Source organism: Saccopteryx bilineata, chromosome X (genome assembly GCF_036850765.1).
Source record: "Saccopteryx bilineata isolate mSacBil1 chromosome X, mSacBil1_pri_phased_curated, whole genome shotgun sequence".
In the NCBI taxonomy this organism is placed as follows: domain Eukaryota; kingdom Metazoa; phylum Chordata; class Mammalia; order Chiroptera; family Emballonuridae; genus Saccopteryx; species Saccopteryx bilineata.
This window is the reverse complement of record NC_089502.1, coordinates 106658132-106730220: the sequence shown is the minus strand read 5'-3', so window position 1 is coordinate 106730220 and position 72089 is coordinate 106658132. Positions and strand designations below refer to the sequence as shown.

Here is a 72089-nt window from a genome sequence, read left to right as displayed (position 1 = left end):
TTTAGGTGAAGCAGGATAGGGAATCCCTTTATTCCTTCCATGGAATAATTCTAATGTGCATTAGATCAATTGACACCATTTTTGCTCTGCCTCCAAAGTCATACTTCACTGTCACTTATGTCCTGCTGTTGTAAGAATCACTTATAATGGAGCAGAGAAGGTTTCCTCCTCTAGATGCTTTGGAGAGTTCATTGTTTGCATTTTCCTAGAGTTTGAAGGAAAGGTTTAATATGAATATTGTATAAACTGTCACCTTAAATGAGTGTAGCATTTTGAATTCTGTGGAACATCTTTACAGCTGGTGAAGATGAAGAAATATTATTTGTTGTTCAGAATGACCCTGTGTGGTAGTTTTGACAAAGTTTGTGCTTTGGTTCATGTGACAATTTAGCCAACTCACATTCCAAATGGGCTTTGGCTAGCGACTAACAGTTCAATATATATAGCTTAAAAAATAAAGAAGTGACATTCTTTTTTACCTCTCCCTTACCACCCATCTGACTTTAATGATATGTTCTTGAGTCATAATTAGCTGCTATTTTCTACTTTAATTAGTTTGTTACTTTCTGCTTTCTTCCCACTCCACTCATTTGCATGTGTGTTCCAGTTCTTGTCGTGCCTTTTTTTTTCTTTTTTTAATAGTTAGAGGTTTTCCTGCCTCTATCTTTCAGACATTTGCCTCACAGCCCGTTTTCTTCCAATGATAACATTTTCTGAGTGTACACTGCAGTTCTGTGTATACAGTAACAAGTTTTCTGAGCTTACATGATAATGTGTGTATGTGATGTGACTCGGATAATAGATTATTTTCTATGCTGTTCAAATGAGAAGTAGATTTCTGTTTCATTATTTCCATTTTTAATAGTTTTTGTAAAGAAGTTCTGCTAATTCTTAGTTGCTCTATAGCGTTTTAGTCCAATAGTGTTTGCATGTGAATGTGTATGGATGATAGTTATTGTAGCATTTTGACAGTGCACTAAATATTTTCCACTTTGAAATGTTTCTGTACTGTGTGTGTGTGGGAGGGGCTTACACACATTTTTTACAGTGGTTGTATTCATTTATTGAAAAACAAATCAGTCATACTTTTGTAAATCAAAGAAATGCTCAGAATTTCATTGTGTCTACTCATTCAGTGGTTTTCTCTCTTTGCTTTGGGAATATTTATAGTCATAAAATGCTTTTCAAAAATATTGTCAATCATTAAAGCCTCTTAAATAGACCACTATATTTCATGTCTGACAGATAATGTGTGTTAAATACTGAAATGAACACACAAGTAACGAACATCAAATAAATTATTTAAACATGAATATAATTTAATTGACTTCAGTTTTTAATTCCTTAAACCAGCTTCTTTCCAATAAAAAATCATAAGCTAGGTGTTTAATACTCACTGGAATTTTCAAAGGACATATGTTACTTTTCTCAAAACTAAAATATTTTATTTGTGAGCTCACAGTTTCACTTAACAAATTTGTTCAAATGATTTTCCTTTCTATGCCATTTTCCAGAAAAATAATGAAAGCTTTATACTTTCACTGTAAGAAGTTGTATTTCTGTTGATGGTGGCATAAAGTTGCCATTGCTCCTTTTCAATACTGATACATATTTTAATTTAATCCTATTCCCTTTCTGTTTCTCTTCAATTACTGGTTCTATTTTAAAAAATCTTGCCAATTGAAAACACAATAACATGATGACTTAAGAAGTCTGTTTCTAGGGGCTCTGTTTATCATATTGATCATAAGTTAAAAATACATTGGCCTTGACATTTTTACCAAATAGTCTAATTAAAATAATACAACACTTGAGTAGTAAGAGTGAAACAGATAGGTTATGAAGTTTATTTGTTTCTGTGACCTAAACTCATGTTCTTATCCAAAATACATGAGAAAGCAGTTTGTTAGCTTGGAATTCCACTGTATTATTCAAATTAATAAATATTTATTAAGCATCGTTGTACAAAGTACAACACAACATATTGACGGTTCTATGAGAAGACTAACATGCAACTCTCACCTTCAAGGAGATCATAATTGATGGGAATGATTAAAAAACATATTAGACATCTGGATAACAAAAATGGGGAAAGTTTAATACAGTACCAAAAATGACTATGAGGTGAAATAAACAGTAAGGATAATGAGTTTATTCTGGGCACAGATAAGAGCCAGTGAATATGTTCTCATGGAGGAGTCAGATAATGAAAATGATGTCTACTAATGCAAGTATACAATATGGATTAGATTGGAGAGACTGGAATAAAAACAGTGAGAGAGGTTTTATAGCAATTCAGGTATGATTTGATGAAGCCTGGACTGGAGTGGTGTCAGTGGGAAAGGAATGGAAGGAACAGATATTAAAGATATTTTCAAATAGAAGAAGGAACATTACTTGGTGTCTCAGGGATATAAATGATAGCTAGATAGATATATAGAGAGAGAAATCAGGAATAATAGCTCAGGTTTGCCTTGAGACTATAAATATACTGGGTGAGACAAAGGTAGGTTTACAGTTGTTCGTATGAAAAATAATACAATAATTAACAAATAATAATATAAGAATAAACTTTCATAGATTAACAACTTGTGAACCTACTTTTGCCCCACTCCATATTTTTAATAACAGTAAGGGAAGTAAGAAAATGTCTTTTTTGGAAATAAGTGTGTAAAGGTGGTGTTTATTTAAATGCTCTTTGATAAAGGATAGTTTTCCCTGTATAAGTTATCCATATTGTGCTTAATCTACCTTCTAGAGGACAAGAGAGGGTCACTTCCTCTTTTCTGGTTCCCTCAAGTATGCTGAGAAAAACCTATACAGGTCTAATCCTTTTACTTGCTTTTGAATCACCAGAGGCCCCTCATCTTATCTGGAATGATCTAGATCTGCACTGATCAGTATGGTAGCTACTAGTCATATGACGTTATTGGGCACTTGAAATGCAGCTAGTCTGACTGAGAGAATGAATTTTTAATTTAATTTAAACTTAAAAATTGAAACAGCTTAAAATGCTTTTTGTAAAACAACTTTTATTATTTTAGTAGAATTAAATTTCAATTTGACGGTTGAAAATTTAGCATTTGAATTGATATGTGCTATAAAGTACAAATCCGATTTGGAAAAGCTTAGTGTAAAATATCAAAATATTTTATTAGTATTTCATATTGATTACTCATTGAATAATATTTTAATATTTTCCAGTTTTATTGAGGTATACTTGTAAAATAATATTGTAAGATATTTATGTAAATTGTGGTGATTTCATACATGTCTACATTGTGAAGGGATTCTCACCATCTAGTTAATTAACACATCCATTGTCACACATATTTATCTTTTTTTTGTTTGTTTTGGAGAGAACATTTTATTTTGAATGCAGTGGCTTAAAAATATAATAAAATTAATTTACCAGCTTATTTTCTTCTTTAAATGAGGCTGTAGAAAATTTTAAATTATACATATTATCACAATCAATTTTTTATTTTATTATTATTATTTTTGTATTCTTCCAAAGTTGGAAATGGAGAGGCAGTCAGACAGACTCCCGCATGCGCCCGACCAGGATCCACCCGGCACGCCCACCGGGGGCCGATGCCCTGCCCATCTGGGGCCTCACTCTTGCAACCAGAGCCATTCTAGCGCCTGAGGCAGAGGCCACAGAGCCATCCTCAGCGCCCAGGCAAACTTTGCTCCAATGGAACCTTGGCTGTAGGAAGGGAAGAGAGAGACAGAGAGGAAGGAGAGGGGGAGGGGTGGAGAAGCAGATGGGAGCTTCTCCTGTGTGCCCTGGCTGGGAATCGAACCTGGGACTCCTGCATGCCAGTCCGATGCTCTACCACTGAGCCAACCAGCCAGGGCCAATATTTTATTTTTTAATTCATTTTAGAGAGAGGAGACAGAGACAGAGGGAGACAGGGAGAAAGGGGGAGGAGTAGAAAGCATCAGCTCCCAGATGTGCCTTGACTGGGCAAGCCCAGGGTTTTGAACCAGCAACCTCAGCATTCCAGGTCAACGCTTTACCCATTACACCACCACAGGTCAGGCATCACAATCAATATTTTGAATTAAAAATTACATATGTTATTCTTATATTTCTATTGACCACCATCAATCTGGAAATTACATTACTTTTCCAGTTTACTATGTATCAAAATAACCTGCAGTTTCTAGTTAAGTGTCCTGTTCGTCAAGTGTCTTGTTTTTTTTTCTTAATTTATATTTTTAGTGAGAGGTGGGGAGGCAGAGTGACAGATTCCTGCATGCACCCTGAAAGGGATCCACCTGGCAAGCCCCCTACTGGGGGATGCTCTGACCATCTGGGCCTGCTCCTCCGTTGCCTGGCAACTGAGCTATTTTAGCACCTGAGGTGAGGCCATGGAGCCATCCTCCCCTCCCCGGGGCCAATTGCTCCAACCATTTGAGCCATGGCTGCAGGAGGGGAGAAGAGAGAGAGAGAAGAGGGAGGTGGGTAGAGAAGCAGATGGTCACTTCTGTGTGCTCTGACTGGGAATCAAACCCAGGACTTCCACACACTGGGCCGATGCTCTACCACTGAGCAAACTGGCCAGGACCTCAAGTGTCTTTCTACTACTGCTTTTCAGAATCAGTGGCTATTCTATTTTATGTTTAGGGTAAAAATAATCTGTGAATTACCACAGAATTCACCATATTTTGGTGAAGTTTTGTCATGAATTTCAGAAATTCCTCATGAAAACTTTATTGAAGTATTACCTGCATTTGTATCAATTGGAGTAGGATTGTCAAAGGCTAATATCCCTGGATCTATGTGAGATTGGCTTGGGGCTCCTTAGAGTCACTTCTGACTCTGCAGAAAACAGACAAATGATGGCATGAGAACCTGGTCATGAGAATCTCTACTGTAGTCTCTACTTTGTTGACTAAATTTCCCTGTCCACTAAAAGAGAGAACCCTAGAATGAGTAGAAGGGAAAAATGTAAAATATTGAAGAGCATGTGCTGGGGTCCAGCCCCGGGGGGATCCAGGGGTCCCACAGGAGGAGACGGCGTCGGCGAAAATGGAGTGAGAGAGCCGAATTCTTTTCTTTCTCTTTATTCTCTAGTTAGCATTTACTGCCAGGCATCTCTGCCAAATGCTAGTACAGCTCCTTTTTTATACACACACACCAAGTTACAATTACATGGTATTAATCATTGCTTCTGTTTCACTATGTTTACATGTTTCCAGATAACAGTTAATTTATATCTATAAACTACAAATCAGGAGGCAAATCATTCAAAGTACAATTAAAAAATAACTTGAATAGAGATAACATCGGTAAAAGCTTTTAAGGGATTAGTACTAACTAATAACTCAACTTTACTGTTGTTGTGAGTCAAGGGGCAGAGAGAGATTAACAGACAAAATCATTAAGGACTAGCAAAGGTCCACCGCTTGCTCAGGCAAATGGCCTTGAGTTCATGCAGTGTCCTAATTTTTCTCACAAGATAACAAAAGGCTTGCCCATTAAGAAATTGGCATAACATTAAGAGTAACTTTTACTTAAAGATATATAGAGTGCACCTGCAAGATAGCTTAGTAGCAACATAATATCAGAAGGCATTAATTGCTATTGCTTCTATGGATTCTTCCATATTCCTCTTTATTATCTGAACGAAAAACCTTGGGAAAGTATATAAATCTCATGAGAGTGTCTCACTGAGAAAGCCCAGCAACTGCCTTCAGTCATAAAACAATTCTCTTAGCAAAACATTCTTTTCTTGCTGACTGTGTTCCCATCCCAGGCCACGCAACGGGCCATTCCATAACACCTTACCTAAGATTCTATGTCTAGTTAAACTTTATTTATTTACTATATTCACACACTAGTAAATTCTAACTATATTCTTCTTAGAGTGTACCACTATCTGCAGATCAAATAAGCAAGAAGAAAGGAAAGTTTCTCTACTCTATCACATGAAAAGGCTAGGGAGGAAAAATGTTGAATTAAGTGAAGGCCGAAAGGTGCTCTGTGCACAGCCACTGCCTCCTACCCATACACAAGTCACAATCTAGTCTTTCTAACATGATTAAGAAGAAATTCTCTTACAAACTTAACCCTTTACGAGGGATATCATAGCCAGCCTCTTATGTTTACGAGCCCAGTTCAAGGGGCTTACAGGCTTTTCTGTGGAACTTACACCTTCTGTCTCATTTCCAAAGAAATTATTACAAATCTACAGGGAAAGCACGGTACTATTATTCCTGTGCCATAAATAATAGCACACACCCAGAAAAGGGGGGAATATAAGGCCAGATTAATTCAAAAGATTAAAGGGGGAAGTATCGTTGTGCCTTTCCTTGCGGTGACTTTGTCAACCCGCAGCTGTTGGTCTTTACTGCGGTAACTCTATCTTCTTTTGCTGTGACTTTGTCAACCAGCAGTTGTGGATCTTCTCCTGCTGTGACCTAGTTAGCCAACATTAGTGGATCGGCTCCCGACAAGCATGAATAACTTTTCAGGCATTATGCTGATTTAATAAGTTTGACAAAAGTTTTACACTGCCAACTAGAATATTTTTTGTTCTTGTTAATTGCTAGCATTTAAAGAACTACAAAACCTTGTAACTGTCAATTTTTCTAAAGAAAACATCCTAACATTAATTTTAAAGGAAGTATACATGGATCTCTAAAAGCACCAGCAATCTCTGAATCCTTTAAAACCATCCTTTATACTTACCAAATTACCTAATATATGAAGTATTACACCTAAGTATTACTCATTATTAATAAATATTTTACCTCTTATGTGACACATGTTGTACTTATATGCAAAGACATGATCTAAATGAAAAACTATTAAAACCAATGTATTACAGAGTTCTAAGGGGTACTTTATAGATATTGCCAGAATACGAGGTATCATTTTCTGTGAGTAGATAGAAAGTTTGATGAAGATAAATCAATATACAGAATATCTTCAATAATTTATTTCAGTAGAATATAAAATTTCATATAAAGTATAAACATTAGAACAAAATTGTTCTAAATTAAATTTGACAGATGTTTTAGTAGTAGATTCAATAAACAACTATAGCAACTTTTTTAAATCAATTATAAATTAGGTTTTATTTTTATTTATTTCTACATTATAGTTTTTGACTTGAGATGTGCTAGAAGTGATCCTAGAGATTTTATATTTTTCTCTCATTTTATGAATGAGAAAAAGTATTATTGCCTACACTTTTGTATGTGAAAAAATATTTTCTTAGAAAACATGGTTACCTCATCCTGATACACCAAAGTTATAGGTTCGATCCTTTATCAGGACACATACAAGAATCAACTAATGAATGCATAAATAAGTGAAACAACAAATGTTTCTCTTTCCCCTCCTCTCTCTCTAAAATCAATAAATTGGCCCTGGCCAGTTGGCTCAGTGGATAGAGCATCAACCCAGCATATGGACGTTCTGGGTTCAATTCTCGGTCAGGGTACACAAGACAAGTGATCATCTGCTTCTCTCCCCCTCTCTCTGCCCCTCTTCCCTTCCCACCAGTGGGTCCGAGCACATCAGTCTCAGGTGCTAAAAACAGCGCAGTTGATTTGAGTCTGTCTCACTATCTCCTCCCCTCTCACTTAAAAAAATCAATAAATTAAAAAAAAGACATGATTACAAAAGGTAACTTCAAAATATAGACACACTGCCTGGCCAGGTGGTGGCGCAGTGGATAGAGCGTAGGACTGGGATGCAGAGGACCCAGGTTCGAGACCCTGAGGTCGCCAGCTTGAGCGCGGTCTCATCTGGTTTGAGCAAAAAGCTCACCAGCTTGAACCCAAGGTCACTGGCTCGAGCAAGGGGTTACTCGGTCTGCTGAAGGCCCGCGGTCAAGGCACATGTGAGAAAGCAATCAATGAACAACTACGGTGTTGCAATGCGCAACGAAAAACTAATGATTGATGCTTCTCATCTCTCTCCGTTCCTGTCTGTCTGTCCCTGTCTACTCCTCTCACTGACTCACTCTCTGTCTCTGTAAAAATAAATAAATAAGATAAAAAAATATATAGACACACTAGCTAGAAGGAAGGAAATAGTAATCCCATATAACATTTCAGGCTGAAATAGAGTTTAATATGGAGGAACCTAAAATTCCCCAATGCTCTGGGGTGGGGAGATTTCTAGATAAGCAAACAAGTGGGGTTTTTTTGTTTGTTTGTTTGTTTTGGGGTTTTTTTTTGTATTTTTCTGAAGTTGGAAACGGAGAGGCAGACAGACTCCCGCATGTGCCCGACCGGGATCCACCCAGCATGCCCACTAGGGGGCGATGCTCTGTTGCATCCAGAGCCATTCTAGCTCCTGAGGCAGAGGCCATAGAGCCATCCTCAGCTCCCGGGCCAACCTTGCTCCCTTGGAGCCTTGGCTGCAGGAGGGGAAGAGAGAGACAGAGAGGAAGGAGAGGGGGAGGGGTGGAGAAGCAGGTGGGCGCCTCTCCTATGTGCCCTGGCTGGGAATTGAACCGGGGACTCCTGCACGCCAGGCCGACGCTCTACCACTGAGCCAACCGGCCAGGGCCGCAAACAAGTGTTTTGATTCCTAGGTTTAAAAAAAATAATAAAAATAAAATAATAGCTTAACATTTTTAGTCTGTTCCATAACAACAAAATAAAATTTTCTTTAATGATAAGCAATTTAAAGTGTACAAGATGTGAAACAGGCACAAAAAAGTAACAAAAACAAACAGGACTTCAAATCTCAGATATTCTCTCTATAGCATGATTGCAAAAGAATGCCATTTATTTTATACTAGCCTCCCTCTTTTTTTTTTTTTACAATATACAACAGAAAGGGAAGATAAGTTTAAGGGGAGATTTGACTCGTGACAAAAGGAAATTGGCCATTCTCAGGTAAACTAGGGAATGGTGTCTAACTAGATGTCTGATCCTGTGCGCGTGCCCACACACTCACACACACACAAGTTTATATTCCCCGGTGCACTGTCCCAAGAAAATGGATGCAGAGGGCCACGTCAGAACTTCCTTCTGAGCTGTCCTTCCTCTCCAGGTTAAGGTGCCTTACAAGGTGCAGCTCTTCATTTGGCCACACAGCAAGTATTATTGTTCTTGAGAAACAATGGGACATGATGATATTGTGTAGACTGTCATATCTAGTATCCCTTCCCACCTCTGGGATCACTGTGCTTCATGCACTGGGCTTGCCCACTCTACATAGTCACTTCCTGCCCAGTCCCTACCTGTCCTTTAAGGTCCTGCATAGACCTAGAAGCTCAATGAGTGATTCCTCAATAAAAATCCTGGATCAAGGCCCTGGCCGGTTGGCTCAGCGGTAGAGCGTCGGCCTGGCGTGCAGGGGACCCGGGTTCGATTCCCGGCCAGGGCACACAAGAGAAGCGCCCATTTGCTTCTCCGCCCCCCCCTCCTTCCTCTCTGTCTCTCTCTTCCCCTCCCACAGCCAAGGCTCCATTGGAGCAAGGATGGCCCGGGCGCTGGGGATGGCTCCTTGGCCTCTGCCCCAGGTGCTAGAGTGGCTCTGGTCCCAGCAGAGCGACACCCCAGAGGGGCAGAGCATCACCCCCTGGTGGGCAGAGCGTCGCCCCTGGTGGGCGTGCCGGGTGGATCCCGGTCGGGCACATGCGGGAGTCTGTTTGACTGTCTCTGCCCGTTTCCAGCTTTAGAAAAATACAAAAAAAAAAAAAAAAATCTATAAAAAAATAAATAAATAAAAATCCTGGATCATATGGGATTCAAATATGACAGCATCTTCCCTTTTCTCTCCTTTGCTGGCATCAATCCTGAGGCTTAGAACTCTTTATCCTTAGGGAGACTGTCACTCAGGTCCATCTTCCCATTAGATTCCCCACCAAAGTGTGAGTTTGAGAGGCAGGGTCTTGCTTTGATTTTCAGTCTCCCTGCTTCTGCTTTGCCTCTTATAGTACATGTCTCCTGTTGAAGAAGTGTTTTATTTTATGCACTCCTGTTCTCAGGACTCCAGAACCTAAAGGATCCCAATACTTTCACAAGTCAGGCAACCAGAGAATTTCATCCCTCTAACTCAAAGATACACTCTGTCCATGTTCAGCAGGAAGCAGTTACAGAATTATGACCCTCATCCCCATTCCCTCAATAATGAGGAGTGAAAAAAAATCTCAGGTTAGAATTGATAGGACAAGGGTTTCAAGTTTAGGGAAGTTCTTATTAAATGCTATTCTTGTTAAATGTTAAAATATAGCACAGTTTTTTACAGATACATTTATAGACAGGATGAGCAAGGACTCAACTCAGTAAGTGCAGCCAAATGCAAAGAAGAAATCAATATGTAATTGACCAAATAGCATATATAAGCAATGGCTAAGCCTCCCATTGGAGAGACAGTTTTAGATGTGAATCTCTGGCTCCTTTACTTATTCCAAGTAAATAAAACTACCTAACTAATAAAACCATGTCTAATTCTTTTTGTTTGTTTGTTTGTTTGTGTTTTTTTTTTTGTATTTTTCTGAAGCTGGAAACGGGCAGAGACAGTCAGACAGACTCCTGCATGTGCCCGACCCGGATCCACCTGGCACGCCCACCAGGGGGGGCACTCTGCCCACCAGGGGGCGATGCTCTGCCCCTCCGGGGCGTAGCTCTGCCGCGACCAGAGCCACTCCAGCGCCTGGGGCAGAGGCCAAGGAGCCATCCCCAGCGCCCGGGCCATCCTTGCTCCAATGGAGCCTTGGCTGTGGGAGGGGAAGAGAGAGACAGAGAAAAAGGAGGGGGGGCGGAGAAGCAAATGGGCGCTTCTCCTGTGTGCCCTGGCTGGGAATCGAACCCGGGTCCCCCGCACGCCAGGCCGACGCTCTACCGCTGAGCCAACCGGCCAGGGCCTTGATCCAGGATTTTTATTGAGGAATCACTCATTGAGCTTCTAGGTCTATGCAGGACCTTAAAGGACAGGTAGGGACTGGGCAGGAAGTGACTATGTAGAGTGGGCAAGCCCAGTGCATGAAGCACAGTGATCCCAGAGGTGGGAAGGGATACTAGATATGACAGTCTACACAATATCATCATGTCCCATTGTTTCTCAAGAACAATAATACTTGCCGTGTGGCCAAATGAAGAGCTGCACCTTGTAAGGCACCTTAACCTGGAGAGGAAGGACAGCTCAGAAGGAAGTTCTGACGTGGCCCTCTGCATCCATTTTCTTGGGACAGTGCACCGGGGAATATAAACTTGTGTGTGTGTGAGTGTGTGGGCACGCGCACAGGATCAGACATCTAGTTAGACACCATTCCCTAGTTTACCAGCTAACAGCTGCAACGGAAAGACCAAAGCTGTTTTGAAAATCAGGATACAGGGAGAAACCACCACTCACTCGCTACCTCTTTGCTCCCCGAACCCACTGCTCAGTCGTTGCTGAGATGAACCTTGAGATGAGCAGATCACCTGAGGTCTATGTAACCCACAGTTTCCATCGTTCATAGTTTGTGGCTCCTCCAACCACTACCAGTAGTTTGAAAGTATTAAGAGCTCAAGACTGAAAGTGAAGTTCCAATTCTGAACCCAAGAAAGTACAGGAAACAGCTGTGGGCACAGGTTGTTCATTCAGAATGAAACAAGGAAAAAGTAAGAAGATGCCACAAGGGACTGCTCACATGAGACATCAGCCAGCCTCACCTTTTCTCTCTGGCAGCAGCTGCTCACACTGGCAGAGTGACCTCCTACTGCAGTTACAGGTCTAGGCTCCTGTCAGCCCTCTAGCTTCCGGACTTCTGGAGAAAATGGGCTGAGAAGACCTCCTGGGGTTTGCCCCCTACGTCCCAGGCAAGTAGGACTGCGAGAGGCAAAGGACAGGCCCAAAATGTCTGGTTTAACAGCTTGGCTCACATGCCACAGTTCAGACTCATTCTGCTAAAGCAGGGGTCCCCAAACTTTTTACATAGGGGGCCAGTTCTCTGTCCCTCAGACCGTTGGAGGGCCGGAGTATAAAAAAAACTATGAACAAACCCCGATGCACACTGCACATATCTTATTTTTAAGTAAAAAAACAAAACGGGAACAAATATAATATTTAAAATAAAGAACAAGTAAATTTAAATCAACGAACTGACCAGTATTTCAATGGGAACTATGCTCCTCTCACTGACCACCAATGAAAGAGGTGCCCCTTCCAGAAGTGCGGTGGGGGCCGGATAAATGGCCTCAGGGGGCCGCATGTGGCCCGCAGGCCGTAGTTTGGGGACCCCTGTGCTAAAGAGAAGGTTCTGGGTAGTATGGCCTCCTTGCATCTGTCTTATTTCCAGCTCACACCGTAGCAGTGCAGTATTATGTTGCTGAACTTCCATGGCTGTCTCTGGCTATGATAAAACACTGGGATGTTCTACCTTGCTGATTCTACCACAGGGCAAGGGTCGGGGTCAGCTCATTTCACTGCCAGTTAGAAGACTCCCAAAGCCAAAAGGGCCCGTAACCAGGCTGAGTAGTGGCCACTCCCCAAGAAGGGGATATGACTTGGAAACACCTCCTCCTACCTGTGGATGCAGAGAGGGAGTTCCCTCACATCGACCTCTCTTAGCCCCAGCCTTGGAGGAGAGAGAGGAAGCTGATGGGCTGCAGCTCAGAAAAGAACCTGAGGTCTCACAAGTCTTGTCTTGACTGGGCTCTGACAGAGGGAATGCATGACTGTAACTGACCAGAGTCAGTGATCTCAAAACTATCCTTGCAGGCCCTGGCCGGTTGGCTCAGCGGTAGAGCATCGACCTGGCGTGTGGGGGACCCGGGTTCGATTCCCGGCCAGGGCACATAGGAAAAGTGCCCATTTGCTTCTCCACTCCCCCCCTCCTTCCTCTCTGTCTCTCTCTTCCCCTCCCGCAGCCAAGGCTCCATTGGAACAAATATGGCCCGGGCGCTGGGGGTGGCTCCTTGGCCTCTGCCCCAGGCGCTAGAGTGGCTCTGGTCACAAAAGAGCGAGGCTCCGGAGGTGCAGAGCATCGCCCCCTGGTGGGCAGAGCGTCGCCCCTGGTGGGCGTGCCGGGTGGATCCTGGTCTGGCGCATGCGGGAGTCTGTCTGTCTCTCCCCGTTTCCAGCTTCAGAAAAATACAAAAACAAAACAAAACTATTTTTGCAGATAATGTGCTCTTTCATATGAATGTACAGGGAACTGTAAGTTACTTTTAAAGACTACCCTAATCCTGGCCGGACAGCTCAGCTTGTTAGGGCATCATCCTAAAGCGTAGAGGTTGCTAGTTCGATCCCAGGTCAGGGCACATACAGGAGTGTATTGATGTTCCTCTCTCTCTCCCTCTCTCCCTTCCTTTCTCTCTTTCTAAAATCAATATAATAAGCATTTTAAAAAATACCACTCTAAAATCTTATTTTTTTTCCCATAATACTAAAGCAATTTATTTTCCTGTGCCATTTCCACTTTCCTCCCACACGATGTACAATAACTAGGAAGCCCAACATTTTGGCTTTTGTTACTCAAAATACATGTGGTAGATTCTACCTGCTTCATTTTGCAAGTCCAGTAAAGCTGATTCAAACCACATTTTCACTTTTCTCTCTCTTTTCTGGCACCAATCCAATCAGGTAATATTATATTTAGTTTTCAATACTTCTAGGGCATTTGACCCCTGTTAACACACTTTAGTTAAAATTTCTGAAATCACACCTGCTGATAGAACATCTCTTTATTTTAATGACTTCTTGAAGACAGGTGTCATGTAATTTACCCCCTTACCCTTCAGAAGAAGGGAAGCCATGGGAGAGTTATTCAAACAGCCTACAGAACTTTTTTATGGGGGGGGGGGCTCATAGGTAAAACTATCCCAGATCACCTCCACTGGAGACGAATTCATTTGCTTGTCCTCCTAAGTGAAGGTAGTGTGGCCTGTCTGATGAAAACTTTGTTATTCAGGGAACTGCAAGACTTGGAAGGCATTACCGTTTCCTTCATGAGTTCCTGGCTTCTGGTGCTCCAGAAAGTGCACTCCTTGGATGGAAGCAGGGCAGGGGTTTCAAGGGAGAACTTTTGTGTGTAAAGTAACAAATGAAATTTTACATAATCTCATGGGCAATGCTAAAAACAAAGCCTACAAAACCCACAATTCCCAGCCTGGGGTGAGGCTGTCTTGGACAGGACAGGCAGTTTCCTACCACTGATCCATTTGTAAGTGCTTAATTACTTTAAGTCAAATAAACAGACTTCTAATCTAATTCTGAAGAATGCACCTGCACTGCCAATTGCACACCAGTCTAAACTGAACCCTGCTCGCTGCACCAGGTGTAATGTCAGTGGCCAAGGCTAGGAAGCTTCACGTGGGATTCAGGAAGACCACAGAAGAACCACAGAGTCAAAAGGCATTGGGCCATTTCTGTTTATTGGATTCTCACAGAGATGGGCAAGCAAACAGGCAGGGGAAAAGAGCTCTTCAGGGTGGCGGGCGAGCAACAGGCAAACCACCCCTCATGGTGGTGGGCAAGTGATATGCCCCAAGGGAAAGTACCTGTAGCCTTATATAGGCCACAGGTACTTGGCTTTCTGCCATGTGCTTACGCACTCATCATGCAAAGTGCTTGCAGCAGGAGAACAAGCGAGCAAGCCTAACCACAACTGTTTTCCCTATGCTCCACCCCAGGGGTCCCCAAACTTTTTACACAGGGGGGCAGTTCACTGTCCCTCAGACCACTGGAGGGCCGGACTATAAAAAAAAACAAAACTATGAACAAATCCCTATGCACACTGCACATATCTTAAAGTAAAAAAGCAAAACAGGCCTGACCTGTGGTGGCGCAGTGGATAAAGCATCGACCTGGAAATGCTGAGGTTGCCAGTTTGAAACCCTGGGCTTGCCTGGTCAAGGCACATATGGGAGTTGATGCTTCCAGCTCCTCCCCCCTTCTCTCTCTCTGTCTCTCCTCTCTCTCTGTCTCTCCCTCTCCTGTCTAAAATGAATAAATAAAAAAATAAATTTAAAATAAATTTAAAAAAAGCAAAACAGGAACAAATACAATATTTAAAATAAAGAACAAGTAAATTTAAATCAACAAACTAACCAGTATTTCAGTGGGAACTATGGGCCTGCTTTTGGCTAATGGGATGGTCAATGTGCTCCTCTCACTGACCACCAATGAAAGAGGTGCCCCTTCCGGAAGTGCGGCGGGGGCCGGATAAATGGCCTCAGGGGGCCATAGTTTGGGGACCCCTGCTCCACCCCTTTAGGGTTGCTCGCCTCACAATCTACACACTTATCTTTCACAATTGTCTCTGTGCAAAAAGTGAAGTACATTACATCCGTATTTCACAGAAACAGTAGAGATTACAGCAACAGATTACTAAGGCACAAGCTATACCAAAAATGACAATTATTACAAACGTGCCCTTTGCAATGATTTCTCTCAGAGCACTCACAGGCTAAAACAATTCTACCTTAGGCATCCTGGAGCCAGTTGCCCAGGGAGTTACTAGAGGCCCACATCTAGCCTCCTACCCCACAGTGCCAACAAGGCCACCCATCGTAGGTGAGGGGGCCTGTACAGTCCAGGGCCATGTCCACTGAAGACATTGGCCTTTAGAGAGGACTGTTGGGCCAGGCAGGAGAAAGTTGCCCTGCTGCCCAAAGCCCAGCTTGAGTAAAGTATCCTTGGTGTGTATCTGCAAATGGATGGGAGCAGCTGTCTGGTGCAGGAGGGCCCCCAATGGTGCTGCCCCCACCCCCATCAGGGTCTCTCATTCAAAATCCAGAGTACTGTCCACAAACAGTGTGTCCATTTAGCAAGAGGGTTGGTGCCCCTCTCTTGTCGCAGTCTCTGCTTCAAGAGTCCATTGTACTGGTCACCAATCAGTCCATGATAGACAGCCCAGCTGTTTGTGCAAATTACAAAAGGTAAAGGTTCATTACAGGCAACTAGCCATATAGCCCTTTGATAACAGAACTCAGTGCCTTTCCATAAGTGCTCTGTTTGTTACCATAAGCCCCATCCTGTCCCCTCAGAGGTGACATGGACATCAAGCTTACAGGGCCTGGTGGGGTCAAGTATATTCAAGGCCTATGCTGCCTTGACAGTTCTCTTAGCCGCTGCAAAAACACTAATTATCTACTAAGGGCAATGCTTGCTGCACATTAGAAAGGGAACCATGGATTATCAATTCCATATGGGGCCTCTCTTCCTTGCCCATCCCCATTAGACAGTTCCTTCAGCCTTCCCCCTATTCAAACAGGAACAATGTGTTTTGGGGGTTCCTCCTCTTCCTCACCTGACTCCAATGCGTAATCTTTCAGCTGTGTGACTCAAGCACCAAATATTTTCTTGGCAGCTGCCTCCAACGTGTAATCTTACCACCATGCTGCATGACAACTGCCCATTTTCTTGGCAGCTGCTGCAGCTGCTGGTTTCCCCTGCTTTTTCAATGGCTGGAACCTCTATTCTGGCCTAAACTGTTGCCAGAGCTCTAACAGGACTCTATTAGACCTGCCATCTAATTTCTCTTTATTTGCCCTGGCTGTTATCAAATCTACCCAAATCTGTGTTTGGATAACCTTTACATGTCCATTTGTCTTGTTAGTCGGGGGTGGGGGACAGCACAGGCAGTAGCCCGCACACTCTTACAGTGCTACACTGCTTCTACCTCCCCAAACTCTGCCACCATCTATGTAACAGCATTGATGGGCTGCCCTACATAGGAGCCCAAGATAGCTACCACTGACCAAAAAAAAAAAAAGGTGGAAGGGGCTCTCTGGAGAATAAGTTCCCTCATCCCTGCTGTAAATACTTCCTCATCTGACCTACAGGAATATAGGTTGAAAGCAGCATTTCTCATACGCAATTTCTGGAGGACCTGCTGCAACTCACTATACAACTGACATTGACTTACTGCCCCTGGCAAGTCTCCAGCATTCTTCCAGACTGTACGAATGACAGTCATCACCCATTCTAATACAGTATGATTTCCTGGGTTGTCATGGCAGTTCTGAAGACACTACCTCAAGGAGGAGCGAGTGGTAGTGACAGTTAATTTTTCCATCTCTGCTCCAGAGAACATGATACCATCCACCCCTATATCCTACAACTGCAGCAACCAAGCTGCCATAAGGCTCTGTGGGTTTCTGCCTTTCACCTTAAACTCCCTCAACTCATCTGTGTGTAGGGCTGGACTACAGAGTGCTCCACTACTTGTGGAGGTGGCTGTGCCTGCCCCTGAGGCCCTTTCTGCTGCTGGGTTTTCACCTTCTGGGTGACCACTGGCTGGGCTCTGAGTCGGCCAAAGGCAGTTTCAGCTCAAACCTCCTCCTCAGAGGAGACAGAAATGACTACTACTGATGAATCAGAGCCACTTTGACAGCACAAATGCAGCTCCTGCTGCTGCTGGCTCTTGGCCTCCAGCTCACACTGGAGTACTTGAACTCGGGCTGCCCCTGGCACAGAGCTTTCAGTTTCTGCTCTCAGGGCTGTGAAAAACACCCAGCCATAGCTCCCAAAAGGGTAGCCATAAGGAATCTCATGCTCGAGAATGGCCACTCCTCTATCCCACTCTTTTTTTTTTTTTTTTTTTACAGAGGCAGAGATAGGCAGGGACAGACAGACAGGAACGGAGAGAGATGAGAAGCATCAATCATCAGTTTTTTTTTGTTGCGCCTTGCGACTTCTTAGTTGTTCATTGATTGCTTTCTTACATGTGCCTTGACCGTGGGCCTTCAGCAGACCGAGTAACCCCCTGCTGGAGCCAGCAACCTTGGGTCCAAGCTGGTGAGCTCTTTGCTCAAGCCAGATGAGCCCGTGCTCAGGCGGGCGACCTCGGGGTCTCGAACCTGGGTCCTTCCGCATCCCAGTCCGACGCTCTATCCACTGCGCCACCACCTGGTCAGGCTTTTTTTTTTTTTTTTTTTTTTTTTTTAATCCCACTCTTCAAGGGTGCTGGTGGCTCCATATTGGTCTGAACTGAATCCTGCTCATAGTGCCAAGTGTAATGCCAGTTCCATACCAGCCTAAACTGAATCCTGCCTGCTGTGCCCGGTGTAATGCTGGTGGCTGAGGACAGGCAGGTTCACACTGGATTTGGGCAGAACACAAGATCTGTGGATTCGAAAGGCATTGAAACATCCCTGTTTATTGATTCTTGCAGAGGTGGGCAAGCGAACAGGCAGGGGAAAACTGCTTTTCATTGTGGCAGGCAAGGAAATAGGCAAACCGCCCCTCATGGTGGTGGGCCAGTGATCCACTCCAAGGGAAAGTACCTGCAGTCTTATATATGCCACACACACATGGCTTTCTGCCACATGCTCACACACTAATCATGCAAATTGCTTGCAGCTGGAAAACAAGCAAGCAAGTCTAACCACAGCTGTTTTCCCTGTAACATCCCAAGGGGCTGCATTCAGGGATTGAATTTGAGTTTCTCTTGGCCCTGGCCAGTTGGCTCAGTGGTGGAGCGTTGGCCTGGTGTGCAGGAGTCCCAGGTTCGATTCCCGGCCAGGGCACATAGGAGAAGTGCCCATCTGCTTCTCCACCCCCCCCCCTTCCTCTCTGTCTCTCTCTTCCCCTCCCGCAGCCAAGGCTCCATTGGAGCAAGAGATGGCCCGGGCGCTGGGGATGGCTCCTTGGCCTCTGCCCCAGGCGCTAGAGTGGCTCTGGTAGCGACAGAGCAACGCCCCGGATGGGCAGAGCATCGCCCCCTGTGGGCATGCCGGGTGGATCCTGGTTGGGCGCATGCGGGAGTCTGTCTGACTGCCTCCCCGTTTCCAGCCTCAGAAAAATACAAAAAAAAAAAATAGAATTTGAGTTTCTCATAGCCAGCATTCTTACCTATAAGACAAACAAGGACACACAAAGAACAAAATCTAACTTCTGCAGGGCAGAAATTAAAGGTTGGTGAACATTGTGATCCCATAGCCTCTAGCTTACCAAAAACAGTATCAGTGACCCAAGGTTCCCTCACAACCAGACAATCAGACCAGAGATCATCACCTGAGGATGCCTTGTACTGTCTGGCAGGCATTCCAGAATTATGCGTAAGTTGGGCCCTGAATCTGGCATCTCAGACATAAATCCTGCTTGACCAAACGGAAAGCAGGCACACACCACAAATGAAATTATTCTTTCAACAACCCTATACCCAAAACAGGAATAGAAACACTAATTAAAACATGCACAGGAGCTCAACCACCTGCCTCTCATCCAAAGCACTGAATGAAACAGGTTCAGGTGGCCACTGATGAAACAGCTAGGTCTAGCCCCACTCCCTGTTCCCGCTAGCTATCACTTACCCTGTTGTCTGTGCCTATGTGTTGTGTATATATGTTTTTTGACAATCTCTTCACCATCTTTCATCCAATGCCCTTACCCTCCCTCCCTGACAGCTGTCCATCTGTTCCCTGTAACCCTGCCTCTGTTTCTGGTAAGGCAAGCCAAGCATCTGTGCTGGTAGCCAAGCAGAGAAGCTCCCATAGAACAGATCCTCTGTCCAGTAGACTCAGGTAAGTAAGCCACTGGATGAGTGGCCACTGCCGACTGCTTCATCATGTGTCCTCACCAAGCCGAAAGGGAGTCCCTTTAAGACAGTCCTATCTGAGTTGCCAAATTTGTTATTGAACTCAAGAAATTTTGGGTGTTCTACTCAAGAATAAGACATGGTTGTTATTAGGTAGTTTTATTTACTTGCAGCAAGTAAAGGAGTTGAGGGATTCACACCCAAAGCTCTGTCTCTCCAAAAAAAAAAGGCTTAGCCATTGTTTATATACACTATTTGGTCAATGATATGTTTTTTATTTTTTTATTTTTTTACTTAAACGTCATCTTATTATTCTGATTTTTTTAATTGACTTTATTGGGATAACATTGGTTCACAAAACCATACAGGTGTCAAGTGAACAATAGTACCATCTGTACACTGCATTGTACACCCTCCATCCCAAGCAAAGTCTCTTTTGGTAATGCCGGTGGCCCAAGCCAGGCAGGTCCACATTGGATTCAGGCAGACAATAGAGAAACTGCGGAGCCAAAAAGCGTTGGGCCATTCCATTTAATAAAGTTTCACAATGGCGGACAAGCACACAGGCAGGGGGAAAACCTCTTCTCTGGCACACAAACAGCAAGAATGGCCCCTCACAGTGGTGGGCAGGCAACCCGCCATCCACAATCCCCCCATCTCTTTCAAGCACAGGCACCCATAGCCATATATAGGCTATGCACACGTGCCTCTGCCAGGTGCTTAGGCACTAATCAAGCAAAGTGCTTGCAGCTGGTAATTTAGCGAGCAAGCCTAACACAGCTGCCCCACATTTTCTGTTCCCATTTTCACCTTTTTTGTCCACTGTGGTGGTGACAATGAAATACTCAGAGACCAAATGAAATGCTCCAAGGGGGAGAGGGGAAGCAACAGCCCTGGTCAGCAGACTGAAGGACAAGCCCCTTCCCCAGCCTTACTCAGATATTTATTAGCCGTTAATAATAATTCAAAGAAACAGAAGTTTTCAGGGAATGAAGTCAAGGACAAGGAACATGCTGAGTTCTAATCTCTGTTCTGAACCTGAACATTTCTGTGTTGCTGAATCTTATCCTGCTGTTGTGCTGTTTCCAGGACGCACTGTTTTCAGTATGGGTTAGTGAGGCCCCTGGACTCTCATCTGCTCAGAGCTTTTGCCCTAGGGCACCTCGCTATCTCTGATTGTTATTCTAACTCTGCATATTTTCAGAGCATATTCCTACAGTCTACCTCCACCCACCCCCACCTCGCATTCCCTCTAGCTATCACTACCCTGTTGTCTGTCCTGTGTGTTGTGTATAAATGTTTTTGACTCTCTTCACCATCTTTCATCCAATTCCCTTACCCCCCTCCCTGACAGCTGTCCATCTGTTCCTTGTGACCCTGCCTCTATTTCTATTTTGTTCCTCAGTTTATTGTGTTCATTAGATTCCACATATAAATGACAGCATATGGTATTTGTCTTTCTCTGCCTGGCTTACTTCACTTAGCATAATATCTCCAGGCCCATCCATGCTCTCGCAAAAGTTAAGATTTCCTTCTTTTCTACACCCTCATAATATTCCATAGTGTATATATACCAGAGAATTTTTTATCTACTCATCCACTCATAAGCACTTGAGCTGTTTCCAGCTCTTAGTTTTATAAATAAAGCTGTAATAAACATGGGGGTGCATATATTAGTGTTTGGGGATTCTTAGTCAATTATACATTGATCTATTGTTTGCACTTGACTACTTTTATCCCATTGAATTCCTGTTAGCTCATCATATTTACTGCTACATCTGCAAAATAATGTGCTACATTGTTACATTTAGCAAGAATAACATTAAGTTAGAACTGTCCAGAACCTGAGATCTTATCCTATCTTGTAAATGAAACAGCAACAGTTCATTCCAGGCTAGTTCAACTTTAGTGATGTCACAATGAGTCTTTTCCTGTCAAAACTGGATGCATCAGTTCATATCTACTAGAGTCAAAACTTAGTATTTGCTATTTCTAACAAGATTTAGCATTTTTCCCTTAAATTTACATGTGTTGTGGCGTCCTGCTGTTAGTCATTATTTTATTATTTTTTTTAAGTGAGAAGAGACAGACAGACTCCCGCATGCGTCCTGAGTGGGATCCACCTGGCAACCCCTGTCTAGGGCCAATGCTCAAATCAACTGAGCTATCTTCAGTGCCTGGAGCTGATGCTTGACTCAGTTGAGCCACTGGCTGTGAGAAGGGAAGAGAGAGAGAAGGGTGAGAGGGAGGAGAAGAGTAGCAGATGGTTGCTTCTCATTGTGTACCTTGACCAGGGATCAAACCCAAGATGTCTACATACTGGGCCAACACTCTATCCACTGTGCCAACTGGCCAGGGCATTTTATTATGATTTAAAAAATAATTTCATCAGATTCGTTACTTACGATAATAGTAAAATAACAAATGTCAATATTTAATATTGTATTTTCATTTAAAATTTTTACTGAATCAATTTTTTAACTGTGGGGCATATTTTTCCACATTATTTGAGTATTACTCAATCATCTTTGTATGTTGAAAGCAATAAAACTGAGCTCTGTTAAGATAAACTTAGAATTATAGCCTTAGAATACTGGCTACTTTGAAAATGGAGAAAGTTGACCTATTAATGAGAAAAACATTCATGGGTCAGTGATAGAGCACTTAGAAAAAATTGAGGACATAAAGCAAGTCTTGTAGCTAAGATTAATGCCAAAGGGGAGGGGAAGCTATTTGATTATATCATTTTAAATTATCCATTTGTATTTATCAAGTTTGCTGCTGAATATAATCTTAAAAATTGTATAAACATACAGAATCTTATTTTTTAAAATTCCATCTAAAACATTATGTCATGAATTGGAACTTCAAAACTTTGATTATCTGGTATTACATTTTATTTTTACAAGAGCATTGTATGGAACTTAAACTTTGACTTCCAAATACAAAATATTAACAATTCTTAACTATAGTAATTTTTCATATTTTATTTGGAAGGTGATTCTAAGATTCAAAATAGATTCTTCTGCAACTTCAACAAAAATATTTCATAAAGCTAAAAATGTAACATGAATTTGCAGCTAATATTAAACTAACTTTCCATTCATATATCCATAATAAGGCAGTAGTAAAGAACACTTAAAATTATTCCATAAAGGCCCTGGCCGGTTGGCTCAGTGGTAGAGCGTCGGCCTGGCGTGCAGAAGTCCTGGGTTCGATTCCCGGCCAGGGCACACAGGAGAAGCACCCATCGGCTTCTCCACCCCTCCCCCTCTCCTTCCTCTCTGTCTCTCTCTTCCCCTCCCACAGCCGAGGCTCCATTGGAGCAAAGATGGTCCAGGCGCTGGGGATGGCTCCTTCGTCTCTGCCCCAGGCGCTAGAGTGGCTCTGGTCGCAACAGAGTGACGCCCCGGAGGGGCAGAGTATTGCCCCCTGGTGGGCAGAGCATCGCCCCCTGGTGGGCGTGCTGGGTGGATCCCAGTCGGGCGCATGTGGGAGTCTGACTGTCTCTCCCCGTTTCCAGCTTCAGAAAAATACAAAAAAAAATTATTCCATAAAGACAAGGGTTGGGAACCTATGGCTCACGAGCAAGATGTGGCTCTTTTGATGGCTGCATCTGGCTCTCAGACAAATCTTTAATAAAAAATAATAACATTAAAAATATAAAACATTCTCATGTATTACAATCCATTCATTTCCTACCACTCATGTTCAAGGTTGCAGATGGCTGGAGCCAATCACAGCTGTCCTTGGGACAACACCAAATTTTTATTGGATAACGCGTAAAGTACACGGTTCGTTGTGAGGTCAGGAAGTAAACTTCCCACCTTTTTTTTTTTTTTTTTTTTTTGTATTTTTCTGAAGCTGGAAACGGGGAGAGACAGACAGACTCCCGCATGTGCCTGACTGGGATCCACCTGGCATGCCCACCAGGGGGCGATGCTCTGCCCACCAGGGGGCGATGCTCTGCCCCTCCGGGGTGTCGCTCTGTTGCGACCAGAGCCACTCCAGCGCCTGGGGCAGAGGCCAAGGAGCCAGCCCCAGTGCCCGGGCCATCCTTGCTCCAATGGAGCCTCACTGCGGGAGGGGGAGAGAAACAGAGAGGAAGGAGAGGGGGAGGGGTGGAGAAGCAGATGGGTGCTTCTCCTGTGTGCCCTCGCCAGGAATCGAACCCGGGACTCCTGCACGCCAGGCCGACACTCTACCACTGAGCCAACCGGCCAGGGCCCTTCCCACCTTTTAATCAAGTAGTCAGCTAGCTAATTGCAGAAACCCTTTTGACGAAGAAGATGGCTAAAAGAAAAAAAGATGAGGAGTATCGTACTTTTCAGCAGGAATGGACAGAGAAATTCACCTTTGTGGAGAGAACAGGTTCTGCAGTGTGTCTACTATGCAATGATAAAATTGCATCGATGAAACGATCAAATATAAAGCAGCACTTCGACACACACCATACTACATTTGCATCGAAATATCCAGCGGGGGACAGCAGGAAGAAAGCATGTCAAGAGCTACTGTGCAGAGTGCAAGCTAGTCAGCAGCAACTCCATGTTTGGACCCAACAAGGTGACTGTAACTTGGCTAGCTTTGCTGGTGCTTTAGCAATTGTGAGAAACAGAAAGCCATTCACAGATGGGGAGTATGCCAAAACATTCATGCTTGATGTTGCCAATGAACTTTTTGACGACTTTTCAGATAAAGACAATATAATCAAAGGAATAAAAGACATGCCTCTGTTGGCAAGAACTGTTCACGATTGTACCATCATGATGGCAAATCAAATTGATGCAACTCAAGTAAAGGACATAAATGCAGCACCATTCTTTTCTCTCGCTTTGGATGAGTCAACAGACGTAAGCCATTTTTATCTCAGTTCAGCATGATTGCAAGGTATGCTGTTGGTGACACACTATGTGAGGAAAGTCTTGCTGTTTTGCCTATGAAAGAGACGAGAAGAGGGGAGGATTTATTCAAGTCTTTCACAGAGTTCGCTAAAGAAAAATATCTACTGATGGATAAACTTATTTCGGTGTGTACTGATGGTGCTCCGTGCAAGGTGTGGAAAAACAGACGATTTGTAGTGCTTCTTCATGAACATGAAAAGAGGCCCATCCTAAGTTTTCACTGCATCCTACATCAAGAGGTGATTTGTGCTCAGATGTGTGGCGAACAGCTTGGTGAGGTGATGTCGCTGGTCATTCAGGTGGTCAACTTTATCCTTGGCCGAGCTCTAAATGATTGCCAGTTTAAAACACTGCTGGATGAAGTTGGGAATAATTATCCTGGTCTGCTTCTGCACAGCAACGTGCATTGGTTGTCAAGAGGGAAGGTGCTCAGCCGTTTCCTGGCTTGTCTAAGCGAAATCCGGACTTTTCTTAAAATGAAAAACATCGAGCATCCTGAGTTAGCTAACACTGAGTGGCTCCTGAAGTTCTACTATCTCATGGACATGACTGAACATCTGAACCAGCTCAATGTGAAAATGCAAGGCATTAGAAATACTGTCTTATCCCTTCAACAAGCAGTGCTTGCATTTGAAAACAAGCTGGAACTATTCATTGCCAACATCGAAACGGGTTGTTTACTACACTTTGAAAAACTGGGAGATTTTAAAGATGCATGCACAGCAAGTGACCCTGCTCAACATCTTGATCTCCAGCAGCTAGCGGGCTTCACATCTAATCTCCTGCAGTCATTCAAAGTGCGCTTTGGAGAATTTCGTGAGTGCACTCGTTTTTTAAGTTCATCACCCATCCACACGAGTGTGCAGTGGAGAGCGCCGACCTGAGTTACATCCCCGGTGTCTCTGTCAGAGATTTTGAGCTACAAGCTGCTGACCTGAAGGCCTCAGACATGTGGGTGAATAAGTTCAAGTCACTGAATGAAAATTTGGAAAGACTTGCACAACAGCAAGCAGAGTTGGTGAGCAAACACAAGTGGGGAGAAATGGAAAAACTTCAACCCGCAGACCAGCTGATTGTCAAAACTTGGAATGTGCTTCCCATGACATACCACACACTGCAGCATGTGAATATTGCTGTACTGACAATGTTTGGCTCTACCTATACATATGAGCAGTCTTTCTCACATCTAAAGAACGTTAAGACCAACCTACGATCACGTTTAACCAATGGAAGTCTCAACACCTGCATGAAGCTTAACCTCACCACGTAACAACCAGACTACAAAGCCATCGGCAAAACTGTGCAGCACCGGCAGTCATATGGGTTCTACTGCTTACTTGGAATTGCAGACTCATGGTCTGACTTTGCCACCATTCAGACATAATGATGTGAAATCTAATCAGAACTATCTGCTGAATTGCTAACTCAACAGCTAGAGCTATTCAAGCTCAGCCCAGGTGGTCTTTGACAATAGAATCACCCTTGATTATTTTCTCATAGTCCAAGAAGAAGTTTGTACCATACCTACTACTTCCGGCTGGATAAATACTTCTTTCCAGATGAATTATAAAGAGTCTCCTTAAACTTGTAAAATTCTGTAAGGGGCATTCTAGTTTTGGCTTTAGCACTGATAGTTGGTTAAAATTTAAATTTTCTGATATTTTCAGCTATCAACCTACCTCAGGTTTATTTTAAGATCTGGGTTGCAAATTGTTTTAATTTGTTTAATATTCTTTATTGTCAACCTATTGATGTTTTGTACAACCAGGTGCCTAAGCCTTCTACACAGATTTGAAAAATGTTTGTGAGAAGGATAGAAACGATCTATTAAGGCACATCATCTTCATTTTTGTAATCTACAATAGTTATAATCTACAAACATTTATCCTGATGCTAAATACATTTTCAGATTAGTCCTGATTTCTCTTGATGTCATGAATTGAATGTCTTTGTTTATATTTTAACTCTTCCAAAGTTGATTTGGCCATTTTAAAGGAGACTTTTCTTGAATTTTAGAGGCCTGAGAGACTTTGTTTTGTGTGTGACAGAGAAAGATACAGATAGTGGGACAGACAGGCAGGGAGAGAGATGAAAAGCATCAGTTCTTTATTGTGGGACCATAGTTGTTCATTGATTGCTTTCTCATGTGTGTCTTGGGGCTGGGAGGCTTCAGCCCAGCCAATTACCTCTTGATCAAGCCAGCGACCTTGAACTCGCACCAGTGACCTTGGGCTTCAAGCCAGCAACCATGGGGTCATGTCTATGATCCCATGCTCAAGCCAGCGACCCACACTCAAGCTGGTGAGCCTGTACTCAAGTCAGCAACCTAAGGGTTTTGAACTTGGGTCCTCTGCAGCCCAGTCCGATGTTCTATCCACTGCGCCACCACCTGGTCAGGCCTGAAAGACTTTTTGTAAGCAAATGCCTCTAGTGCTCTATTGGCCACTGTTCAACCACAGGAATCCCATCGAAGAACTAAATGGACCCAGAGCATTTAGCCCAACACCTCCAGTGCCAACATGGGACAAAATTACCTGACTGATCATCAGCTCTGTGACTGGTTTTTATCAAAATGGGGAATGTGAAACTTGAGAAGGAAGCTATCTTGATATGGACTCCTCATAGTTAACTAAGTACACATTCATAACTAGATTCTAGCAGACATTACCAACATAAGCTTCGCACACATGCAACATTTCAGGGAAAAGCTACAGCCTGAGCTGCCAGCCTTCTATACTATGTTCCTGTCTTCTGAGTCAACCATTGTAAAGGAGTTCCTGGTATTGTCATACAATTGGAACTGCACGGCTATACCCTCATTTGCATATGTACTGACCAATGAAAGTAGCTCTATAACAACCAATCAGAATGCACAAAGTAGACAAATCAGGACAGTGCTGTTTGGACCAATCTGTCTGTACAAATTTGGATTCATCACTTGCATAAAAATGGACCAAATAGGAACCAGGGAGGAAACTTCCTCTTTAAAAGGCAGCCTTCTCTTTTTCTCAGCACAGCATGCTTTCAGTTTCCACCAGGAGGGTTCTTCCTCCAGTTTCCAAACTTTTCTTGAATAAATTTTTTTCTCTTCCCACACTTGTGATTTAGGACTCTTGTTGACATTAGATTGTTAACATACTCCTGTTGACAGAAATGAACATAGTCATAAAATCAATTGACGGAGTCATGCCTAGAACTTCCTTAAAACCAAGAAGAGAATAGATTAATTTTTCAGAGTGCATTGCTTTTAGAAAAGTTAAATATTATTTCAAAAACCTGTTGGTTGTTTGTGTGAGTATGCCTTGGTTTTCTATGCAAAATATATACAAATACATAGATATATGGAATTATTTTTTTAACTTAGAAACAGAAGTAGTAGGCATTGCCTTGCTCCATGGATGGAAAGTGTTCTTAAGCAGGTTCAGGGTGCAGAGCATTACTAAAAATATAATCTAAGAGGGAGTTACAGAGCCAGATATCACACTCTTGTTCTGTCACCAAATATTTATGTGAACTCATTTTTTTAGAAGCTGTTATTTTCAATCAGCCTCATTTCCATTTTGTTTAAGAGTTTCTGGACAAACAGCTTAAGATGTGCTGTGGGGGCTGCAGAACAGTCTTCAGTGGCAGGCTGAGCACTCCAGTCTTTGGTAGGAAACTGCTACATAGGAATGGAGATCACCTGAATGCCCTTAGACTTGTCTGTGACCTCAGATCGGGCAGCTGTGGACTCAGGAGCTAAAATTCCTCCTTGGCCACAGCTTTTTCAGCAACAGCCTTCTCTTCCTTTTCATTTTCTTCAGGATCTCGGTAAAATTAGAGAGCAGCCATGACCTCCCGTGAATGTTCATGGGAGATTGTATCATGCATGCAGAGAACTTCCCAGGCCAGCATCTACCACAGCAGTAAGCTCCCTTTCAGGATCTTATAATAGGATTCATCAAGTTTATCTGAAAACAGAAACATCAAGTAATGCCTGAGAGGACCAAGTAAAACAAGAAATATGGAGAAAAGCAGAACAGACCATTTTTCAAATGTTTTCATCTCTCCTTAAAGCTCTCATACATTGAAATGACACTTGTAACAAGGATTACTATTAAACTCCACTCACTGAGCCAGGCACCCTTGTGTCCTTCATGTAGCATACTACCCACAAATGTAAACTCATTCTTATCCTTGGATCTCTCCTTGCCTCAATTCCTTTATCTGTTAAATAGGGACAGTCATATTTGTCTTATCTACCTGAAACAATTATCATTAGGTAAAAGTTTATTGTGTACATTAAGTTCTTTAAATTCTCCTGAGTATTGAATAAATATGAGGTGTTGGCCCATATATGTGCATATATAGACTGATTTGTGCTAAGGGGTATATATGTACTTGTATTCAGAAAATATGGATAAATGCCATATTATTTTTAAAGTTTTATCTTGATATTTGTCTTATTGTAACCCCAACCTGAATCACAATTTTCTTTCTAATCCTGATTCTAATACAGTAATTTCTTATCTTATTTTGGTTGAAATTTTGCTGCTTTCTTTCTGCTTTGAAAAGTTTATTTATTCAAAATATGGATTTAAGAATTTCTTAGTTTTATGTTTTCCTTTATATCTGTGTACCACCTCACAATATTCAAAGTCTTTTTATATACATCCAAGTTTTAGTGACCCTGAAAATCCAGGTTTTATTATCTAGTTCTATACATGAGGAAATAGAGGCTGAGAACTATGAAATGATTTGCTCAAGGTACCATTATGAGTCAGAAGCAGAGCTGAGATTAGAACTCACATCATTCAATTCCTAGGACCTAGAAATGAATGTGATTAAGTTAGACCCCTGTAGGTCCAGATACTAGTATAATCTCAACCAAGCAAAAATACTTTCCAAAATCAATATAATAATGAATTGAATTGAAAATATGCACATTCTTGGAAACATTGGTACACAAAGACACATGTACTGCCATGTTCATTACAGCATTACACACAATAGGCAAGACATGGAAACAGCCAAAGTGTCCCTTGATAGAGGGTTGGATAAAGGATATGTAGTACATATATACAGTGGAATACAACTTAGCCATAAGAAATGATGACACAGTGCCATTTACAACAACATGGAAGGACCTTGAGAACATTATACTGAGTGAAATAAATAAATCAGAAAAACCTAAGAACTGTATGATTTCACACATAGCTTGGATATAAAACTGAGACTCATAAACATAGACAAAAGTCGCCCTGGCCGGTTGGCTCAGTGGTAGAGTGTCGGCCTGGCATGCAGGAGTCCCAGGTTCAATTCCCGGCCAGGGCACACAGGAGAAGCGCCCATCTGCTTCTCCACCCCTCCCCCTCTCCTTCCTCTCTGTCTCTCTCTTCCACTCCTGCAGCCGAGGCTCCATTGGAGCAAGGATGGCCCAGGCGCTGAGGATGGCTCTGTGGCCTCTGCCTCAGGCGCTAGAATGGCTCTGGATGCAACAGAGTGACGCTCCAGAGGAGAAGAACATCGCCCCCTGGTGGGCATGCCGGGTGGATCCCGGTCGGCTGCATGCGGGAGTCTGTCTGACTGCCTTCCCATTTCCAGCTTCGGAAAAATGCAAAAAAAAAAAAAGAAAAAAAAAGAAAAAAAGAAAAAGGAAAACATAGACAAAAGTGAAGTGGTGACCAGGGGAGGGAGTAGGAATGATGGGGGTTGAGTGGAGGGGAGTCAAGAGGGATAAATATACTGTGACAGAAAATTATTTGACTTTGGGTAATGGGCACACAACACAATCAACAGTTAAAAATAATATAGAAATGTTTACCTGAAACCTATGTACTCTTATTGATCAATGTGACCCCATAAAATATAATTTTCTAAATAAAATTTAAGAAAGAAAATATGCATACTTTCAATAAAGTCAATTTCTAAAATATTTCTTCCTTTAAACTATAATCACTGTTATCAACAGAATGTCTTCATTGTTGTACTCCTCTATTTACTTAGGAATTCATCTTAAATTATGGAACTTGTTGGAAACCTAAATGTTGGTTTGAAACATACAGTATTCTTTGCAAAGGTTTCACATTTACCCTACAATTTCTGAGTGGATGGGGTTTTTGCCTTGCTGTATTTTTAAGACTTTTTATCCATAGATGGCAGAGAGACATTGTCAGAAAAACTATGTGCTGTATACTAACATGGAAATACTCTTATCACATAGAAACATGTGTCTTATGTGCATATCTCACCCATTACATAAAAAATTGCTGTCTTTCTCCTAATCTTACAAAAGAAATTTAAAGCTACAAGCCAAATTCAATTTTATCTCTATATTTCTCCAACAAATTTGCAATTAGGTATTTTTAAACCTTTACCAAAATGGATTAATGGAGAACAATAACGAAATATAGAGATAAAGTCAAAATGTCAATATGTTGATTAATGTGATTTTTATTAATTACTAAATGTACATGAATATGTACTTCTTTAGCTTTTTTTTTTTTTCCATTTTTTTTCTAAAGCTGGAAACAGGGAGAGACAGTCAGACAGACTCCCGCATGCACCCGACCGGGATCCACCCGGCACGCCCACCATGGGGCGATGCTCTGCCCACCAGGGGGCGATGCTCTGCCCATCCTGGGCGTCGCCATGTTGCGACCAGAGCCACTCTAGCGCCTGAGGCAGAGGCCACAGCGCCCGGGCCATCTTTGCTCCAATGGAGCCTTAGCTGCGGGAGGGGAAGAGAGAGACAGAGAGGAAGGCGCGGCGGAGGGGTGGAGAAGCAAATGGGCGCTTCTCCTGTGTGCCCTGGCCGGGAATCGAACCCGGGTCCTCCGCACGCTAGGCCGACGCTCTACCGCTGAGCCAACCGGCCAGGGCTGTACTTCTTTAGCTTTTTACTGTATTTTCCTCAAATACCAAAACTTCTAGAAAACTCACTATAAAGCAGCTTTCAAATAATTGTTACATTTAAATATTTTCACAAGCTTCAAGTTTTCTTCTATAAATATCTATTCAACAATCACTGATTTTAGTTGAGAACTATAAATTAAAACTACAATGAGATTCCAGTAAACACCTGACAGAATAGCTAAATGAATGGGAAAATTGAAAAGCCACTTGCAAAAGAATGAAACTACTACTGTTTGTCTCCAAATATAAAAATGAACTCAAAATGAGTCAAAACTAAACATAAGACCTGGAACAATAAATTATCCACTCATGGACCTTGGTCTTAGAGAAGATTTTATGAATTTGACCCCAAAGGCAAGTTAAAGCAAAAACAAATGAATGGGACTATGTCAGATAAAACTGATAGTTGCGGCCCAGGCCGGTTGGCTCAGTGGTAGAGCGTCGGCCTGGCGTGCAGAAGTCCCGGGTTCGATTCCCGGCCAGGGCACACAGGAGAAGCGCCCATTTGCTTCTCCACCCCTCCGCCACGCCTTCCTCTCTGTCTCTCTCTTCCCCTCCCGCAGCCGAGGCTCCACTGGAGCAAAGATGGCCTGGGCGCTGGGGATGGCTCCTCGGCCTCTGCCCCAGGCGCTAGAGTGGCTCTGGTCACAACAGAGCGATGCCCCAGAGGGGCAGAGCATCGCCTCCTGGTGGGCAGAGCGTCACCCCCTGGTGGGCGTGCCGGGTGGATCCCGGTCGGGCCCATGCGGGAGTCTGTCTGACTGTCTCTCCCCGTTTCCGGCTTCAGAAAAATACAGGAAAAAAAAAAAAAACCGGCCCTGGCTGGTTGGCTCAGCGGTAGAGCGTCAGCCTGGCGTGCGGGGGACCCGGGTTCGATTCCCGGCCAGGGCACATAGGAGAAGCGCCCATTTGCTTCTCCACCCCCCCCCCTCCTTCCTCTCTGTCTCTCACTTCCCCTCCCGCAGCCAAGGCTCCATTGGAGCAAAGATGACCCGGGCGCTGGAGATGGCTCCTTGGCCTCTGCCCCAGGCGTTAGAGTGGCTCTGGTCGCTGCAGGGCGATGCCCCGGAGGGGCAGAGCATCGCCCCCTGGTGGGCAGAACGTAGCCCCCTGGTGGGCGTGCCGGGTGGATCCTGGTGGGGCGCATGCGGGAGTCTGTCTGACTGTCTCTCCCCGTTTCCAGCTTCAGAAAAATACAAAAAAACAAACAAAAAACTGATAGTTGCAAAGTAGGTGAATGTTACACCTGCTCCTGGCCCCAAATCTGATTCACAGCTAAAACATCGAGCATTCAACCAGAATAACCAATTGAAGAAGAGCTGAACTGTAAAATTATAAGCAAGGATTTATAGAAGAAGCCACATAGAGACTGGTAGGGAGGGCAGAAGAGCAGAAAGGGCTAGTCCTTGTACCCACGTGCAGTGGCTGAAAAGCCAGAGGGATATCACATCTGGGGAGCTCCCTGCCCTCCAGGAGAGTGAGGGAGTTTCAAACGCATGCATGGATCTCCAATCCAGAACAACAGGATGGGAAGAGGGGCTTGTATAGCATCTGGAGGTAAAAATCAGTGTCCCAAACACTACCTTCCCAAGTACTGAAACTCTTATTGTCACAGCCAGGGGAATGCACATTCTGTCTCCAATTGCTGGTGGGTCACTCTGCCATGCTCAGTCCTAGCAGTGTATTTTGAGGTGCCCCTCTGGGAAAGTTTTTGGTGGAGACATAGTGACTAAATTGTGAGGCCCTAAAAAAAGGTCCAGCCTCTCTAACATACAGCACACAGCTATTTCCTGAAAAGCTTTGTCTGGGAATCAGATGGGCAGGAACAGGGGTGTTTGGAGTCATCATTATGGCACAACTCCTATCTCCTTGGTGAGCACAGCCTCAACTACCCTGGGGAGGGGAAGAGGTCCTAACTCCCCTTCAAAAGGCTTGTACACACCACCCACAAAGGGGGGAAGTTTGTGGGACCTTAAAAAGAGAGTACAGTGTACTCGGAGAACAGAGCACTTTTCAGAGTCAGGACTTTAGAACCCATTCTTGTCCGTAGTAAGTACATAGATGGCTGAGATAGCAGAGAACTGCACAGAGAGCCAGGTCTTCTCTAGAATAAGGCCTCACTCACGGAGTGCCAGGAGATCACAGTGCTGTGCAGAAAGCCAGAACAACTACCATGGGAAGGCAAATAAGTGCCCCACCCCTTTCTACAGGACTGCAGGCATCACCCCCAAACGAAAGTTGTTTGAATTAGCTCTGTCAAATCCCAGATACCTTGTTGCACTGGGCTCGGTTCCACGGGGGGAAGGGAGAGAGGTTTAGAGCTCAGACATGCAAAGTGTGAGTTCCTTGGAGCCTATTGTAGGGGAGAGTAGCTCCCTCCTGTGGGCTGGGCAACAACTTGACACAGTGAGAGAGTCTCAATCTTCCCCCAAGACCAGTGATTCTTTAACAGAAAGAACTTCTACAGAGGGGACTGCCAGCCCCATCCAACCTGAATCTGCTTCTCACCCCTCCAGTGGTAAGGAGGGGGGGGAAAGAATTGATGTATCTAGCAGTAGCTGAGGGATCAGGCTCTGGATTTGGGGCCACTTTTCCCACATTAAGTGCCCGACCAAAGACACCCCCCCAAAGTTGGGGCACCACTAATGTTGTCCTTCTGACCTCAGCTGCCCTGCCCTACCAAGCTTGCAAGTTGTAGAGGGTCTGTGGGGCAAGGCTAGTCTGGGTCTACTCCAGTCTTTCTGCAGAAGGCTCTGTGGGAGGACAAGGCAACCATAGGAAAGGCAGAACAGCGGACAAATGCAGGCAAATCTTAAGGAGCTTGGGCCCTTGTATGGAGGTGCTCTCAGATATATGCAGGAGGAAGTCAACCTTAGTACACAGGTTGACCTCTGCCACATATACCCAGGCACAGTAAACACAGCCACTAACAGTGTGGTAGCTGCAGACAGGCAGTTCACAATGGTTAAAAACAACGCCTGGCATTTACCCACACTCGAACTCTGCCCAAGAGGACCCAGAAAAAATAGAATCAATAGTGGGTTGCAGAATGCACCAGGGCTAGACCCAACTAGCCACACAAGTGGCACACTCAAAGAGGGAGTCCAGCAGGCACCAGACCCTGCTGAAATAACTCTGCCCAGGGGACTGCCACTGCATAGAATCTCATACACAATGATCAAGGTTGGCTCTTAGAGCCAACCAGCTTGAAGGGTTAACTCAACCTACAAAGGGCCAACAACATTCAAGACTCATATACAACAGGAGGTTGCATATAACCCACAAGAAATGTTCCTAGAGGAAGGAGCTTAGGTGGCCTGGAAGTATTACCACTAAGCCCAACAAGACATCTTCCGCAAAAAGATATCGCAGTAAGTTTAGTAGGAGCTCCCTAGTACACAGACAAAATGGTCGGACAAAGAAATATGCCCCCACAAAAAAAAAAACAAGATAAATCCCCCAACAAAAGAAATAAATGAAATGGAAGCAACCAAATTACCAGACACAGAATTTAAAACAATGGCTAAAAGGATGCTCAAGGATCTAATGGTAAGACCAGATGATCTCAGTGAGAATTTAAACAGATAGTAAGCATTAAAAAATACATTGAAATCATAAAAAAGAACCATTCAGAAATGACAAATAAATTATCTGAAATGAAGACTGCACTTGAAGGAATCAACAGCAAATTATGTCAGCAGAGGAAAGAATCAGTGATTTAGAGGATAAGATAACAGTAAGCACAAAAGCAGAGCAGCTAAAATAAAAGAGACTTATAAGGTGAGGAAAGTCTAAGAGATTCCTGGAACAACATCAAGTAAAACAACATCTGCATCATAGGGGTACCTGAAGGAGAAGAGAGCAAACAAGGAATAGAGAACTGGTTTGAATAAATTACAGCTGAAAACTTACCTCTTCAAGTGAAGGAAGAAGTCACAAAAATTCAGGAAGTACAGAGAGTCCTAATCAAGATGAACCCAAAGAGGCCCACAGCAAGACACATCATAATTAAAAGGCCAAAGTCAAGAGACAAAGAAAGAATATTAAAAGCTGCAAGAGAAAGCAATTAATTACCTGCAAAGAGGCCCCCATAAAGCTGACATCTAATTTCTCAATACAAACACTTCAGGTCAGAAGGAATTAGCAGGAAATATTTAAAATTATGAAAAACAAGAACCTACAATTAAGACTGATCTATCTTGCAAAGCTATCATCTAAAACTGAAGGGAAAATAAAGAGCTTCCAAGAAAAAACAAAAAAGGCTAAAGGAGTTAACTACCACCAAATCAGTATTGCAAGAAATGTTAAAGGGCCTGCTAAAAGATGAAAGGGAAAAAAATTGAAAGAGAATTATAAATTTAAAAAATAAAATGGCAATAAATAAGTACATATAAATAATAACCTTAAATGTGAACAGATTAAGTGCTTCAGTTAAAAGACAGAGTAGCTTGAATGGATAAAAAAACAAGACCCATATACAGTGTGTCCGTAAAGTCATGGTGCACTTTTGACTGGTCACAGGAAAGCAACAAAAGACGATAGAAATGTGAAATCTGCACCAAGTAAAAGGAAAACCCTCCCAGTTTCGGTAGGATGATGTGGCAGCACGTGCGCATGCGCAGATGATGATGTAACAACGTGTATACAGCGGAGCAGCCCACGGCCATGCCAGTCGAGATGTGGATGGTACAGAGGAAAGTTCAGTGTGTTCTGTGGCTCGCTAAATTCGAATCCGTGACCAAAGTGCAATGTGAATATTGGTGTGTCTATTACGAAGCGCCACCACATAGGAATAACTTACTCGGTGGGATAAGCAATTGAAGGAAATCAGCAGTTTGGTGGAGAAACCCCGTTCTGGTAGGCCGTCAGTCAGTGACGAGTCTGTAGAGGCTATACGGGATAGCTACCTAAGGAGCCCTAAAAAATCTGTGCATGAGCCCACATCGAACTGCACTGAATAGATATGAAACTGGGACAGTTTTCCTTTTATTTGGTGCAGATTTCACATTTCTTTTTTTTTTTTTTCCTGTATTTTTCTGAAGCCAGAAACGGGGAGAGACAGTCAGACAGACTCCCGCATGCGCCCGACCAGGATCCACCCAGCATGCCCACCAGGGGGCGATGCTCTGCCCATCCGGGGCGTCGCTCTGTTGCGACCAGAGCCACTCCAGCGCCTGGGGCAGAGGCCGAGGAGCCATCCCCAGTGCCCGGGCCATCTTTGCTCCAGTGGAGCCTCGGCTGCAGGAGGGGAAGAGAGAGACAGAAAGGAAGGAGGGGGGGGAGGGGGGGAGCAGATGGGCGCTTTTCCTGTGTGCCCTGGCCGGGAATCGAACCCGGGACTTCTGCACGCCAGGCCGACGCTCTACCACTGAGCCAACCGGTCAGGGCCAGATTTCACATTTCTATCATCTTTTGTTGCTTTCCTGTGACCGGTCAAAAGTGTACCATGACTTTACAGACACACTGTATATGCTGTCTACAGGAGACTCAATCAAAACAAAAAATATACACAGATTGAAAGTGAAGGGATGGAAAAAATTATTCCATACAAATGAAAATGAAATAATAATAAAAAAAGTTGCGCTAGCAATACATATATCTGACAAAATAGTCTTTAAAACAGGCTACTGGCCTGACCAGGTGGTGGCACAGTGGATAGAGCATCGGACTGGGATGTGGAAGACCCAGGTTTGAGACCCCGAGGTTGCCAGCTTGAGTGCGGGCTCATCTGGTTTGAGCAAAGCTCACCAGCTTGGACCCAAAGTCACTGGCTTGAGCAAGGGGTTACTTGGTCTGCTGAAGGCCCACGGTCAAGGCACATATGAGAAAGCAATCAATGAACAACTAAGGTGTCACAACGAAAAACTGATGATTGATGCTTCTCATCTCTCTCCGTTCCTGTCTGTCTGTCCCTATCTATCCCTCTCTCTGACTCTCTCTCTGTCTCTGTAAAAAAAACAACAAAAAAACCCTCCAAAAAAAACAGGCTACAGTAAAATAAGGTCACTATAAAATGATAAAGGAAACAATCCAATAGGAGGATATAAACTTTGGAAAAATTTACACACCTAATATAAGAGCACCTAAATATATAAGGCAGATTTTGATGGACAAAGTAGGGAATTTTAACATCCCACTGACATCAATAGGTAAGTCCTTGAGACAGAAAATAAACAAGGAAACAGTGATCTTAAATGATACATCAGATTCGAAGGATTTAATTGATAACTTCAGAGCATTTCACCCCAAAGCAGCAGAATATACATTCTTTTCAATTGCATATGGAACTTTTTCAGAAATAGAACACGTGTTAGGACATAAAACAAGTCTCAATAAATTTAAGATTGAAACCATATTGAACATCTTTTCTGACTACAATGGTATAAAACTAGAATCAACTACAATTAAAAAAAAGTGAAGGCCCTGCCTGGTTGGCTCAGCGGTAGAGCGTCGGCCTGGCGTGCGGGGGACCCAGGTTCGATTCCCGGCCAGGGCACATAGGGGAGGCACCCATTTGCTTCTCCACCCTCCCCCTCCTTCCTCTCTGTCTCTCTCTTCCCCTCCTGCAGCCAAGGCTCCATTGGAGCAAGGATGGCCTGGGCGCTGGGGATGGCTCCTTGGCCTCTGCCCCAGGCGCTAGAGTGGCTCTGGTCGTGGCAGAGCGACGCCCCGGAGGGGCAGAGCATCGCCCCCTGGTGGGCAGAGCGTCACCCCTGGTGGGCAGAGCATCGCCCCTGGTGGGCGTGCCAGGTGGATCCCGGTCGGGCGCATGTGGTAGTCTGTCTGACTGTCTCTCCCCGTTTCCAGCTTCAGAAAAATACAAAAAAAAAAAAGTGAAAAACATTAAAACTCTTGGAGGCTAAATAGCATGTTATTAAATGAGTGGGTTAACAATGAGGTCAAGGAATGAATAAAAAATTTCCTTAAAATAAATGAAAATAAACATACAACCTCCAAAAATGTATGGAATATAGCAGAAGCAGTCCCGAGAAGGAAGTTAATAGTATTACAGGTCTATTTTAAGAAGCAAGAAAAGCCTGACCTGTGATGGTGCAGTAGATAAAGCACTGACCTAGAATGCTGAGGTCGCCAGTTCAAAACCCTGGGCTTCCCTGGTCAAGGCACATATGGGAGTTGATGCTTCCTGCTCCTACCCCCTTCTCTCTCTCTCCTCTCTAAAATGAATAAATAAAGTCTTAAAAATAAATAAATGTTAAAAAAACAAGAAGCAAGAAAAATCTCAAAAAATAAACAAAAAAAAACAGAACAATCTAATCCTGCACCTAAAAGAACTAGAAAAAGAAGAACAAACAAAGCCCAGAGGAAGTAGAAGGAAAGAAATAATAAAGATCAGAGTTGAAATAAATGACATAAAGACTAAAAAACAAACAAATAAAATATGAAGAGTTTTTATTAAGGGAGAGGATCCAAATAAATAAAATTAGAAATGAAAATATAACAACTGACATAAAAGAAATAAAAAACATTGTAAGAAAATACTATGAAGAACTACATGCCAACAAATAAAACAACCTGGGTAAAATGGATTAATACCTAGAAACATACAATCTTCCAAAACTGAATCTGGAAGAATCTGAAAACCTGAACAGACTGATTAGAACCAATGACATTGAAGCAGTAAACAAAATACTCCTAGCAAACAGAAGTCCTGGACCGGATGGCTTCACAGGTGAATTTTACCAAACATTCAAAGAACTAATGCCTATCTTTCTCAAGCTATTACAAAAATTTCAAGAGGAGGGAAGACTTCCAAGCTCATTTTATGAGGCAAGCATGATCATATTTCCAAAACCAGGTAAAGACATTACAAAGAAAGATAACTATAGGCCAATATCCCTGATGAACATAGAAGCTAAAATTCTCAACAAAATATTAGCAAACTGGATCCATCAATACATTAAAAAGATCATACATCATGATTAAGTGGGATTTATTCCTGGATGCAAGGCTGGTACAATATTCTTAAATGAATAAATGTGATACGTCCCATAAATAAAACGAAGGATAAAAATCACATGCTCATATCAATAGATGCAGAAAAAGCATTGGATAAAATTCAGTATCCATTTATGATTAAAAAGTCTCAACAAGCCTGACCTGTGGTGGCGCAGTGGATAAAGCGTTGACCTGGAACACTGAGGTCACTGGTTCAAATCCCTGGGCTTCCCTGGTCAAGGCATATATGGGAGTTGATGCTTCCTGCTCCTCCCCCCTTCTCTCTCTCTTTCTCTCTCTCTCTCGCTCTCTCTCTCATTCTAACTCTCTCTCCTCTCTAAAATGAATAAATAAATAAAAAAAAATTTAAAAGTCTCAACAAAGTAGGAATAGAAAGAACACACTTCAGCACAATAAAGGCCATGTATGACAAACCTTCAGCTAATATCATACTCAATGGGCACAATCTAAAAGCAATCCCCTTCAGATCAGGAACAAGACAGGGGTGTCCACTTTCACCACCCTTATTTAACATAATTCTGGAAGTCCTAGCCACAGCAACCAGACAATAAGAAGAAATAAAAGGCATCCAAACTGGAAAAGAAGAAGTAAAACTGTCATTATTTGCTTATGACTTAATTGTACATAGAAATCCCTAAAGTGTCCACCAAAAAATATCTAGATCTAATACATGAATTCGCAAAATAGGTTAGAAAATTAATATTCAGAAATCAGTGGCATTTTTATACATCAATAATGAACTATCAGAAGTAGACATTAAGTAAACAACTCCATTTACTATTACAACAACAAAAAATAAAATACCTAAGAATAAATTTAACCAAAGAGGCAAAAGACTTTTACTCAGAAAATTATAGGACATTGAAAAGAGAAATTGAGGAAGATACAAACAGGTGGAAGGATATATCGTGTTCATGGATAGGAAGAATTAAGATCATTAAAATGTCCATACTACACAAAGCCATCTATAGATTCAATGCAATTCCTATTAAAATCCCAATGGCATACTTCACAAGTCTAGAACAAATATTCAAAAAATATATCTGGAACCAAAAAAGAACCCAAATAACTTCAGCTGTCTTGAAAATGAAGAACAAAGTGGGAGGTATAAAACTACCTGATATCAAACTATATTACAAGGGCATTGGAATCAAAACAGCCTGGTACTGGCCTAAGAACAGGCATATAGATCAGTGGAACAGAACAGAGAACCCAGAAATAAACTGTCACCTTTATGGTCAATTAATATTTGACAAAGGAAGAAAGAGTATATACTGCAGTAAAGACAGTCCCTTTAATAAATGGTGTTGGGAAAATTGGACAGGTAGATGCACAAAACTAAAACTAGGCCACCAACTCACACCATACACAAAAATAAACTGAATAAAGAAAATGAAGAAAAGACAAATTTAAGTTGCAAAATCATAAAAATCATAGAAGAAAACATAAGCAGTAGAATCTCAGATATCTCTCACAGCAATACTTTTGCCCATACATCTTTTTGAACAAGAGAAACAAAGGAAAAAATAAACAAATTGGATGACATCAAAGTAAAAAGCTTTTTGCATAGCAAAAGAAACCACCAACAAAATGAAAAGACAATCCATCACTATATGGGAGAACATATTTGCTGATAGGGGTTAATAACCAAAATTTATATAAAGAACTTACAAAACTCAACACCAAGAAGACAAACAATCCAATTAAAAACTGAGCAAAGGACCTGAATAGACACTTCTCCAAAGAGGACATACAGATGGCCAATAGACATATGAAAAAATTCTCAACATCACTAATCATCAGAGCAATGCAATATCACATAAATAAAACCACAATGCAATATCACCTCACACCAATCAGAATGGCACTCATCAACAAATCAACATACAATAAGTGCTGGTGAAGATGTGGAAAAAGGAAACCCTCCTGCACTGCTGGTGGGAATGCAGACTAATCAGCCACTGTGGAGAACAGTATGGAGCAGGAGTCCCCAAACTATGCCCACGGGCCGCATGCGCCCCCCCGGAAGCCATATATCTGCCCCCCGCCATACTTCTGGAAGGGGCACCTCTTTCATTGGTGGTCAGTGAGAGGAGCACTGTTTGTGGTGGTTCTGAGAGACAGTGAACTGGCCCCCTGTGTAAAAAGTTTGGGGACCCCTGGTATGGAGACTCCTCAAAAAATTAAAAATGGGTCTGCCTTTTGACCCAGCTATTCCACTTCTAGGAATATATCCTAAGAACCCCAAAACTCTAATTCAAAAAAAAAAGGTATGCACCCTTATGTTCATTGCAGTATTATTTACAATAGCTAAGATCTGGAAACAGCCCAAGTGTCCATCAGTGGATGAGTTGATAAAAGGGGTGTGGTACATTTATACAATGGAATACTACATAGCCGTAAAAGAGAGGGAAATCTTACCTTTTGTGACAGCATGGATGGACCTGGAGATTATTATGCTAAGTTATATAAACCAGGCAAAGAAGGCAAATTCCATATGATCTCACTTACATGTGGTATCTAATGAACACAATAAACTGAGGAACAAAATAAAAATAGAGGCAAGGTCACAGGGAACAGATGGACAGCTGTCAGAGGGACAGGGGAAAAGGGACTGGATCAAAGAAGGTGAAGGGATTAGCCAAAAACACCAGATATACATAACCATATAAACATAACACATAGATACAGACAATAGACTTGCAGCAGCCAGAGGGAAAGGGTGGGTGGAGGTAGGGGAAGAGGACAAAGGGAGGGGGGAATGTAGATGGTAAGAGACTTTGCTTGGGGGGTGGGGTGGGACATGTTGCAGCGTGTATTATGTTTAGTAGTACACTTGGAACTTGTACAGTTTGGTCAACCACTTCAAACCAATAAATTAAAAAATTTAAAAAAAGACTCAATGCTAAAACTGGACTATACTATCCTATAAAATATATGAGATTATTCAGCAAGATTGAAAAATACAAATGAGATTTAATATTAGAAATGAATCTTTTACATTTCAATGAATTTGTCCTTCATTCTTTTCTGTAAGCCTTCTCTGTTATCTAGTAAGGTAGTACAGCTAGACTTGGTTTCTTCATTTTCAAGGTAGCAAATTTCTTTTCTCCTTTTTATTAAGTGAGAGAGGCAGGGAGGCAGAGACAGACTCTCACATGTGCCCTGACTGGGATCCACCTGGCAAACCCCCTACCAGGCGATGCTCTGCCCATCGAAGCCACTGTTCTGTTGCTTTGCAACCAAGCTATTTTAGCACCTGAGGTGCCCAGGGCCAACTTTGCTAGAACCATTTGAGCCCTGGCTGCAAAAGAGGAAGGGGGGGGAGGGAAGGCTGGAGAAGCAGATGGGTGCTTCTCCTGAGTGCCCTGTCCAGGAATTAAACCTGGGATTTCCACACACCAGGCTGATGCTCTACCACTGAGCCAACCAGCCAGGGCCTCAAATTTCTAAAGTTATAATCGTGACCACTTATTTTAACAATGCTCCAAAAACAAAAACAAACAAACAAACGAATGTTCCCAAGTCCTATTTCTTTCTAAGTACACAAGACAGTGACATTTCCAAGTGAGAAAGAAAGTCCTCAAATAAAAAAAAAAAGAGAGAAACAAATTTTACTTAATCAACATTTTAAAATGTGAGGCAAAAATAATAAGCATATAACATCTTTTTTCCTTTAATATGACATGGCATCTGTACAACTCTTACTGATATTGATAATTAACAGTGATAATTAGCTCTAAGAAGCACAAGAACATTATGTGAAACAGCAAGTACCAAGTTTAGCATTAACTAACTAATGCCTACATGAATTGGTAGGAAAAAAAGTATTCACTTATATATACCAGCAGCAAATATTCTAAAATTGGAATGAGCCTGGAATGAACTCCTGGTCTGTTCACTGAGTCATTGCCTGTGGAATTTCCATTTCAGCTCTCTATTTTGGCTGATTTCCCCACAAACAGACTTCTGACCAGCTTCCTTCTTGCACATCTAACTTAATGCAGGCTCATACTGCAGTTATATCCCTCCATTGTATGTGTAAACAGGAAAGGGAAATAGATCCTGATAAAGATTGATTTACTGGCCTTATTCCAAAGTGAGAATGTCTGAGAGTTGAAATGTCTTTGTTTTTGCTACTATTTTTAACTGTTTTGCATTTTGGAGACTTAGTATTGCCTATCACCAAAAAGAGTTTTATTTCGTTATGGTGGACTTTGTTCCCCTTTCCAAACTATTTAAATTTTATTCAGAATCTTAAATGATTGCCTGATATTTACTCTGACCCTGACCACAATTGGTGCATTCTTTGGATTCTCCATGCTAAATTCTAGTTCTTAGTCTTAAATATCACATGAAATTTATATACCCTTCTTTTCAACTAGTGTAGCTATATGAAATAATTAATTTTTAATTAAGTTCCTTGTTTTTTGTTTCAGAAAATTAAATATTATTTTTGTGTGTAACATGAAGGAATTTTATTCAGCTTAATACCATTTATTTAAGCACATTTTCCTCATTTGAATATAATGTATTTGTCTTATGTGATTTCAAAAAGATCACTAGCAGATATAACACTTACTATATCCAAAATCCCCATCTAGAATAAGTAAAAATAAACATAATTTAAAATGTATTTCCTAAAGGATTTTCCTATAATTATTTAAGCTACCATTCAAAACTGTTTATATTTTAATAAGACAATTTCCTCTAATTGCTGTATCTCAAACTAATTTTAGATTCTTAGAATTTTTTGAAATAGCTTGTGATAATCTGTGCATTGAATTTTCCTCATCACAATTTTCAGTCTGTACTCTGGGAATGACAACTGTTGTTCTATTTAAATCTATATTATTACAAAATGTAACTGTTTAGAACTTGATTATATATTACTTTCCATTGTTTGATTTTTGTTTCTCTGTGGAGAGAAATAACATATGTGAGCACAAGGACAAAACTTGTCAAATATGTGCTCAAATATGTTTGTTTTTCATAGATACAGACAACATTATGGTGGTTACTAGAGGAAAGGGGATGGCATGTATCATAGAAATGTACACTTAAAACCTATATAATCTTATTAACCAATATCACTCCAATAAATTTAATTTAAAAAAATTTAAAGAAAAATTATGAAATATAATTTTGTGTTATTTCTCACAGTGCCTCACACAGGACTCGATAATTACCAGCTTCTTAATAAGCTGGTAGCAAGATGAGATATTCCTAAGGGATTCACAGTTTATTAGTGCTCTTAAGAAATCATTATCGGCCCTGGCCAGTTGGCTCAGTGGTAGAGCATCGGCCTGGCGTGCGGGGGACCAGGGTTCAATTCCCGGCCAGGGCACACAGCAGAAGCGCCGATTTGCTTCTCCACCCCCCCCTCCTTCCTCTCTGTCTCTCTCTTCCCCTCCCGCAGCCAAGGCTCCATTGGAGCAAAGATGGCCCGGGCGCTGGGGATGGCTCCTTGGCCTCTGCCCCAGGCGCTAGAGTGGCTCTGGTCGTGGCAGAGCCCCCCCTCCCCAGGGGCGTGCCGGGTGGATCCCGGTGGGGCGCATGCAGGGAGTCTCTCCCCCGTTTCCAGCTTCAGAAAAATACAAAAAAAAAAAATCATTATCTGCTTTGTTTAAAATATTGAATTAATTTCTGCAGTGAAGTGAGAGGTAATGTATTTTTTAGGTACATAAATGTCAGTAGAAAACTAGAATGAGATGAAATGTTCTGTTGTCAATGAAGGACTGCAAAATCACCATCAAACAAAATGTAATTGCTAAGCATTTATGCTATTTATATACTTTCACTTTTTCTTTGAACATCTTTTTTTCTGAGTTATCACCATTAGTGGTAAAAGTAACAATGTAAAGGAGAAAATATGTTTGAAGAAAACACACACACACACACACACACATATATATATGTATATGTATGTAGATAACAGAGGATGTGGTTCTTGTGACTGAGTTCCCATATCATGTTAGTTAGTGACGGGGATTATGAGGAAGTAATTCCAAGGATTACAAGGAAGTTAGTTTTGGACAAGCCTAGTCTTGTCTCTTCCATTCTAAGAAAAATACAAGTAAAAATCTAAGAAAGTTAATATTAAGGTACTACTGAATTAATAACTAAACAGCATCTTCTAACTTATGGAGAAATATACTGCTCACAAAAATCAGGGGATATTTCAAAACGAATATAAAGTGACAAAATATTCTCTGATTTTTCTGAGCAGTATAATTTATTAAATTATTAAGTACCACATGAAATATCGACTGAATAGACATAGTATGGAAGAGAGTAGTAGTAAGAAAGAAGTATAAGACAGAAGTGACACAGCTCATTTTGATGCAGAGTATTCCAGGAGGGTACTGTATGAGACTAAAGCAGTCTGTAGATCCTCAAAGGCAAACAAAAGCACAAACATGAAATATGAATCTGAGAACACATGAGGGAGCCAAGGGAGATGAAATGGTCTCTGCTTATAGTGTGTATGACCCATAATAATTTATTCAGGGGTAACTAAGACTTATCATTTCCCAATGAAATAAGCATGCCCTAATCTTTTCTTCATATATATTTCTGAAAAATTCAATATCCAAATTTCTTGTTCATGTTAATGAAATGTAAAGTCTCCAAGAAATCCTTAGAAATCATTTTTTATCTTTTACTGATGAATGTATATCAATATATTCAATGAGTGCCCTAGTTATATTCATTTCCTAAATTTGGAAACATCTCCAGTATCTGTCCCTGACACAAGTCCAGTCCTAGCCTTCATCAATGCATCCTGAAATTATTACAATAGACTTCTAAATTATTTTCCTATCATCCCCAATTATAGGCACATTGTACATGTCTACTATATTTAACTGTCTATGTAGGGTGTGGCAAAAGTAGGTTTTTTCAGTTGTGAGTACATGAAAGTTTATTGTTGTATTATTATAGTATTTTCCATATGAACTGTAAACCTCCTTTTGCCCCCACCTGTACATTCATCATTTGACTTCCCTTCTTAGGGGGGAAGTCACTTTCTCTCAACCATGTCCAGAATAAAGTCCTGTCCACCGTGACTGGTTTTCACAGCTCTCCAGAGTTTGGTTCCATACTGGAAGTTTAACCCTAACACTCAGTACTTACCAAATCTGAGCTCGGTATTTGAACTAGGTTGTCTTTACTAGTGGTGGGTGGTCAATTCCACCTCAAATTTTTGTGCTTTTTTCCTTGTCTGGAATTCATCTATTCTCTTCTCTCCATAACTACATATAACCATCCATTAGAGCCTAGCTACTGCCCCTTCTTTTCCTCTGAGATATTAATTTGGTGTCTGAAAACATTTGTGCTGCTATTATTTAGCTGTGAAATGTTTAATATATGAAGTCCTATATCCTCTTTAAAATAAAGATGTGGCCCACATTCTGCTCCTCTTATCTATAACCTTAATACTATACCTCATATTTTGCATGTAGTCAATAAATAAACTTAAAATATTATTTATATTATTTAAATATATATTATTTATATATATTATAAATATTAATAGCTTAAAAATTGTTACCAAAAGCCCATCAATTCAGATTTGACAAATATGAAAAATTCGTTTGTAATGAGTGATTTGATTTTTATAGTTTTGCTCTGTCAAAGTGCTTAATCTGTTCTCTAAATCCATAATACACATTTCATTTTTTAAAAAATTGTTAAGTATTCCTGGCTGGACAGCTCAGTTGGTTAGAGCATCGTCCGGAAGCACAGAGGTACACAATATGATCCCCGGTCAGGGCATATACAGAACAGCTCAATGTTCCTGTCTCTCTCTCTTCCTTCCTTCCTCTCCCCCTAAAATCAATATATAGAAAAATTTAAAAAGTGGCTATTATTCAAAATCAATATATACATATATTTTATCTCAGCCTTATATCCCCAGTACTATTTTTATGTATAAACTCAATGACATCAAAATCCAAAAAATAATGTCTTAGTGCACACTCAGACTTGCAGTAAATTTTGTGAACAAAAAAATGGGCCACGAGGATAAAGGCTGAGTTGGTGACTATGAAAAAAAAACTAATTAAAATTTCTATTACCCCATATTTCAAGTGAGCTGTATCTAAATTAGGTTTTATTACCAAATGATAAAGTGGATCTGTTTGATATCAATCGTTACTAAGGGATTATGAATATTCCCAAACAGGGAATTAATCAATGCTTTATCTGGAATCAAGGAAGTCATAAATACTGTTAATACCAAAACCTTCTCTTATTTTTACTGGATAGGAATAGGAAGCATTTAATCCACAGAGAAAAATGATCCACATATTCATAATATAGTTATTTCATATACATAATGGTAAAAATATCAAATTAACATATTTGAACTCATGGTGAACATGTCCAACACAGTCCTCTGGACACAAACCTTCCTGTAAAAGCATGTTTTCAACTGGCAACATTTTAATAAAACAAGAACTGAAGGGACACAATAGGCAAATGAGATAATGAACATTAAATCATGCCCCATTGTTTGGGGTTTTTTTTTTTTGTATTTTTCTGAAGTTGGAAACGGGGAGGCAGTCAGACTCCCACATGCGCCCGACCGGGATCCACTCGGCATGCCTACCAGGGGGCGTTGCTCTGTTGCAACCAGAGCCATTCTAGCGCCTGAGGCAGAGGCCACAGAGCCATCCTCAGCGCCCAGGCCAACTTTGCTCCAATGGAGCCTCGGCTGCGGGAGGGGAAGAGAGAGACAGAGAGGAAGGAGAGGGGGAGGGGTGGAGAAGCAGATGGGCACTTCTCCTATGTGTGCTGGCCGGGAATCGAACTCGGGGCTCCTACACGCCAGGCCGACGCTCTACCACTGAGCCAACCAGCCAGGGCGCTCCCATTGTTTTTATAAAGGCAAAATTTATGTCACACCAACAGCAATGTAACCATTAATTTTTTTGTCACATTTTTTACTGTAATTTCACACCATTTTCATCATCATGCTGGGAAAATGATATTGAAAGAGAAATCTTTTGAACAAACTGATTAAAAGAAACCATGTGAACCCACAAACAATTTTAAGATTATCTTCAAGAAAAGTAAAATTTGTCCTCTGGCAATCCCACAAAATATAAAAAAAATGTGTATTTTCTGATAGTGTTGAATGGGAGGAAATAGGAATAAGTGATTAAAGAAACAAAGTGAAAGAATTTTTAAATATTTTATGGTTCTGTATCTTTTTTTCTAAGTGAGAGGAGGGGAACCAGTGCAATAGATTCCCTCGTGCGCCTCGCATATATAGAGCCACTGGCTTTGGGAGGGGAAGAGGGAGAGAAGGGGCAGCAGGTTGGGGACAGAAGCAGATGGTCACTTCTCCTGTGTGCTCTGGCCAGAGATCGAACCCAGGACTTCCATACGCTGGGCTGATGCTCTGTCCATTGAGAAAACCGGCCAGGGCCTTGGTCTTATATCTTAACAGATGCCTATCATCTGCATGTTCACCTCAGGCTTCCACATTCCTATTTGTAGGAAAAGAAGAATATGTTTAAGAGGACTTAATGACAAAATATTTCCAAAATGGACTAAAATTCTTACCAAAGTGTTGAAGGAGAACTTTTAAATGGTTAGAAACAATCAAACACTGACCATTTGTTTGAATTACAAATTTATATACACTTTTCCTTTTTTACAAAATAAGTACAACCACTTTAAAAATTAAAAAGACAGTACAGACACATTCCAAAGTGGCAAATTTTAAAGTGCACTGCCAAACTGCTATAATTGTTATTCACAGACATCTACATGCAAACAGTACTGGGTTAGAATGTTTCAGAGCAACTAGCAGTGTTTGTTAGCAGAACCACACAGTAAAAATTTCAGAAAAGTAGAAGTACATACCTCACTAAAATCTTACGTGAAATATCCCCATTATTATTACATTCATATATAAATGCAATGACATCTAAATCAAAAAAAAAATTTCTTAGTGCGCAGTTAGACTTGCAGTAAATATTGTGAACAACAGAAAAAAATAGGCCATGAGAATAAAGGCCGAGAGATGATGATTACGAAAAAAACCCCCCACTAATTAAAAATTTAAAAAAATCATGGCAAGGACTGTGTGTACATGCTAGAGAATAGGCTGCTGAGGGAGCAGAGCGGGCAGAAGGTAACAGGCACCAATTTAGGTGGAACAGAACAAGGGGTTATAAACAAAAGTGATCATGAAACGCAAGAGTAAAATGTGGGGGGGGAGCTGATACACACACACTCACACATACGATACTAAGTAAAATTTATTTGTAATGTCAGTTAGATAGATTTTAATAGGAGTTATAGCGAAATCTCAGCCACAACTATCTCACAAAATGGTGAGAATCAAACAATTCACAAATCAACATCTGTGAAAGCTATATAAAATGTAAAATGCTATATATATATATATATATATGTAAATTTACTCAAAATGCAAACAAAACCTTTCATTTCAACTCTGGGAGAAGGCACACAATGAGCTCTCTGGAGAGAGTGAGGAGAAAATCTCACTCTGGTCCATTCCCAGGTTTTCTTGGAACTTTAAACTTTATAGTCATTCTATGGGCTGCTTTTGAATATAGAGCAAAGACACTATAATTTGGTCTAATGGACATGTGGGCAAAGATGTCATACAAGAACTGTGTGGAGAAAAATCCTTTTTAATCTGTGGGGAAAAAAGTAATTTCCTTCCCTGCTCCTTCACCATCATAACCTTTATTGACTGTACAAGTGTGAATATTAAAATATGCCAATTTACCCTCTTGAGGAAGAAATGAGAGGAGCAGGAAATGTAATAAAAACTCACCAAAACATGCCAAAACATGTAATATTTTTCCCCCAACACTAACCACTGGGATAGGAAAATAGGTCTAAGATGCACCATGTATAAATATATGCAATGATTATTTTACAGTGAGGGAACTGAGGCATAGTGAGACTAAATAACTTAGCTAAGGCCACTTATCCAACATCACAAAGTCAATATTTTCTGGGACTGAGTTATATCAAGCCCTGGCACAATCCACAACAACACAGTCTTATATTTTTAAAAAAGCTATAGAAATAAACTGAGAAAAAGAACCAGCTGTATTTTTAGCTTCCTATTTTCAAGCTCTGTCTCTAAGTTTTAGAAATACTTTGGCATTATGTAAAATTTTAATTATTCTTAAAGTTAAACAGCAGTTCCATAATTTCTGATCATTAACTCTCACTGCACTTTTCACTAATTAAAAGTACATGCAATAATTAATCATTGTAAAATGTCCTAAAATTTTCAAAAACAAGCCCAAAATCATGAAAATACAAGCACTTAAAGGACCTTAGAAACAATCGATTCAAACCAGCTCACTTTATAAATAAGGACATTTAAGGCTCAGATAGGTTAAGTCACTTGCTCAGGGTCACACAGCTTGAGAGTTCCAGACTCCAGATCAGCATTTAAATCTGCAAACGCGTAGCCTGGGGCTTTGTTCTTTTTCAAACCTAGAAAACATGACTGCAGTTAGTTACACATTTAGTCCAGGACATCCTTAAAATTGAGTGTCCTTAATAAACGTAAGCCATGTGGCCAGGAACGAACCGAGTTAGTTCATACCAAAAATGAGCTGCCAGTCACTGTGATGAGATCTGTTTCTTTCTGACAAGCATGGTTTCCCGACGGACTGGAGAATCCAAACTGGGTTTCTTCCTCCTGTGCAAAGAAGTCAGAGCCAGAGTGCATGTGCCATTCTGATTTGGTTGGCATCAGTAGTTCTGAGACACTGTTTTCACACAGGGTGCTTGAAGGAGTCAGAGCATCTGTGTCCACTGTTAGCTTACTGCTGGGGGTCAAAGCCTGGGGCTCTTGACTCGCGTTCTTCATAGCCAAAGAGCCCAGAGATCCCAATGGCCCCGCTCCCGGGCTCGAGACATCGTCCATGTCCAAGGGGCTCTGCTGAAAACCGGTGGCTGTGGTTCCAAAAAAGAGAGAGGTATCCAGACTCTGAGGAAGGTCAGTGGTGGCCATCAAGGCTCGAGGGTCCACAGCCTGCCCCAAGCAATTATTGTTGTGAGCAGGGAGGTTCCCGGCCAGAGTGGGGCTCACAGAAGCCACATCAATGGTCAAGATGCCAGAGTTCACCAATGCCGTGTCCAGCACCGCGGCGGCGGAGCTATTGCCAGGCACATCGGAGAAGAGGGACACCAGCTCTGCGTCACTGAGGTCACTGTGTCCCTGGCTGGTCAGCTCACTGCTGGGCGTGAGCGCATTCGCAGCTTCTAGCTGAGCTAAGAGATCCTGGCCGAGGTTGTGCCTCTTGGCCATGTGGGTCTTCATGCTGTGCTTGGACGTGAAGAGTTTATTACAAGTGGAGACCGGGCAGCGGCTTTTCCAGGTGTCCACGTCCTGCAAGTGTTTCTTGGAGTGGATGTAGAGACTGCTGCGAGCTGAGAACCTAGCGCAGCAGCCTTCCACGGGGCACACGAATGGCTTTGTGCCCAGGTGGGTTATGCTGTGGCCTTTCAGATGCTCGGCCCTCGTGAAAGACTTGCCACAGCCTTCCACAGGGCACATGAACCTGCGGTCGTCGTCGTGCTTCCTCTTGTGCCTTAACAGTTTGGACATGCTGGTGAAGTTCCAGCCACAGCCGTCAAAGTCACAAAGGAAAGGTCTCTCGCCGGTGTGGCTGCGCAGGTGGATTTTCAGCCGACAGGCCTTGTCGTACTGCTTGCTGCAGCCCGGGAAGGAGCAGGAAAAGAGTTCCTGCTCCCTGAAGTGGGCGCGGTTATGGGAGAACAGGGCACTGACCGTGATGAACGTCTTCTTGCAGCCGGAAAAAGCGCACTGGTAGGGCCTCTCGGGCTCGAAGTGGCTGCGCTGGTGGGCGCTGAGCTTGGCCTGCGTGGGGAAGCTCTCTTCACACACCTCGCATTTGAAGGAGTTCTCCTGCTCGTGGCCCTTCATGTGCGCCTTGAGGTTGTACACCGTGGTGAAGCTCTTCCCACAGCCCTCCGCCGGGCAGCCGAAGGGCCGCAGCTTGTCGTGCGACTGCAGGTGCCGCTTGAGCTTGTAGGAGGTGGTGAACGTCCACCCGCAGCCGCCCAGGGGGCACTTGAAGGGCCTCTGGCCCTGGCTGCTGCTGTGCGTCAGCAGGTGCACCTTCAGCTGGTGCTTCTTGGCGAAGGTTTGCCCGCACTGCGCCTCCGGACACAGGTAGAGCACCATGCCGGAGCCCGGGCACAGCGGCCCGCGAGGGCTCTCGGCGGCGGCGGCGGCGACGGCGGCGGCGGCGGTGGCGGCGGGGGAGGCGGCGGCCGGGCCCTCCGCCTCCTCCTCGGGCGCCGGGGCAGGCGGGGGTTCCGCCGGCTCGGCCAGCAGCAGGTCCGGCGGCAGCTCCGGGCAGTCGCCCGGCTGCGCGGCGTGTGGGACCCCCGCTAGCGGGGCGATCAGACCGCCGGGCTGCGGGGCAGGCGCGACCCCCGGCTCCCTGGCTGGCGGCGAGGGCGTGGCCAGGGTCAGGACGCCGTTCTCGAAGCGCAGCAGCAGGTTCTGGTTGTGGATGGTGACAGTGCCCGCGAAGGCCGCGGCGGGGCCCAGGCCGGGGGCGGGGGCGGGGGCAGGGGCGGGGACCCGGGCCGGGGCGGGAGCCGAGGCCGGGACCGGAACCGGGATCCGGATCGGGATCGGGGCCGGGGCCGGGGCCAGGGCCGGCAGCGCGGACAGGCCGCGGAGGCCCGGCGCAGGACGGCCCGCGTGGTTCGCGCCGCTCTCACCACCCTGGACCCCGGGGCCGGCCTCCTCCCTCCAAACGGGCCCCGCGGCCTGCACAGCGCCCGCGGTCTCCACGTCGCCACCCACCGGGTCCAGCAGTACCAGGAAGAAGTCTTCGCCGCCGCCGCCAGCCGGATCGGGCCTCGGCGCCAAAGGGCTCGGGCCCGAGCCCGGGCCCCGTGAGGCCGCGCGGGCCTCCTCGCGCCGCCGCCCGGGCCCGCCATCTTGGGGGCCCCGGAGCAGCAGGAGGCGGCGCGCGGGGGCCTGGCCAGCCCGCGGGTCAGGGCCTCCGTGGACTCGGCCGCCGCCCGCGGGGCTGCCAGCGCCGCCGCCCTGTCGCGCCCCGCGAGCGGGGAGCAGCCTCGGGATTTCCATCTCAGCGTCCGTGAGGCTCCGCTGGAACCAGAGCCGCGGAGGAGGTGCGACCCCGCCCCCTGCCGCGGGCCTGAACACGTTCCTGAAAGGGAAAAAAAAATGTGCAATGCGCAGAAACTGGCCCTATCAGATATTAAAACGTGTTTAACGCCACAGTGATTTAAATATTGTGGCACTGGGTCTCTGGAACAGAACAGAAAGCCCAGAGGCAGAGCCTGGTATGCATAATAAGTTCCACAGTGAATTTACTAGGAAATGCAGCAGACCTTGCAGGTAATGGGGAAATAACAGTTCCTTTGGTAAATGGTGCTGGAATACCTAGTGTCTGTCTGCCAAACGCAACGGAAATCTGCACCTCCCTGTACAAACCAAAACAAACACCCTGCCCCTCCCAGTGCTGAGCACGGTGCTTACTTAGTACTTCTGTGTGAAAACCGTTTACTTACTGGCTGGCTGGCTGGCTGGCTGGCTTGATAGATGACAGGATGGATACTCCTCAGAGAAGACAGGACGTGTCCACGTTAAACCACCACAGTGCTAGCTAGCAATTCCTACTGAAAACGATGTGTTGTCTGATTTGTTTTTCCTGGACAAGTTCCTTATCCAAAACTGGCTTGATCGGGAAAATTCGGCACATAGTTACATTTTTTGTGCTGCCGGTGCAGAGACCAGAAGCAGTAAGAGGCGGGGCCGGAACAGAGGAGTACTGTTCGGCCGAGAAAGGCGAAGGCTGGAAGATGAAACAATGTATATTGAAATTCAGACAACCCAACCCCCTCCAGGGTTCTCGGTGTACAGCTCGCAACCTAAGCCAAGTCTTTGCCCTTCCACCAGTGGTCATGCCATGGAAAATTTTATGTCCAGTCTCACGGCACAGCGACGACAGTCCTCAGCTTCCTAGATCCTCCAGCACAGGGAGGGCTCTGGGCAGCAGTACTGTTCAACGTGATGACGTTTCAACCTACGTCACTGCAGTGAATCTCCTGGGAGACACGCACAGACGACCATGACCATGTGCAGTCCACCCCACCCCACCCCCACCAACACCGTGTGTATCTGTATCTGCTTGCAGTTAGTTGTGGGCCAATCTGACTGGAATGGATTTGGCCTGTGCCGCCTAAAGATCTTAATCACTGATGATGATGATCCCCCAATTTGTCATCGGTGAGTTGGAAATTGACGTACACATAGGGTGATCTATCTAGCAAGAGGGAGGTTTAGAGAGATGACTTGATTATGGGCTGCCTATAGCTTAAAGAATCCCTGCTTCCCCCATGGTTTAATGATAGTGTACACTTGCTGATCTCTTTTTTTTTTTTTTTTTTTTACTTTTTTTTTTTTTCTTTTTTCTGAAGCTGGAAACAGGGAGAGACAGTCAGACAGACTCCCGCATGCGCCCGACCGGGATCCACCCGGCACGCCCACCAGGGGCGGTGCTCTGCCCACCAGGGGGCGATGCTCTGCCCATCCTGGGCGTCGCCATATTGGGACCAGAGCCACTCTAGCGCCTGAGGCAGAGGCCACAGAGCCATGCCCAGCGCCCGGGCCATCTTTGCTCCAATGGAGCCTTGGCTGCGGGAGGGGAAGAGAGAGATAGAGAGGAAAGCACCGCGGAGGGGTGGAGAAGCAAATGGGCGCTTCTCCTATGTGCCCTGGCCGAGAATCGAACCCGGGTCCTCCGCACGCTAGGCCGACGCTCTACCACTGAGCCAACCGGCCAGGGCCACTTGCTGATCTCTTGATTAGAAGATCAAGTGTCTCCTCCATAACCACTCAAACCTCATCAACATTTCTACTTCACATATTTTCTTTGTACTCTATTGTTTTGGAGGGAGCGTTTTTCCAATCTGAGATACAGAGGAGTGCATAAAACATACTTGCCAGGTTTAGGTCTTTGATAAAAGCAAACGCCTCTGTGTCCAGGAACCAGGTCAAGAAAAGGATCGTTGCCAGCCGTCCAGAATTCCTTCCAATCACAACCCACTCCCTCCCCTATGGATACAGTCATTACACGGACTTCATGATCGTCATCTCCGTGCTTTTCTTGATGGCTTTGCCACTTTATATGAAGTTATGTAAACAGAATTAATTATGCTGCATGCTTCCTTTTATAGCTTCCTTCTTCCATTCTGTATCACATTTGAGAGACTCATCCATATCATTCGTTTGTAGCTGTCCATCTTTTGTCTCCACTGTTCACAAGAATTCCAGTGTATGATTTCAGCAAAGGGATTATGATATGATTATACCATTCTAGATTGGATGGACACTGAGGGTTGTTTTCAGTTTGACGATTGCTATGAACAGTGTTGCAATGAACTCTCTTGGACATTACCCACGGGACACATTGTAATAATATCTTGGGGATACATCTGAGAACACAACCGCAGGGTATGCATATCTTCAGCTTTTCTAGAGGATGCCAGATCCTCTTCTGCAGTTGTACCAGTTTACTGTGTCACCTGTTGGCAAGACTGCATTTAGTGCCAGAACCACCAAGTATTGTCAGAACTTAGTATCAATTTTTACTGTTACTATTAAACTATTACATAGTGGCCTGTCTAGTAGCCCTATAGATGTCTTTTTGTCCTCTGAGAAAGGCCTGTTCAAATCTAACTCTTTCCCCTGTTTTTCTATTGTTTTCCATCGTGTACTTACTTACTTACTTAATGGATTTTTCCTGTGTGTTCAATACCGGTCCGTCATTTGATGGTTATAGGTTTGGCCAAAATAGATGGGCCCTTCCTCTGTGTCTGTGTTTTCACCTGCTGGAATTTCTGTGAACAGAAGATCACTGTAATCATATGGACTAGTCCCCCCTCTCTGTGGTTTCGCTTTCTGCGGTGTCAGGTTTCTGTGGTCAACTAGGGTCTGAAAATATGAAATGAAAAATTCAGGAGATATACAACTTTTGAGTTTTAAATGACACGTCGTTCTGAGTAGCGTGACGATATCTCGCACTGTCCCTACTCCTTCCTACCCAAGATGGGAAGAGTTCCTTTGTCCAGTGTATGGACTCTGGACATAGGGTACAGTCAGATGTTTTTAGGGAGGGGGCGTCCACACTCACATCACTTTTATTACAGTATATTGTCATAAGTGTTCTACTTCATTAGTACTTATAGTGGTTAATCTCTTACTGTGCCTAATTGATATGTTAAACAGGATCGTATGTATGCCTGTACAGATGTATGCATGTATGTTTGTATGTATAGGAGGACACATAATATAGACAGGCTTTCTGGCATACTCCAGGGGTCTTGGAATGTATCCCCTGCAGATAAAAGAGGGTTACTGTACTCAGATTTATCCATTTTCTCCTTATGGTTAGTGCTTTTGGCTTTAAGAAATCTATCCCAGGCCTGGGGCCATGAAAATATTCTCTGTATTGTCTTATAAAATATTTATGGTTTTTCCTTTCACTGTTAGGTCTGAATCCACTTGCAGTTGTTGTTTGTGTATGGTGGTGAGAGGGCTTCTATTTTTGTTTTTCATGTGGATATCTGATTGTCTCAGTGACTCATTTACTGAAAAGTCTGCACTGATCCAGCTTTCCTGCAGCGCCCCATGTATCATAAATCCAGTATCTATCTATGTGTGGATTAGTTTATATTCATCTGTCTCTTTGAAATACCACATCTCAGCATTAATGACTACAGATCTATCATCAATCCTGATATTTGGATAAGGCCAGTCAATTCTACCTTGTTGATCAAACTGTCTTGGTTATTTTCGGCCTCTTTTGACTCCATTTAAATTACCAGTCACTAGTAGGAGTTCAACCAAAAGCTTTTTGGGGTTCTAATTAGGCCTGCGTTGAGTTTTTAGATCTGACTTCCTTTCAATACTGGACATCTGATTTGTGGATATGTTCGATCCCTCCCTTTAATAAGAACTTCTTTAATGTGTCCCAATAACATTTTATATTTTTCACATAAGAGGACGTTTTATCCAAGGTACTTCGTATTTTGAAAATCCTATTTTTATTTTTTTTCTTTTCTAAATTTATTGCTGACAAATAGAGTGTAACTGGCTTTTCTATGTTCATTTTTTTGTCCTTAATTGTCCAGATACTTTTATTGAATTGAATAATTTGTCCTTAAATAGTTGTAGATTTTAATGCCCACAATCATATCGTTTGTACATAATGCCTATCTTATCTATTCATTTCCAAAGAAAGCTTTCAGCAATTCTAAGAGTGATATTTGTTATAGATATTGTGTTCTGTAGCAATCTTGATCCAGTCAGGCAATAGGAAGTACACAGTGATCAGGGGAAGTTTAGCATAAAGAATTACTAAATTATGACAAGGTATAATACATAGGATATAAGAAAAATCTACATGGTATTATTTTAGGGTTGAAAGAGAGTAGACAAAGAAAGACAAACTTGGAATGGGGGCCCCTCCCCAAGGACAGCATTGAGTCCTCACTGTCAAAGGTGCAGGTGATGCCACTGGATGGCAGAGAAGTTGGCTGCTTTGCCCGGGCCAGAGCTGGACAACAGAACCATAGATGGTCTACAGTTGCAGGCTGTGCTCTGGAGCATATCCGTGTGGACAGGTCACAGATAGTGGCTGGTGTGTGGGCTCGTCATAGGAATAGGGGTCCTGGTGGATTTGGAGGCCTGTAACTCCCAATGTCCTGTCCATAGAATCAAGAGGGCGTGGGTGTGGGGAGGGCTGCAGCATTGGGGGCACTATAGGAGATAAAGCCTGCGTTGGTGGAGGTGGGGTGGGACAGCAAGCGCACAGAGAGAATCAGTGGGCAGGTGGCTTGTGGCACAGGACATCCCTAGGAAGAAGGTCACAGAAAGCTGATCACCAGGCTACATCAGGATCGCGCATTCAGTGAGAAGAGAAAAGTTGTTACGGGCTCATGCCTTGGAAAAGGCACTCAGGAAACCCTCACAACCACACCTCCCAGAGCCAGAAATCATAGGAGGCTCATTTCCTCCTTCGGAGTCCTTCTGTCACCTTCTCCTGTTAGGTGTAACATCCTGCTCACCTTGAAGGAGAGATACTTAAAGGAATCTGTCCATTATCCGAGAGTGCATATCGAAAGGGGAATTTAGAGCTGAGAGACGTTAATAATTGACTTCATATCCTTTATCAGTTTAGGGGAGCTTCTTCTCTTCTTATCTTGTGGGAATAGTAGTCACCCTACCTACAAGGGTTATTGCTAGTTCACCCAATGAAGAGTATCGATCATCCTGTTGTTTCTCTAGCATGTTAAGGATTAAAGCAGCAGGACTGGCTATGTCAGGAGTGTTAAGAGACTGCTTAGGATTGTTGTGACTTCTCGGTTCCCTGGCCTGAAAGGAGTTTTGCTGCAAAACCCAGGCTCTGGCCCAAAGGTATATCGTGGTGTTAGGGCAGAGAACCTGTGAGCTCTGCACTGTAGTGTTACTCAGGGTGTGCTTACTGCACTACAGGGAGGGCCTTGGAGTGTGTTGACATTGCCTCTTCCACCATAAGTGTGAGTAGCACATTTTGTCCTCAGGAACAGACTTGTTCACACCTTAAATGCTGCTCTGTTCTCCTGGTAGCTGCGCCTGAACGAAACAGGAAGAGATCCTGGGACTTCATTTAAAGTGATGCCCAAACGGAACGCTAACTGTGGAGGAGCAGGGTAGAAGAGTTCTATGTCAGTCTTACCAAGTGTATATATTTACCAGTGTTGGCAATTTGAGTGCTTTGATTGCACTTTTCTCAAGTGGTTTCAGACTCCAAAATGGACAAAAAAATTGACGGGGGAAAATTATATGTATTTTAACCTTTCTTAAATGGGAAACAATCCATTCTTTATTGGTTGAATGGCAACTTATATTGAGAATGAAAGACATATCAATATTAATAATTTAAAAACCCTTCTCTTTTTTCTTTCTATTTTTTTTTTATTAAGTGAGAAGCAGGGAGGCAGAGACGGACTCCTGCATGTGCCCTGGGGCCGGGATCTGTGGGTGGAGCGCAGAGCGCATTCCTAGCAGCTGTGGCTGATGCAATGCTGTGAGAATACTCCAGCTCCCAGAATCCTCCTAGGCATACCCTGGAAGGGAGCTCACCCGCTATAAGGAAGTGACTTAGCGTCAACCACGCAGCTCCCTGATCTTTTCAGCCATTGGCTATGAAGGACATGCTGTAACACCCTATAGGCTGAACCTGTGTATATAAGCTAGCTTACTTCCTGAATAAAATGGATCTGCGTCACTGAGCCTGGTCCCCCATTGTCGGGTCTTTAAGTCTCTGTGGTCTTCACCCCCAGGAGGACTTGTCTACAGGGATGCACCGGACAAGCCCCATACTGAGGGATGCTCGGCCCATTTAGTGCAGCTGCTTTAAAGCTGGGCAACTGAGCTAATTTAGAGCCTGAGGCGAGGCCAACGAACCATCATCAGCACCTGGGGCCACCTTGCTCAAACCATCTGAGCCATTTCAGCAGGAGAAAAAGAGAGAGAAAGAGGAGAGAGACCGTAGTGGAGGGGGAGGGCAAGGGGTGGAGAAGCAGATGGTCGCCTCTCCTGTTTGTTCTGATGTAGAATCGAACCTGGGACTTCCACACAGCTGGCGGTTGCTCTACTGCTGAGCCAACCAACCAGGGCCCCCTTTTCTTTTGGTAAGTCTATATTCAGTCAATAGAATAAGAGCCCTGAGATAGGAGAGAAAAAAAACACAACACTTTAATAGTTGTCAATCTTTGTACTCTTGTACTATCTTTCTAGCACTGTCACTGTATGAAGCATATTCACCTCTTGTGCTCAGAAGCCACACAAGACAAATGAACCCTTCAGCTTTCCCCTCACAAAGAGCACTGGACTGGCTTCCTGACTCAGGCACTTTGTGTTCTTATACATGAGAATATCTGAATGAACAGGTTTACCCCTGTCCAATGACAGTAGTTCAGTGCCAACTGGAATTCTCAGTTTGAGGTGCAGTGAAGTAGGAATCTATTCAGTGCAAAAGAGCTCCATTGTGATCCATACAGCATGGCTCTGAGGCAGCCCTGGGACCAAATCCCTCTCTTCTTTACAGCTCTGCTGTGCTGTGCTGTGCTGTTCTGTGCCTGCCACGCTGTGCTCGACTCTGCTCCCATGCTGGTCTACTCTGCTTTGCTCTAAGGCAGAGGTTCTCAAACATTTGGAAGTTGGTGCGCATTTAAAATCCTACAAATAGCCCTGGCCGGTTGGCTCAGCGGTAGAGCGTCGGCCTAGCGTGTGGAGGACCCGGGTTCGATTCCCGGCCAGGGCACATAGGAGAAGCGCCCATTTGCTTCTCCACCCCTCCGCCGCGCCTTCCTCTCTGTCTCTCTCTTCCCCTCCCGCAGCCAAGGCTCCATTGGAGCAAAGATGGCCCGGGCGCTGGGGATGGCTCTGTGGCCTCTGCCCCAGGCGCTAGAGTGGCTCTGGTCGCAACATGCCGACACCCAGGAGGGTCGCAACATGGCGACGCCCAGGATGGGCAGAGCATCGCCCCCTGGTGGGCAGAGCGTCGCCCCCTGGTGGGCGTGCCGGGTGGATCCCGGTCGGGCGCATGCGGGAGTCTGTCTGACTGTCTCTCCCTGTTTCCAGCTTCAGAAAAATGCAAAAAAAAAGTTTAAAAAAAAAATCCTACAAATAATTGTAAGTGCACTATATACAAGTTTCTGAGAAATATGTTATAATAATTAAGTCAAATATTTAAAAAATATATAAAGTCCAAGTGTGCTTTTATGGTAATTAAACAAAAAAATAACACAAAATCAAATTTATTCTGACATTAAGAAACAATGTTTATGTTACAGTTTTTGAGTTATGCTTTTTAGAATTCGTAAATAACGGGTTTAAAAATGACAAAAAATTATCTTTTTATATAGCGAGATACATTTTTAATAAGATTTAGTAAATTCGGCAGGTCCTGGTGTGAATGTATTAAATTTTTTCATTCTTGCGTTTATGAGAAACATGAGCCTGATATGTCCTAGCTATTTCATAATGTTTGGGCATATATTTGAAAGGCAGACTCTCATTTCCTCGTCAATACATTGAAGAATTCCTCTCTTTTTACTCTTAATTATGTTGAGTGCAGAAAACACCCAACATACATAGCATCTTAACTTGACACCAAACAAAGGATAGAAGAAACTTGCCTCCAGTCTTTCCGGGGAACATGGGGGGTAGTAAAACAATCCAGCACCACAGCTTAATAGCTTTTTGCAACCTAATCAGGTAAGTGAGGTGGGGGGTTGGGCAGACTGTCAGCCTACAGCATATTCCCCTCACCTCTGTCCCCCCAAAATCTAGACTCCAAAATCCCTGATGGTTTTTTGGTCCCCAAGAGGCTCATATTTCTCTGGAATACCATAGGGCGCACCTGGAAATCTTCTAGGGCGCACCAGTTTGCCCTGGCGCACACTTTGGGAACCACTGAAGTAGGCCTTTGGGAAAGTGCTGTTCTTTGGAAATGTTAGACATGTGTATGGTAGGCCGTGGCAAAAGGCAGCCGGTGGTTGGGGACTAAAGAGCTCTCTTTGGCTTGGGCCTGGAGAGTGTGGGGAATACTGAATAGGGACAACAGCAACAAGACAGGACTCGGAATCCACCAGGCTTTGAGGCAGGTACCTTGCTTCTGTACATATAGAACGCATGAAATGAAAACAATTATATCTTGGCAGAGCAGGATCATGGGGGGGAAAGTTTTTCTCTGACCAAAGTAGCCGTCAGAATAGTGTACCTCTTTTAATACCAGGCCTTCCCTCTGGGCTGAGTTCAAGACAATAGTTAACCTATGGACTTGAGAATTCAGAGCCACAGCCTCACCCAGGTGAGGATGCATTACTGTGACTTGAGGCCCATCACACTCCTAGAGGAGACAGGAAGGAGGTGGGGACAACAGTGAGAAGCTGAAAAGGAATGTGGATAGATGGTGGTTTCTAGACTCACCAGATCACATGGATAAAAGATGAGGGAAATGTAGCATGGACCTTTCTGAGAAAGTTAAACCATCTTCAGGACATGAAGAGTGTTGATCTCCAAGAGACCTGGAGGGCAGAGGGGGAGGTCCTGCAAAGCACGTTGCTGAGCAGATAGCCAGACAGTCCTTCCCAGCCTGTGCTCAGCTGGCAGACAGTGTCCTACCGGACGGCTCAGGCCATCAATCCCTGGTTCATTTTCTAGCCCCAGAGACATGCTGTTCAGTGCACCCTCTCTAGGAAGGAGGGTTTCTCCAACAAGTTTGTTTCTGACATCAAATCTCTTTGTGTCTCTTGGAAGGTGCCATGCTTGCAGACTGTAGGAAATCAGGGCCTAAGCAAAGTCTTGGAGCAGTCGTGGGATCCATGAGTGTGGATTGAGGTGACTGTAGTAGAAGAAACAGAAAGAAAACCACACTCTCATAATGTGTTTGAGAGAAATCTGGAGCTAAATTAAATGGAGCCCAGGCCTCCTCATATTATTGGGCACAGGCATGCTGCCTGATGCCTGCTCTGCACAGAAGCCAATATTGTGGTATTGGCTTTGTAGAAAACAAATTTTTTTTTGTTATGCCAGCCGGCAAGGTGACAGGAAGCTAGGCTCAAATCTATCTCTTGATCCAGGCAGGTTTCAGGACAAGATTTAAGGGATTTCCGCACCAGCTCTTCCTGGCTGACACTGAAAGGGTTTCGGTGTTTGGGTTCCAGTCATGCTCCAGCCCTTTCTTGCTGGGCTGGGGAAGCAGTTAAGAGCTTACAGTCGTGACTTATGAGTGTTGTTCCCAAGAATTGCTCATAAACTTTGGTTCCAGGTCTTGTTATGAAAGCAGAGGACCAGTGTTGGCTGGGTTTGCTTTGACACTGAGAAATTTCATTACATTTTGCAAGCGGATGCAGGGCCTGGGCAGAATTTCTATGGTGCAGTAGTTGTCCAGTTTGCACAAAGCACACCTGGTAGCCAAGCATAACCAGATTTTGTTACCCTGGCCTCATGTCCTCTTCCGTCAACTGGAGCAGGTAGAATCTATTATTTGAATTTTCAGGAACTACAAATCTTGGCTGTAGCTCTGCGTCCTCTGCCAGAGTACTGCAGGTGGGAATGAGGGACGAGTGAGTGAGACTGCACGCTCACGTCAATACCTCATACTTAGTCCCCTGTGCTCTTTCACTGCGGTTCAAGAGTGACAGGGCGGGGGTCAGTCCGGTTGTCAGTGGGAGGATGTGACCTTTGGTGGGTCCCTCCCAGCCCAACGCTTCATGAGGAATGCACAAATTTCCCTTCCTCCTGCAGAGAAAGATACCATGGAAACGACATTTTGGAGGTGTGCGTTTCCAAAAATCCTGTGTTTCAATGAATTCTCGCCAGTGAGAGTGCCTTCCTGGATGGTCAGTGGTGACAGCTTCCCAACTGAAAGGCCTAGAGAGCCACTTCTCTTGTTAGTGAGCAAGTTTCAGACCACACCTCTGTGTTTCACCACTGGTAGAGAGGCAGTGGACCAGGCCAATGGTCCAACCAGCATTGAAAGTATGTGGACCTTATTAAATAGGAAGATGCCTACTAAAAATGGTTACTGGTGGCTAACGGAGCTGTAAAATGTGCCTCCTAGCTATTTCTACACAGGGGCTATTCACACTAACTGCACTTCACAGAAAAACCTTCATTGGACTACTGGCGTCTGCCCTGAACTGCCCGCCTGCCTGCCTGCACTGTGTTTCTGCCTTCTGAGCCAGCCCTTATGAAAAAGGTCCTGGAATCCTTTTATATTCAATAGGACTAAGGCTTTCACCATCCAATTAGAGCTGCACAGCTCCAATCAACCAGAGCAGATCTATTCTGACCTACCAGGACAGTGCCCTTGGGACCAGTCAAGGTGCAAGGATTTGGAGTCATGCTTTGCATGAGGACAGGCTAATCAGGGACCGGGGCAGGGACATCTGAACACATAAGCTGGCTCCTCTCTGACTCTGAGTGTGCACTTTCTCTTTCCTCCTGATGCTGAAGACTGCCTGTTCTTGGCTGAGCTGAAAGGCTGAAGATGTCTCCTTAGAACAGTGGTTCTCAAAGTGTGCACCAGGGCACACTGGGGCATCCTGGATGACTTTTGGGTGTGCCTTATGGTATTCCATAGAAATATGTGCCTGTTGAGGACCAAAACACTAACAGGGATTAGGAGTTTAGATTTTTGGAGGACAGAGGTGTGAGGAATTAGCTGTTAACTGCCAGTCTGCCCCCCCCCCCCTCACTTGCCTGATTAGATTGCAAAAGGCTGTTAAGCTGTGGTGCTGGAATGTTTACAGCAGTGGTCCCCAACCCCAGGGCTGCGGACTGGTACCGTTCTGTGGGCCATTTGTACCGGTCCACAGAGAAAGCATAAATAACTTACATTATTTCCGTTTTATTTATATTTAAGTCTGAACGATGTTTTATTTTTAAAAAATGACCAGATTCCCTCTGATACATCCGTCTAAGACTCACTCTTGCCGCTTGTCTCCGTCACGTGATACATTTATCCGTCCCACCCTAAAGACCGGTCCATGAAAATACTTTCTGACATTAAACCAGTCCGTGGCCCAAAAAAGTTTTGTGACCACTGGTTTACAGTACCCCCATGCTCATGGAAAGACTGGAAGCAAGTTTATTTCATCCTTTGTTTGCTGTAAAGTAAGATGAAACGTATGGTGGGGTTTTTCTGCACTTGGTAAAATTCTTGCGTTGCCTTGGAAACATGATGATCTCATTGATTTGCTCATGGCCCACTTTGCCCTATAAGTAAAGCAAGAAGTAGTTTTTGGGCATGCTTTGTTCTTGCTAGCAGCAATAACAGGGCTACCCAACCCCGTATTTTTTTAATTTTGTGTATTTTCTTAATTCCGCACCATTCCCACTCAGGACCTGGAAATACTAGCTGTGCTGGTTCGCAGCATGTGCCCAGATATAAAAATAAATATAGTTACTCTATTATACCTTTTTATTATGGATTTACCACTCCTTTTATTAACACATCATTATTATATTTATTATTAACACATCATTATATTATTTTTAGACAAATACACCCAAATAAAATGGATAGATTTCTCAAAAAGAAGTGTTATATTGAAGAATTCGATTTTGGCAGTGAGCAAAAGTTAACTGTAAATAAAATAGGACTTGAGGGCTGACAAGAAGAATTTAATATAGCATTTTCCATCACTTAACACTGAACAATATGATTGGGTTAGAAACACATTCATGGAAGCTTCCAGTGATTTTGGTTTAACATTAACAGAAGAAGAAGAACTGGCTGCTATAGCCACTGATCCTGTACTGATGATTAAACATAAGGAGTTGTCTCTTGAAGCCTTTTGGATTTCTATAAAAGAAGAATATGTGGCAATATCTAAAGAAGCTTTGAACATTTTATTATAATTTTCAACATCTTATTTATGTGAATTAGGATTTTCTACCCTCAACACTATGAAGAGTAAAAAGAGAGGAATTCTTCAATGTATTGATGTGGAAATGAGAGTTTGCCTTTCAAATACATGCCCAAATATTGAAGTAATCGCTAGCATACCTCAGGCTCATGTTTCTTGTAAACATAAGAATGAAAGAACTTAACCTATTCACCCTGGGACATGTGGCATTTACTAAATCTTACAAAGAATGTATCTATATATTTAAAAAGATAATTCTTTTGTCGTTTCTTTTATTTTTTAAGCCCTCTTTTTTTTTAATTCTAAAAAGCATAACTCAAAAAATGTAACATGAGCCTGACCTGTGTTGGCAATGTGGGTAAAGCATTGACCTGGAACACTGAAGTCCCTGGTTCAAAACCCTGGGCTTGCCTGGTGGAGGCACATATAGGAGTTGATGTTTCCTGCTCCTCCCCCTTTTCTCTCTCTCTCTCTCTCTGTTTACCTCCCCGTTCTAAAATGAATAAATAAAATCTTTTTAAAAATGTAACATTAAAATGTTTTTTAATGTCAGAATAAATTTAATTTTGTTGTATTTATTTTAATTACCATAAAAGCACGCTTGGATTTTACATTTTTTCTTTAATATTTCACTTAATTTTTATAAAATATTTCTCAGAAATGTGTATATACTGCGCCTACATTTATTTCTAGGATTTTAAATGCGCCCCGACTTGAAAAGGTTTGAGAACCACTGGACTACACACAAGGCTCTGTCCTGCATCAATGCAAAATACAAGTGAGCAAAGTTAACTCACTTGTTTCACACTTGAAACAGGTAGGTTTGCCAAACACCATTTTTTAGTTTTAATTAGTGTGTCCCTAAATACTTAAATGTTGTGCATCTTTTCATGGGCTTATTCGACATCCAGTTATCTTATCTGTTGAAGTTTCTGTTCAAATATTTGCCCATTCTAATTTTGTTTTTGTTTTAATGTGGTTGATTTTCAAATCTTCTTTATATATTCGAATTACAAGACCATTAATAGTTATATTTTTGCATACATATTTCCCTTTCTCTGTATTGATTGGAACAAATTATTTTATTTTGGATTTTGTTTATTTTATTCATGCCCCTCATGCTTTTGATGGCCTATTTAAGATATTTTTGCCTATTCCAATTTCAGTTAGATCTTTATCCTATACTTCTTCTGGAAATGTTACAGGGTTACCTCTTGCATTTAAGCCTAATGTCAATTTCTATTTTGTTTTGTTATCCAACAGAGTACGTGGCGCTTTAGGTCTGCCTAGGGCCAGGTGGTTACATGCGAGTTCTTACCTCCCTGAAGGAAAAATTTCACAACACAAGTCAGGAGACTTTGAGAGTAAGGGTATTAAACGTGAGAATAGTGAAACTAGGAAGGGCCTAGAATAGAAGAAGCAGCAGGAGTGATCCTAAGCAGAGCTGCTTTGTCTCACTGGGAAGTCAGAGAAAAGGAGGCCTTGGAGAAAGGTGCAGGGGGTTTGCCTGGGAGAAGCTGCTTCTGCCCACTGCTTCCCTCTTTGCAAGCCTCAGGAGGAGCCTTCCTGTTCAGAAGATACCTGCCTGTGGGGGAGGAAAGGGGTCAGGGGTAAAGGAAAGGAGCTGGCGCTCCAGGGAGGGAGAGTGCATGACTCAGTGTCCCATTCTACTGGCCAAGGAATTTTCCTAGCTTCTTAATATCCCTTCTCTGTTTTTATATATGGTGTAAGGTAAAGCTTAATGGTCATTTCTTTTTTTTTTAATTTTTTTTTATTATTACTCATTTTTAGAGAGGAGAGGGAGAGACAGAGAGAGAAAGGGGGATGAGCTGGAAGCATCAACTCCCATATGTGTCTTGACCAGGCAAGCCCAGGGTTTTGAACCGGCGACCTCAGCATTTCCAGGTCGACGCTTTATCCACTGCGCCACCGCAGGTCAGGCTGGTCATTTCTTTTAACTTAGGGGTATCTCGGTGTCCCTGCACCAGTTCCTGATAAAACTATCCTTTCTCCACTAAATTAGCTTTGCATCTTGGTTGACAATCAATTGAATGTATCCATGAGGGTCTATTACCAGAATCTCTCTTCTGTTAAATTGATCTATGTGCCTATACTTTATGCCAATACCACACTTCCTTGGATTCTGTACCTTTATAAGAATTCTTGCAAGCTGACAGTCAGTGGGAGACCTCCAGCATTGGCCTTCGTAGTCAACGTAGTTTTGGACACGTTCAGGGTTGGGCAAACAAATGTTTTTTAAGTTTGCTTCCTTGGTACTGGGGCAGCGCCCTGTAAGTATAGTGTTGGGAAGGCTGGGGCGGTTGCCCTCAGGGCAGAGGATTGCAAATTGCGAATTGCCTTCCTGCTTGGAAGGGGCCATATTTGAATTGTTTGCTGGAGAAGGAAGGTTTTCCCCCAGCTGGCTTTAGCTGGAGACATCAGAGAGAGAGAGAGAGAGAGAGAGAGAGAGAGAGAGAGAGGTAAAGATAAAGACACAGAGAAAGAGAAAGAGAATGAGAAAGAGAAAGAGAAAGTGAAAGGAAAGAGAGTGCTAAGGCTGGTGGGGACCTACAAGTCTGGGAAAGTCCAGAAAATGAATTGGGGCTGTGGGAGCCCTGAGTGAGAGGGAAGCTGTCTTCCCTGCCTGTTTGCTTGGCTGCTGTTAGGAGACTTTAATTAACGGAATGGCCCACCATTTTCTGGCTCCTCAGTTTCTTTACCATCTGCCTGTATCCAATGAAAACCTGTGTGGCCGTGGCGAAGGACACTGACCTTACACTCAGTCTATGTATTTTTATTTAAATCTTAGAAATAGCTTGACATTTGTGGGAAACAGTTCCTTATAGATCTCATATGTCTACTTGAATCCTGATCACACGAATTAACAAATTTTGTTTCAAACTATTCTTCAATACTAGTTGCATAACAAACAAATCTTGCAAGAAAATACAGATAGTGTTTTCCTCTGGGACACAGAGCATATTTGTTTTCTGTTCAGGATATTAAAGACAGTGCTTCTTTCTGAGGAGGTTTATTACAAGGTCCTTTGCCATACTGGAGTTTCCTACATTGTAATGCAAACTCCGTTGTCCTTTCATACACCTGCAGTACTCCTTATCATCAGTGTGGGGCTTGGACATTTGGGGATCAGTGGAAAGACGTTCAGGTTCCCTAGTGTGGCATGAGTAACAAACCACCATGTACTTATGACGCAGGAGTCTTATATCTTCTTCCAGCATCTGTAAGCCTGTGTCAACCGAAATTGATAGCTTACACATAGGGTAAAATCTGTGACATTTTTTAAAAATTATTTTTATTTATTATTCATTTCAGAGAGAGAGACAGACAGAGAGAGAGAGAGAGAGAGAGAGAGAGAGAGAGAAAGGGGGGAGGCGCAGAAAGCGTCAACACCCATATGTGCCTTGACCAGGCAAGCCCAGGGTTTTGATCTGGCGACCTCAGTGTTCCAGGTCGACGCTTGATCCACTGCGCCACCACAGGTCAGACACATTTTTGAGTTTCTGACATGCAGTTGCCAAGGACAATGTCCAAAGTGGACTCTAATAACATCTCCACATCCTGACTGTAGTGGATGGACACAACCAATGCATGCTTGGGTGTCCTGCTTTCAGAAATTGACCAGCCAACTGTGGGGATAGTGCCCTTACTTGACATCGATGCTATTTTGATCTATCAGGAAGATCAATATCTGCTAAAACTTTTATCTACTTCATGTTCCCATTGAACATGTAAAACATTTCTTTTTCATACATGGCTTCCTCTTCTCTAGCTCCAGAGCTGTTTTAGGGGCCCCAAAAGAATTTCTTGTTTGTTATTGTTTTTGTGTTTACAAAAAAGCAACCAGTTCCACACAGCTGTTTACTGTACTTTTCAGGGCCACCAGTCTTGAGAATTCAAATTTTAAAGGCAAAAGGCAAATTATTTTCCTGAATAGGAATTTTTTTGCCATCACTTGATAACCCCCAACCTTGGGCTCTCAATATGTGTAATGATGTAAGTATTTGTTCATGTATTTATGGCAGTTATATTACATGTCCTGAGAGGGACAATATGGAATAGTGTGAGATTTCCCATTTTACTAAGATAAGCACACAATTTAAAATGTATGTTGATTTCACAGATTTTTATTGGAATTAAATTGTTTGTTCTTAATCCCATAGAAGTAAAATGAAGATAGTCCTCTGTGATCATTTCTACATTTGAAAGGTTTTCATTTCTGTTATTCATCACCTTTATCCTGTGTAACTGTAGGGCTATTAGATGAAATGAAACATCAGGAGTTTTCAAAATGTGACTATATCTGTATTGAGAAGATGATCAATTTTCTGGGTTTTCTAATGGCATAAACAGAAAGTTACAGAATATATAGCAAGGAAAGCTCAGAACTGAGCTATCCAATTCCATGACCACTTTTTCCTCATCATTTCGAATGGTTAGTATTTGATAACCAGTTGTTTTGCTGAAACTTAGGTTTCCGCTAGAGTCAAAATGAGCCAAAGTGAGTCTGAATGCAATCTTTCTTAGAGGGTATGAACAAACTGAACCATCACCTGAGTGAGTGAAAGTATGTTGCTTGAAAATTATATAATTCCTGGTAAAGATAACACATAAGGGAAAGCAGAAGTTGCTAACTGACCACCTCCAGGCGTATTCTCCATCTGTGACAATCATTTTACCGCACCTCATGCTACCTTTTTCAAATTCTCTTTCATTGGTATAGCGGGGCCAGATTTCCCTGCATAGTTTTGCTCTAAGCCAGGTAAACCATTGCTTTTTAAAAAGAGATGATAACCATTGTGAAGGAATCAGAGCATCTTGCTCAAGAACTCTTATGGAGACCTGGCCACAGATGATATGCTGAAACCTCAAATTTTTAAACACTGGTTGAAATGCTATGCCTCTTTCAGTTTCAAGGAAGGCGATGTTACCAACATGTTCTTTGTGCCTGGAAAACCAGTTGTTTGCATTCACTAAAAGCTGACTTGTTGTTCCGTTCCAGGTTGGGTTAAGACGAAGGAACATCCACTTTTTCACTGTGGTATACACATCTATTTCCTTTTGCATTACTAGTAAATTCGAAGAAGAAACAAGCTGATTCATGAGATCTATACTGAGTTCCTTGAAAAGTTCCACACTTGGATGTGTCATCAAATTGTGAAGAAGCCATTCAAAGCACCTTGTCTTTACAGACTCTAACCCATAGGTTTCTGCTGCTGCATAATAGCCACATACAGTTTTCTCGTTAATTGTTTCCTTCATGTTCTTATCACACTGATACAGTAAGTCCTCTACTTGAAGCAGACAGGCTGCTGCCAGAACTCCTGGAACCTGAAGGGGCTCCCTGAAGACATAGTCATGATTGTACAACGAGCCTAGTGCAAAGTGCAGTGAGTCGACATCTATGTTAGGGTCATTAATCTCCAGGTTAATAACATCTTCCTGAGATTCATTCCCAGAAGCTCTCAACATAGTTGCAAAGTAGCCTGACTGACATAAAAATATTTTGTGTAAACACCATTCTTTCCCCAGAGCGCGGATTTTAATATCACTGCTGTCCCCATTCAGAAATAAAGTTTGGTAAGCATATTCAGATGCGAGCTTAACTTTTTTATGATGGTTTCGGCTCACCAGTTGCTCTAGATTTTCTTCCGGGTCTAGGTGACTGCTGCTATTCTCGGACTCTGGGCCCAAGGAGGGACTGCGGCGCCTTCGTTTATGGCTGTCAGATCCATAACTGGTGCCTGCCTGAGCTCCTGGCTCAGGACACGGATCCGCTATGCCTGATTCCCTGCGTCTCAGGAGTCGACTGCCCACGGACCCCATAGATGAAGTCCCGCAGATCCCCTGAGGACACTACCGCAAAGACTTCTTTGCCATAGCATTGCCCTGTCCTGTCACATCTGCGGAAGCACTAGTCTCACTGGGACCCTCTGAGAGTTCTAAGCATCACAGAAGCAGCCCTGGAATCTTTATCATTCGCCCCGCCCCTCTATCCATGTGGCCCCGCCCCCTGCCTCCAGTTTTCCCAGAAGTCTGGCCCCTTTGGCAGGGCTCCAACCTCCAGGCTATCCTTGAGAATGTTTCTCTGTAAGGGAAAGGGCTGAAACAAAGGCTTTTGCTCAGAGTGTTACAGATTGTTAACACATTCACACTCCCAATGTCAGCTTCAGGAGAATCCAATGTTAGCAGTAGTGAACACAATCATTTACCTACAACTTGTAGCGATTTAAAAAGGTGAACAGTGGTATCTCATTCTTTTATTTGCTTTGGACTACTAGAGTGTCAAGCTCTTTAGAACTTTCTGACACATAAATCCATTCCAGTGTCATTTTACAGTTTCTCTCTCGGAGTAACA

The 72089-nt window shown here is 43.1% G+C and overlaps 3 protein-coding genes across 7 annotated transcripts in view; 1 reads left to right on the top strand and 2 right to left on the bottom strand.

Moving 5' to 3' along the window:
* The window catches only part of LOC136316887 (zinc finger X-linked protein ZXDB-like), a 6081-nt gene extending 4763 nt beyond the window's left edge, over positions 1-1318 (top strand). For all 3 annotated transcript variants that reach the window (XM_066249225.1, XM_066249226.1, XM_066249224.1), the window contains one exon: positions 1-1318. This exon is cut by the window's left edge. The gene's annotated coding sequence lies outside the window, so the exon portion shown is untranslated.
* Positions 1319-48849: 47531 nt separating this feature from the next.
* On the bottom strand, positions 48850-54377 carry LOC136316968 (zinc finger X-linked protein ZXDB-like). 3 transcript variants are annotated; one of them, XM_066249379.1, is made up of 3 exons: positions 53798-54377; positions 50823-53433; positions 48850-50710 (listed from the first exon to the last, which is right to left on the bottom strand). In XM_066249379.1, the coding sequence occupies exons 2-3, from the start codon at positions 53349-53351 to the stop codon at positions 50705-50707; spliced, it is 2535 nt and encodes an 844-aa protein (XP_066105476.1). In that variant the 5' UTR covers positions 53352-53433; positions 53798-54377; the 3' UTR covers positions 48850-50704. The 3 variants fall into 3 exon arrangements, with proteins under 3 accessions (XP_066105476.1, XP_066105475.1, XP_066105474.1); XM_066249378.1 differs by lacking the exon at positions 48850-50710 and having other exon boundaries at positions 50716-53433; positions 53794-54377; XM_066249377.1 differs by lacking the exon at positions 48850-50710 and having other exon boundaries at positions 50716-53433.
* Positions 54378-70051: 15674 nt separating this feature from the next.
* On the bottom strand, positions 70052-71557 carry LOC136316969 (germ cell-less protein-like 2). Its single transcript, XM_066249380.1, has one exon. The coding sequence runs from the start codon at positions 71555-71557 to the stop codon at positions 70052-70054; it is 1506 nt and encodes a 501-aa protein (XP_066105477.1).
* Between the last annotated feature and the right edge of the window lie 532 nt (positions 71558-72089).

Coding starts and splice junctions, on each gene's coding strand:
- LOC136316969 (XM_066249380.1), bottom strand. CDS start 71,557: ATGGGGTCCGTGGGCAGTCGACTCCTGAGACGCAGGGAATCAGGCATA.
- LOC136316968 (XM_066249379.1), bottom strand. CDS start 53,351: ATGGAAATCCCGAGGCTGCTCCCCGCTCGCGGGGCGCGACAGGGCGGC.